The 70,072-nt window shown below is 49.0% G+C and overlaps 2 protein-coding genes across 3 annotated transcripts; both read right to left on the bottom strand.

Annotated features, from left to right (window-relative positions):
- Positions 1–16,210: 16,210 nt before the first annotated feature.
- Pyroxd2 (pyridine nucleotide-disulphide oxidoreductase domain 2) lies at positions 16,211–38,542 on the bottom strand. The gene is made up of 16 exons (XM_048338508.1): positions 38,378–38,542; positions 35,865–35,884; positions 32,831–32,924; positions 32,679–32,752; positions 28,767–28,922; positions 26,948–27,101; positions 25,767–25,828; positions 25,579–25,676; positions 23,211–23,352; positions 22,727–22,861; positions 21,410–21,482; positions 21,014–21,170; positions 19,931–20,085; positions 19,309–19,415; positions 17,110–17,230; positions 16,211–16,498 (listed from the first exon to the last, which is right to left on the bottom strand). The coding sequence occupies exons 1-16, from the start codon at positions 38,502–38,504 to the stop codon at positions 16,422–16,424; spliced, it is 1,752 nt and encodes a 583-aa protein (XP_048194465.1). The 5' UTR covers positions 38,505–38,542; the 3' UTR covers positions 16,211–16,421.
- Positions 38,543–40,754: 2,212 nt separating this feature from the next.
- On the bottom strand, positions 40,755–62,587 carry Hps1 (HPS1 biogenesis of lysosomal organelles complex 3 subunit 1). 2 transcript variants are annotated; one of them, XM_048338510.1, is made up of 21 exons: positions 62,524–62,587; positions 61,046–61,135; positions 60,097–60,213; positions 56,062–56,199; positions 55,729–55,871; positions 54,943–55,051; positions 53,814–53,974; positions 53,421–53,529; positions 53,075–53,100; positions 52,708–52,807; positions 52,542–52,611; positions 50,333–50,382; positions 48,962–49,129; positions 48,686–48,865; positions 47,566–47,627; positions 46,835–46,969; positions 46,675–46,740; positions 45,608–45,752; positions 43,449–43,562; positions 41,809–41,891; positions 40,755–41,410 (listed from the first exon to the last, which is right to left on the bottom strand). In XM_048338510.1, exons 3-21 carry the CDS (start codon positions 60,211–60,213, stop codon positions 41,248–41,250), a joined length of 2,139 nt encoding a protein of 712 aa, XP_048194467.1. In that variant the 5' UTR covers positions 61,046–61,135; positions 62,524–62,587; the 3' UTR covers positions 40,755–41,247. The 2 variants fall into 2 exon arrangements, with proteins under 2 accessions (XP_048194467.1, XP_048194466.1); XM_048338509.1 differs by lacking the exons at positions 53,075–53,100; positions 54,943–55,051; positions 55,729–55,871; ... (2 more) ...; positions 61,046–61,135; positions 62,524–62,587 and having other exon boundaries at positions 52,708–52,840; positions 53,814–53,955.
- Positions 62,588–70,072: the final 7,485 nt, after the last annotated feature.

The raw sequence follows: 70,072 nt of genomic DNA, 5'->3' as shown, positions 1-70,072 counted from the left end.
TCCCCAGCACCACATATACAGAAAACGGCCAGAAGCGGCACTGTGGCTCAAGTGGCAGAGTGCTAGCCTTGAGCGGGAAGAAGCCAGGGACAGTGCTCAGGCCCTGAGTCCAAGGCCCAGGACTGGCCAAAAAAAAAAACAAACAAACAAACAAACAGTTTTTAGTATATTTCTTCATGTTATTTTCTTATCTATCTACCTTTCTATCATCCATCTATTTATCATCTATATATCTATGACATATATATGAAAAGTACATTATATATAATGTACGTGCCTATATATAATTGTATATAATGCACACATATTACATATATACACACATATATATTGTACTTTATGTATTATATATTGGAACTTACTGTACATAATGTGCTTTATGTGTTATATAATATATATGTACTTATCATATATATATCCCTGCTACCCCATTCTTACCCCTTTCTGCTCTGATCAGTTCTTCATTGTGTATTTGTAGTTCACAGTATATAATTATATTAAGTTTACAGTAAACTGAACACAATTCATACACCATAGAGTAGAATTGATTGTCTCAAATGAGTTTAATGACTTCAGAAGCTCTTAAGCAAAACCTCATTGGACACCATTATAGTTACAAATTTGCACTGAAAGCTTCCTCCAAGTGTGTGTGGGGAATAAAATTCATTATCCCATAGTAAGGGCAAATAAATAAACTCTTATCCAGAATGTTGCTTTAATCATGGTTAGTTTGGGCTGGGGGAGGAGGCGGCTATGTGTTCCAGCAGCCTCAGAGGACTTGTCCTGTCACAAGCATTTACTGAGCTTCTAGAATGCAGCAGGCACTTATTAGGGGCAAAGGGTGTAGTAGAAAATAAAAGCAGGCCATAACTTCAAGAAGAATTAAATAAGCAAGAAAAGTATGAATGATACTAGAATCCTAAGAGGAGTCTGGAACAATCATTGAGGGAGATGGAAGAGGAAGAGCATGGATTCTGAGTGCAAAGGCTGATATAAGACCATGCAATGTCCATGTGGGATGTTCACCTTCTTCCCTGGGATTCCTCTTGTAGTCATTGCATAAACATTTTAGGTTCTGTTTCCAATTAGACACAAGTCAGATTTAAATTAAAAAGGTGAAAATGGATAGAACTAGAGATGATCATGTTCAGAGAAGTAAGTCATGTTCAGAGGACAAAGATCACATGTTTCTCTCATAGGCAGAATTTAGACCTAAATATGGATGTATGTATGTATCTATTTATCTACCTATCTATCTGTTTACCTACCTACCTATCCATCATCCATCTATCTCTCTATAGAGACAGGTTCAGAAGGACACAGAACACATGTTTTCTCTCATATGCAGAAGTTAGACCTAAATCTATCTATCTATCTATCTATCTATCTATCTATCTATCTATCTATCTGTCTGTCTACCTATCCATCATCTATCTATCTATCTCTCTATAGAAAGAGATAGAAATGATAGAGACAGGTTCAGAAGGACAAGGAACACATGATTCTCTCATATGCAGAAGTTAGACATAAACATATATATATATATGTGTGTATATATGTCTCTAGCTATCTATCTGCCTATCCATCATCTATCTATCTGTGTATAGAAAGAGATAGAAATGATAGAGACAGAGAGATACGCATGACTATAATGGAGAAACTGACTGTCCTTGGGTTAGGAAGGGGAAAGGTAAATGATGGGATGAACAACATAAAAATGTCTGTATAAAGATGGTGCAAGCCAATAAAACTGAAAGATATTGAAAAGCCAGGGAGAGTGTGAATGGGGGGAGAGGAGGGGAAGAGAAAGAGATGGACCAATCTGATCTGATAAGCATCAAAATGCAACACCTTCATAGAACTAATATACAGTGGTTGAAAAGACACTTTCATTCCTTTCTGGAGTAAGATGGGGTGACAGTGATATGGCACATGTAGCTATCACTCCTCTCTTTTGGTGTCTTTATTTATCTACTAGGTGTCAAATGTTAACAGTATTTGTGCTCAGGAGCTGTAACTATGGGTGATTTTTGTCTTTTGCTAGTTTTTATTGCATTGGTCCTTCTTGTTTATTGTAACAAATGTGAAATAGAATTACATTCATAATTCCACCCTGGATAATGTTTTTGATGTTTTCTTTCTCGACATCTTAATACATGGACATACTTGTCAGTATACTTATTGCATGGAATTTGGATCATATTCTGTTCCTGATAGATATTTATGAGCATTGCCCTTGCACTCAGTAGAGGTATCCTGTCCCTGCAGGGGGAGTGACAGGCCTCTCCTCTGGGTGCAAGTTCATGGGCAGTGTGGCCCACAAGTGGTCTATAACCACTAGGTCCACAGGCAGTAGACTAAAAGCAAGGTAATGTGTAACCTACCCCATTCCCACAGGGCAAGGCCTTTCCCCAGCATCTGATGACATAGTAGAACAAGAGTAAAGGGCAGGAGGGCTCATTGAAACCCCTGTCCTTGCCAAGTCATGTGTGGACAAATGTCAAGAGGCCCCTGCAGGAAGCTTTTGAGCCAGAACAGGCCCTCATCTTCTCAGCATCTCCCCCTGGGGAGAGGGGTGTCAACCAGGCTCCTGGCACCCTAGGAGCTCATACAGGCCTTCACACCATGCCACTGGCTCCAAGCCCTCACTGAGAGCCCTGTGGAGGGAGAGAAGCCCTGAAGGGATGGGAGAGAAGCAGAGAGGACAAGCAGTGGGACCTGTCCCCGACCCCTGCCTCTCTTTGTTCTCAACTGGCATCAGAGAGGGGGAAACCCAACTAGGAGTTGTGAGCCACTTAGAAATCCTGCATTGATTTCCTGGATGGTTATAGTAAAGTGTGCACGCCAGGAATCAGGCATATTGGATTAGGGCCTCCCCTCATGACTGCATCTAAACATGATTATATGTGCAAAGATCCCATTTCTCACATTACATTACAGGACACGACCAAAGTAATCTTCTCACTACCGCAGATGTAACTGGAAAGATTAACTAGATAAGGAAGACTAAGGATCTGAAAGTTCTACGAATCTCCCCAGCACACCGGAGGTATGCATGTGTGTTTGATGCGCTGAGGTAGGCCAGCCTGGGCTGGAATAACTCACAATCCTCCTACTTCAGCTTCCTGAGACTGCAGTCCTATACCACCACACCTGACTAGGAAGTCTTTTTTGTTGTTGGTGGTGGTGTTTTTTTTTTTTTAATTTTTTTTTCAAATTTTTATTATAAAACTGATGTACAGAGAGGTTACAGTTTCATGCATTAGGCATTGGATACATTTCTTGTACTGTTTGTTACCTTGTCTGGTGGTGTTTTTTTAAGTCCATGGCAGTCTATACATTTGGAAAAGCTACTTTTTTGAGCCTTGACTTTCTAATGTATTAACTGAGCTATTGCAGTGACTTCAAGGTGTTGTCATTGAGACTCTGGTGGGGATTGAGTGTCTTTCTGATGACTGAATTGGCCCCAGAAGGCAAACCTTTCCCATAGTTCCTGTGGATGGCCCACCCCACCCCACAGGGCCTCTCCCTTCTTATGCACGATTAGAGGCTACTTGCCAGTAACTCACAAAACACTGGGACTCATAAACTAAAATTAGTGTTGGCAGGGTTTACTAAGGATTCAAATTTAGTATTCTCTGCTATACTTTACCTAGGTGGGCTCTTTGGGATTTTAGCTGGCTCTTCGACAGTTGTTTTGAGCTGCTGTGGTTTTTCAACTGCTGTTATTCATACTTTTTATTTATAAATTTCTTTGAGTTTTGTGCCTTCATTATCCATTTTGCCTGATGAGAGTTGTTGGTTTGTTCTAGGGTGAGTAGAAATGAGTATTTAAGAGAATTTTTGGCCTATAAAATTGTTCAATACTTACATATTATCAGCACAATAATTGACCTCTCAGGTGACCCCATAGCCCAAGCAGATAGTTGCACAATTCCCTATGGTTGCTTGTACCATAAGGTGACCATTGGTCCTTGTTTGCCCAGATGAGGGATTTGCCATGATGTAAAACTTTCAGGGGTCACATTGGGGCAATCCTGGGCACATTGCTATGTTTGATCACCCCTTTATACAGGGACATGTCACTGATGGCTTGCTTGCCTATGGATGTGAACTGTTTTAATAACTTCTATCATACAATCAAGGGTAACATCATAAGTTGAGTAGGGTTATTTTTGAGACCAGAAGAAATTCATCAACTGTATAAAACTGAATGTGGAATAGCAGGCTTTAATATAAATAGGAAGCAACTTATGCAAATGGTATGTTCAACAAGATTAGTGCAACAGCTTCACTTCGTTTCTCCATAATTCTTACCTAAGGCTCCCCTATTACCAGACTCAGGAGAGAAGAAGGATGGGGGATTGCTGGTATTTCTTAACCCTATGTCAAGAAGATAGAATTTGAAAAGCTTGCTGGGTGCTGGTGGCTCATGTCTATAATCCTAGCCACTCAGAAGACTGAGATCCGAGGTTCACCCTTTGAAGCCAATCCTGGGCAGAAAGTCCATGAGACTATCTCCAATAAACTACTCAAGAAGCCAGAAGTGGTGCTGTGGATCAAGTGGTGAAGCATTAGCCTTGAGAAAAAGAATCTCAAGAACAGACTCAGGCCCTGAGTTCAAGCCCTAGGACCAACACACACAGAAAGAATTTGAAAAGCTTAAACACCACTGGTTAAAGCATTTGCAGTGTTTCTCCATCCCTATACTGACTGTAGACACACCATGATCTAGTTCAAGATATTAGGCACAAGTACAGAGAAAGAGCGTGCCTCTTAAGCCAGGTGCTGGTGGCTTACGCCTGTAATCCTAGCTTACTCAGGATGCTGAGGTCCGAGGATCACGTTCAAATCCAGCCTAGGCAAGAAAAGACTATGAAACTCTTATCTCCAAAATCCACCAGAAAACCAGAAATGGAACTGTGGCTCAAAGTGGTAGAACACTAGCCTTGAGCAAAAAGAGCTCAGGGACAGTGCCTAGGCCCCGAGTCCCACTACTGATGAGAAAAGAAAAAAAAAATCAGCCTCCTGATACATTATTGGAGGGCCTGTAAAAGAAAGGATGAACTGACAAATGGGTGAGAAACAGTCCTTTCCTGAGGCAGATTTCCAGCAGGGCCTCCTCTGGGTTCTGTCCACTAAGGACTTGTGCTTACCTGGCTCCATTGGCTTAGAGAGAGAAGGAAAGAGAACTTCTATTTACTTAAGAGCATTTTCAGTATGTCACAACTCACATTAAGAGTTTTTTGCTTTTGGCTTAATTCAACTTAGTCTTCACAAGACTGTGAGATATTGCTGACTCTAATTTATAGGTTAAGTGGCTTGACTGAAATCCGAGTTTAGCTGTCCTAACCTGGCTAATCCCACTGTGCTCAGCCACCTTTTGTGATCTAGACCAATCTAGACCAATCCAGGACTCCAGGACTCGTTCAAGCTGAGAAAGACACTGAGTCTTCAAAAGCAGAGACAGCCAGGTGCTAGTGACTTATGCCTGTAATCCTAGCAACTCAGGAGGCTGCGATCAGATGATCGTGGTTTGAAGCTTGTCTGTGCAGAAAATTCCCTGACACGCTTATCTCCAATTAATCACCAAAAAGCCCGAAGTGGACCTGTGGCTTAAGTGGTAGAGTTCCGGCCTTGAGCAAAAATGCTTAGAGAGAACACACCCAGGCCCTAAGTTTAAGTCCCAGGACTGGCACACACACATGAAAACAAAAAGTAGAAACAAACAAGAGGTTAAAATTTAAAAATACAAACAACATGCACAGAGCCAAGAATGGAAGTTCCTAACAGATGTGTCTTTAGTATTATTGCCCCCAATTTACCCCAAATCCTGGGTGACCCAGTGCCCACTGCTGAGGTATACAAGAGGGTACTGTCAGTGGGGGAGCGAGGGTGGGGGAAGATCTGCCCATGTGCCATTTCCTCTTCCTAACTTTCAATGCTTGTTCCAACAGAAGAACCTTCCCCTGTTTTTTCAGAGGAGTTGTCCTTAACAGTGGGTAGGTGACCACACTGAGACATGATTCGTGTTCAGCTAAGAGCTTTTTCTGTCTCTTGGCAGGGGACAAAGCATTCCAGACAGGGTTAGAGTGGGGACTGCCATTTATTTTACTGCTAATCCCACTTATGTGAAATTAATTTACTCCACTATTATAACTCACCAGGCTTCCTGCCCAGCCCGGCTCCTATAATTCACACCTGACTGCTCCATTATGCTCCCACTTCCTGGGCTAAAGGGGCAGCGGCTGGAAGCCGAGTCTTGGGGTGACTCACATTAGGAGGCTGATCTATATGGAAGACAGGTTTTCTCATTACAGACCAGGGAAGGTTGCTGTTAAAACTGACGGGTTTCTTTCCTCCTAATAATGTAATCCCGTGTATCCCTCTCTTTCCAAGAAGGTCTGTGTCCTAGGATTAAACTTCTTCCCAACTCCATATATGGGCTGCCTTCATTTCCTCAGTGTGCAAGATGAGCCTCTGGCTCCTGTAGTAGAAACTCAACCCCTGAGTTCCATCTGTCCTGGTCCTGAACAGAATGTAGGTCAAGCTGTGCAGTCCCAATGTGGGCATTGGGGTGAGAGTTGTGTCTGTTGCTTTAGGGTGCATTGCTAACAAGATCATACAAACTTAACAAGAAGCAGTGGTTGCCAACTCCTGCTTCCCTAAGCTGGGCCCTGGGCCAGGCTTTCTTGCCTGCCTTGGCCAGAGGTGAACAAGGACCCACTGTGTGGAGGCTGCTGATGACAGGGCTCATTTATAGTGATGAGCACGAGCCTGGCTGCCCTCTTGATGACGACCCTGCACTCAACTCTTGGCCAGCGCACACAGTGGGCCGTGGTAACCCAATGGTGGATTCTAGTCTCCTGGTGACATCCTCCCATTCTTACCTACTTCTGCCTCTGGGCAGTGCATTGAGGGTTTCAGGAAAGAGTTTGCCTCCCAGCTTCTGGCAACACTAAGAATGAGATCGTTTAGACTCACGAAGGGCCAGACATCCTAGAACACATACCAAGTCCCCAACAAATGGTCCACTCAGCAGGCGCCACGTTGGCTGCATCAGCCAAGTAGGAATTCTCAGGAGTTTGGTCTTCTTACCTGCTTGTGTCTCTTCACAAACCTCCATCCAACTGGGGATTCCCCATGTTCCCAGCTCCTTGCTTTTGTCCCCCAGTCCTGAAGGAGCTTGAATCCCTTCCATAGCCTTTACATTCAAGTCTTATCCACCTCTGAGTTTCCTCTAACTCTATCCCTTCTGCTGTATAATGTCTGGTCCTGCCAGTGGATGGACAGCTCCATCTAGCCCCAGGAAATGTGCCATGCAGAGTCACGTGGCACCAGGTGGTTCAAAATCTGTATATCTGTGTCCTTTGTCTTCTCCTCTAGATGGTAAATGCTCTGAGACAGGCCCACTGCCTCATAGTCATGGAACCCTGCACAGAAGGTGGTCAACAGTCATGGGATTTGGTGGCCACAAAACCAGTCATCTTTTACTTGGATCTGAAAGTAGCTTCTTGCTTAGAACATGAGTTTGGGTGCCAGAAAAGTCTTCCATTCAAATCTTGGCTTTTTCCATGGCCAGCTCTGTGAACAGGTGAATAGTTTAACTTCATTATGCTGCTCTTCCATCTGTAAAGCACTGACTCACTGCTAAAGGACCCAGGATTATTGCAGATATAAGCAAAGTGACACAAGGGACACACTTGGCAGGTACAGTTCCTGGAGCAGAATCAGAGTTCTTGAAACAGCAGCCACTACTGGCTTCTGACTCTAAGGGGGCTGGTGCCTCTGATGCAGTGAATGGAGACACTGGTTTGGGGGAAGGCAGCCCAGAGAGGGCACTGAAGTGAGTTTTTGCAAATCCAACGCTGCACTATCAGCTTAACTGTATTCTATACCTTCAAGTCTCCAGACACATTTGTCTTTAGTGGCTTTGCCTGAGGGTGGTTGAAGAGTGTCTGTGCTCCACTTGCCAAACCAGTGCTTGTCTCCTGACCTTGAGTGTAATGAACTGCCTCTGAGGAAGGTAGTTCCGATTACAGTCACAGAGCTGGGAGAGGCCTTCAAAGGCAGATTGATTTATTGGACCAGAAAAGCAGCACAACAGCTCGCACGGATGTCTACCTTTGGCACACTGCCCTGCCTGCATCCTTCTCTCTTGCCCTGGTGTACTGATCTCTGTGTGTGTGTGTGTGTGTGTGTGTGTGTGTGTGTGTGTGTGTGTGTGTGTGTGTATAAGTTGTGTCAAGGTCCTAAAACAGAAGCCTCTGGCTGGAGAGAGCCTCACATGGAAGGTTGTTGAGTTTTCAATGGAAGAGGAATCTTGTTCCTGTTTTGCTTGTGATGGCATGGATTTCATTCTCCTGCTCTCAGAAAGCCCAGACGTTTTCAAAATGCCTGTCACCTCTGTCGGATCCCTTTGTTTCTGAGGGTAGTTAACATGTCATTTTGTAAGGAGGACATTTTGTCTTCATCAGGTGCCTGTGTCAGACAAAATGTTGCCATCTCCATTAGTTACAGAGGAGCCAAGGAACCTGCCCAGCACCCAAGGCAGGGAGACTATGACTCGACCCAGGTGATCTGACCTGAGGCTCTCGTGGTGGTCAACCTGGGTTTTCCCCCTCCTAAGGGACAGATGGTCAACCACTATGGAAGCAAGGTCCCTATCAAATGAGTATTGTACATGGGCTACATTGGAATCTGGAAAAAAAAAAAAAAGTTCAAGAATGCAGTTAACCAAGCAGAGGCTAGCTGAGCTCTCTGTTTATAGTGGCATGAGCCTGTCACCCAGGAGCTGGCCTGGCTGCGTTCCCATCTGGAGACCGCTGAGCAAGCGCCCATGTCCTTGCTTACAAGGTCACTGGCAGCATCAGGTCATCTGAGCTGTAGGACTGAGAGGTACAGTCATCTGAAATAGCTGTTCACCACATGGGGTTTCCTGTTGCAGAAGCTTGCTTCTTCACAGAGAGCTAGGAAGAAAAGAGGAGAGGGAAGAGAAGAGGAAAGGAGAGGAACACAGAGAAACAAAGAGAAACGAGAGAGAAACAACTACACAAGAGTGCTGTGTGTATGTGTAGAAAGAGAGAGAGAACTATAGGATGAGTGCTACCATCTTCTGTGCCATAGGCCTCCCCTTTGTCATATTCTGTTGGTTAGAAGTAAATCACAGGTCTCATTCATACCCAAAGGTTGGAGATCACACCAGAAAAGGACTTCATCAAGTAGAGATTGTAGGTGGAAGGCACCAGGGCTCTAGCCACTGTGTCCCTCTTTTCTGTTCTCTTTCTCCTTCCTTTACAGTTCCTGTTTTCTCTTCAATGTCTTTACTCGGGCACAAGGATTTTCTAGAAACTAAGATGTGGATAGTCAGGATGTCGCTGTGATCTAGACGCCAAGCTGTTCTTTTCAAAACTTTCTGTTGAAGTAGAAAAAACATAAAGAAAGCGGCAACCTGCCACATAGAGAGTGAACACACCTGTGTCACCTTTGCACAGATCAAACTGGGGCTAACACCAGCACCCAGGCTTTCTCCAGCCTCCATTATAGGCCCCCTAAGACTGGCAAAGGGGAACTTCTCATGGACTAGATTTCTGTAGTCTGTATTTGTACATTTTATAAGGAATCTTACAAAATGAATTACTTTGTGTCTGGCTGCTTTGATATAGTGTAATACTGTTGTATGTGGTTTTTGAGAGTTCGTTCTTATTGCTGAAAGAGTGGAACTTCATGCGCACGCACCACAATTTACTTATCCATTCAAGCATTAATAGACATTTGGGTAATTTCTGGTTTGGAGGTATTACAAATAATATTACTATATGCAACTTACAGGATATAAAATTAAAAAATCTGACTTTCATTTTTGAGACAGGATGTCACTATGTGTCTCGGGCTATCTTAGAACTCAGGGTGGCCTATCTTACCCCATGGTGGCCTGAAATCTGATATCTTCCTGCCTCAGCCTTCCAAGGGCTGGAATTATAGCAGTGTACCAACCACACCTGCCTTGAAATCCAATACTTGAGTGTTGATGCTCAAAAAGTTTCAGCTTTGGGGAGACTTGGAGTTTTCCAATGAGGAATACTCAACCAGTAAAATCTATGTTAACACCCCAAAGTCCAAGAAACACTGAAATCTGAAATACTTTAGATTGCCCAAAATCAACCTGTGCGTGTTCTCTGAAGGGCGCATGAGCATTCTGTTGGTGACCTCCCTGTTGGTGGACTTGCTGGGCTCTGCGTTCACATGGGATGCATACATTGGTGAGCTATGTGGATGCATCACTCTCACGCCCCTTCCATAAGGAAGGTGCCATCATCCCCCTTCTTCGCTACAGTGTTGGAGCTACCTGCACATCTCTGGAGATTTGGAGGATCAATCAGAAAGCAAGGCCAATGTTCACAGAGTATGGAGAAGTCTGGCTCACATACCTTCTCCTATCAAAGCCTCCTTTGCTACTTTTGCTTGAGGGAAGCACTGCTCTGGAAGGTATTGTGAGCACTAAGCAAATATCCTTTGCTCAGTATCACTTAACTCATCTTCTAATTCCCTTATCAGTCCAAGGCCTGTGTAACCAGCAACAGAGCTGCTGATCTGACAACTTGCCTTTCAGAGCTGACAAAATCCACACAAAGCCAGAGGAAGCCTGGTTGGGTCCACCTCTGTAGCCTCCTTCCAAGACCCCAGGATTCCGGCTGCAATACCAGCACCACACCAGCTTCCCTTCCGAGCTATGATTAGAACCCCACACCTCCGCTGAGGGCCTACAAGGCTGGCACTGTGTCTGAAATCTTCTGATGAGTATTCATGCAAAATATACACTAAGGCAGATAGAAGTCACGAGTCACTTGGAACAGGCCTGGGTAACCATGGTAAACAAAGATATCTACTTTCTTTGGGCTTGTTTTTAAGAGAGATGACATGAGGATGGTAAGGATGGTTTCTCACACTGTCACCAAGTGGCTAGGGAAACTTCAGGCTATTGCTAATACTGGGGTGTGCACTATCCTTTCCTAGTTTTTTCTCTGTCTTTGTCTTTCTCTCTGTCTCTCCTCGTTTTCGTCTCTGTACATACGTATATCTTAAGTCTATATAAATATATATCATCGATCTCTACCATCTGTCAATCACAAACATTGTGATCATATTCCATCTTGCTTTTTATTAGCACTTTTTCCATGTGATTAAAAAAGGATTGTTGGCGGGCTGGGGATATGGCCTAGTGGCTAGAGTGCTTGCCTCGTATACATGAGGCCCTAGGTTCGATTCCCCAGCACCACATATACAGAAAATGGCCAGAAGTGGCGCTGTGGCTCAAGTGGCAGAGTGCTAGCCTTGAGCAAGAAGAAGCCAGGGACAGTGCTCAGGCCTTGAGTCCAAGCCCCAGGACTGGCCAAAAAAAAAAAAAAGGATTGTTGGGCTGGGAATGTGGCTTAGTGGTAAAGTAGTTGCCTAACATGCATGAAGCCCAGGGTTTGATTCCTCAGTATCATATAAACTTAAAAAGCCAGAAGTGGCTCTGTGGCTTAAGAGGTAAAGTGCTAGCCTTGAGCAAAAAGAAGATGAGGGACAGTGCACAGGCCCTGAGTTCAAGCCCCAGGACTGGTAACAAAGAAAAAAAAAGAAAGAAAAAAAAGAAAGATTGTCAAAGATGTAATTTAAAACATTGTCATTCGATATTCCATCCTAGGTAACATATCATGATTAATTTAAGCAATTGTCTTTTTGGTAGATATTTAGGTTGTCTCCAATGCTTTGGCATTGCAAATAACACTGCATGACTATCTGCACACCTAAATCCTTGTGATACCATCATCCTTTCTGGGATGAGATGTGGAATAAACATCAACACACACCGAGATGCTGGATGTTCTGTTACCAAACACAACCACGTCACTAACAGCATGGAGTCTCTTTCTCACCCACACTGGTGATTGATTTTCTGTTACAAATCCTTGTCTCAATTTTATAGGTAAAACATAGTTAGTTTTAGTTTGTGTTTTTAGCTAATTACGTTTCTTGTGCAGCTCATTTGTTCCCTAGCTTTACTATCCATGTGCATTTCTCCTTTTTTTTTTTTTTGGCCAGTCCTGGGCCTTGGACTCAGGGCCTAAGCACTGTCCCTGGCTTCTTCCCGCTCAAGGCTAGCACTCTGCCACTTGAGCCACAGCGCCGCTTCTGGCCGTTTTCTGTATATGTGGTGCTGGGGAATCGAACCTAGGGCCTCGTGTATCCGAGGCAGGCACTCTTGCCACTAGGCTATATCCCCAGCCCCTCTCCTTTTTTTTTAAACATGTATGTTCCTTTAAAAATTTCCCATATCCCTTCTCCATCCCACCCCCACCAAAGTGTCCCTGTGCTCAGCTTGTCTCTGCCCCCACCCCCAGCATCGCAGAGGGGTGATACAATGTCCCACAGAAGAACTCAAGAGTTGTCAGCTGCTTCACAAAGTCACAAGGCCCACAGCTGCTTAGCCACATCTGTTGTTCCTCCCACTAAGACAGCCAAGTCCCACCCTCCCCCAGCTGAAAGCCTCACAGGACTCAGAGCCTCTGGTCACGATCACCCAGGGCCTTCATGGCAGGAGGCTGTGGAGCGATGGCCAACATAATGACTTACCCACGTGAGCTTCCGGCACACTTGCGGCTCCCTCAGGACTGCTTCACAGAGACAGGTAACTATAAATCAGGCAACGACAGGTCCCTGACTTCTCCTGGTAAGGAGTTTTATGCACTGGAGGCAGGCAGGGGCCTGTTTTCCTGATTCATAGCCAATGTGTGGAGTCATCACTTTAGGTAAGACTAACCCACGCTGCTCAGCGGGCTGGCATGAGCTGAGGCCTTCTAGGAGCCCGTTCCACCCCCCTCACGCCCCCCACCCCCGTAATACTGAGGCCCAGACTTGTCTCCCCATCTGGACCAAATGTTATCTTTCACAGATGAGAAATCTCCAAACAGTGGGAAATTCTTCCTTGCAGTGCTAACACCACTCCCTCTCCCTTACTTCCTCCAACTCCAGCCTCTGTTAGGAAACAGCTGCACCTTGTCATCCAAGATGGAGAAGAGAGGCTTTGTGGAGGAAGGGATAATCGCCACAGAATAGCTGTTGGGCCTTTGGCTGGCCCTAATTAGTAATCAAGGCCAAAGCTGAGCTCAAGGTTCTGTAATTATGCCTCATCTTTACAGGAGAATATGAGGCAGCAATTAAAAATAATGTTTTCTAAAAAAGTTTATGGCACTGAAGAGGTTTATGACATGAAATAAAATGAAAGACAGATGTAAAGCCCCCATATAGAATATATCTCAACTATTTGGAAGGCGAATTGCAAATAATATAAAATAGGAATCAGGATTTATCTCCACAGGTGAGATTAGGTATGTGTTTTATGTTTGTTACATAAAAAAAGTCCTACATTATATGTTCATGATTTTGGTTCATTAGAAAAAAGAATCACTGATTCTTTTGACAGTTGTGAGGCTTGAACTCATGGCCTGGGTACTGTTGCTGAGCTTCTTCATGCTCAAGGTTAGAGCTCTACCACTTGGAGCCACAGTACCACTTCTGGTTTTTGAGTGGTTAATTGGAGATAAGAGTCTCACAGGGACTTTTCTGCCTGGGCTGGCTTTGAACCATGATCCTCAGATCTCAGCCTCCTGAGTAGCTAGATTCTAGCTGAGGAGGATTCTAACTTAGGACTTATAGGCATAAGCCACCGGTGCCCAGCTCACTGATATTTTTAAGGACCAGGTCTGATGTGATTCTTCTTTGGCTGCTGGGATTTTCCCAAGTTCCAATTTGTTAATTCACTTCTGCTCTCTTCTGTGTTAGAGATGTTGGAATGTGTAGCTAGATATTAGTCAGATGCAGACTCCAGCTGACTGCCTACTTTTTCCTTTCCTTTCCTTCCCTTCCCTTCCCTCCCCTTCCTTTCCTGATTCATTTCCTTCCTTCCTCCCTTCCTCCTCCTCCTCCTCCTCCTCCTCCTCCTCCTCCTCCTCCTCCTCCTCCTCCTCCTCCTCCTCCTCCTCCTCTTCCCCTCCCTTCTCCTCCTCCTCCTCCCCCCCCTCCTCCTCACCTTCTCTCTCATTCTCACCTTTACTTTCTTTCCTCTCTTCTTTCCTTTCCTTTCAATCATTTGTTTCCTTCCATTTGGGAAGTCTTTAGAGAAAAGTAAATCTCAGCAAACCAACCCTGGGGGCCCAAACTCCGTTTTCAAAAAGCTGGAGATGCTGGCCCCACCTGTGCTGCATGGGGGAGGGCCGCAGGAAAAGCACGGTGGGTCTTATGATGGACCTGAAGTTTTCTGCACGCGGCGCAGTCACAGTGCTTCAGGTGGGCTGGATTCAGCACTGGTGAAAGGCCTGCCTCCTGCATTATGCCATGAAATAAGCAGCACTGAGGTCTGGGTGCTTATTACCTTCCCAACAGCGAGACTAAAGCGTGACCCAGAAGGTAATACTACACCAAAGCTAGACGAATGCAACTCTTTATACATCAGGCTTCCAGGTCTGTCAACAGGAACTAGGGGTAGAGACAGATTCTCCCCATACATCTGCCTGAGGAAAGAAGAGCAAAGATGCCCAGAGAAGCTTCTAGCTTATCTGCAGAGGAGGCTGCTGCTCTTTTTTTTTTTTTTTTTTTGCCAGTCCTGGGGCTTGGACTCAGGGCCTGAGCACTGTCCCTGGCTTCTTTTTGCTCAAGGCTAGCACTCTGCCACTTGAGCCACAGCGCCACTTCTGGCCATTTTCTATATATGTGGTGCTGAGGAATCGAACCCATGGCTTCATGTATATGAGGCAAACAGTCTTGCCACTAGGCCATATTCCCAGCCCCAGGAGGCCTTGGAAGAGGAAGGGACGTTAGCAAGAGAATATTTCTCTTGACTCCTTTCCACTCTTTTCCACCTAACTCACTCTATAATGTCCCAGGAGTTTTGAGTATTGAGGAGTTTTAGTGATATGGCAGGTTCGGCCCATGGGAAATAGGTGTCAGAATGTTCTGGAATCTACTTTGCAGTTGAGGGGCAAAGACAGACATTTAACTGTGCTCACAATTCTTGTGTTGGCCCAGTAACTAATTTACTTGACCAGACTAGCCTGCTTTTAACGAGCTATGTTTAAAGTAATTTAAAGACATTTTCCCCCTTTCTTTCTCTTTGACCACCTCCCTTACCCTTAAATCATGGGAGGAAACTCAAGGATGGCTTTTCTGCTCCAAGTCAAACCACCGCGCTCCTCTCCTCATGTTTCTGACCACAGGAGTGAAGGGACATTCAGGACAGCAAGGAATACAACTCAGGAGACTGACACTAGGACTAACGTGAGGGAATAAGTGGCATTATTGATCTGCTGTCATGCCTCAGCATTACTGGGATTAAAGAAATAAAACCTCATCCTCCCCCTGGGAGAGAACAGTGTATTGTCTGCATTTTGCCTGGCATACTTAAATCTCTATTTCCTTTTCTACCAAACTTTTGCTCTCATTATTTCTGAGTTGGCATTGACTTCAGGGGATTACATTTCTAGTAAAAGTTATCTTGATGCTGTGTCTTGGAGGTTTTCTATTGGCTGTCTGTTTTCTTTTTGAGACTTCCTATGGAGCCCAGGCTGGCCTTGTGTATGATTCCCCTGCCTCAGCCTATCACGTGCTGGGATTACAGGTGTGACCCCACAATGCCTGTCTGAACTAGAGGTTCTGATGGCTGGAGAGACCCAGCCTTGCTCAGATCCATGCTCCTGTGGAGGACATGGGTCCATTCTTATACAGATGAGAACATTGCGGTAGTTGTCTGGCCTTGGCCAATCAGCTTGGCCCTTCAATCAGCAGGAAGTAGGGGATCAAGCGAATGAGAAGAGGATGCTAGGACCACATTCTTCTACTGGTGGAATGGACTGTTTCAAACTGATAGGAGAACACTGAGGAGCCCTCACAAGTTCATCTGGCCACCTATTACAATACAGTTGTGTTAAAACAACAACAACAACAACAACAACATGCAAGCCAACTATCTCCATGAAACCTTGCCTTTTCTTTTTCTTGCCAGCACTGGGGCTCAAACTCAGGACCTTGCATTCCTATTTAGCTTTTTCCACTGAATGCTGGTATTCTACCACTTGAGCCACAATAAGGGTCTCTTAGATTTGTCTGCCTGGGCTGGCTTTGACTCTCGACTCTCAAATCTCAGAATCCTGACATGAGCCACACAACTGCCTGATGAGATGTTGCTTTTACTAAAACAAACGCAATTTGTTCATGGAGGCCTGGAGCATGGGATGACTGGCACACTACTTTGACATGGGCTGAGCCTTCTAGATGGCTTCCTCATACAGCATCCTTGGGAGCAGAGAGTTCTGGGTAGTGACCCAGTTTGAGGTCCTAGAAATTCTGGGGTGAGTAGTTCTCCTCCTTGTGTTACAGTTGGTTCAGCATCCCATGCTCTTGAGGTCCTTCAGGACCACATGGGCTGCGTTGCGTCCAGCGGCACCCATAACACCACCTCCTAGAACCAAAGCTCTGCTCAGAATACCAGCCAGGGAGAGGCAGGGGTGGGGCTTACAACTGGGCCAACTGCCAAGCAGATTGGGGCTCCCTGCCAGCTTCTGCCCATGGTGGTGGGAGGGCAGGCCATGGTCCAGGTGGCCCGTGGGCCCAGGCAAAGCAGAAGTGCAAGGAACAGGGCTGGAAGGAAGACAGAAGGCCCATAGCTCACACAGGGCTCTTCTGGGACAAGGTGGGCAGGGGAGGGGGGTCTTGGGGAGGTCAGTTAGATCTGAAGTTGTCATAGGGAAGAATTTTAAACGTGAAAAGGCTTTACTGGCCTTTCCGTCTCAGATATGAGTAGAACACCGAGGAACACAATTCTCACATGGCTCCACATCAGAATTGGGAGAGCTGTGGATACTAGGACGCATTCCCTCCCCTGCAGGGTGGGGAAGTGCCTTGGGCCGAGGCTACACAGCCTGGCAGTGGTGCACTGAGCATTCTGATCCGGGGGATGGCTCCACACCTCACCCCCCACCCCTTTGCACCTCTTCCTGGTCTGTCCACAGATCTCCGATCTTCTAAGCACCCTTAAGCCCCCAGAGGAGGTGGGAATCACAGGTCACTCACCAGGATGGGCCCCACTTCCGCAGAGGTACAGGCCTGGGAGAGGGCAGCGGTAGTTGGAGTGCAGGGGTACAGGGCGGGCGAAGTAGAGCTGGTCTAGTGACATGGCACAGTGGAATATGTTCTGTAGAGGCAGGGCCGCAGTAGTTAGCATAGGAGTACTGACTTCTATCTTTACTGCACTGCTCGAGTTTCTCCCCTACCCTGCTCTCTACAGAAGGCCTTTCTTCCCAAGTATGTTCCTGGGTTCTTCAAACTCACAAAGGGAAGAGGAGGAGAGAGAACAGGCACATGTGCTGGTGTCTGTGTGTGTGTGTGTGTGTGTGTGTGTGTGAGAGAGAGAGAGAGAGAGAGAGAGAGAGAGAGAGAGAGAGAGAGAGAGACTGAAAGACAGACAGACAGAGACAGACAGAATTTTACCAAGGCATTTTTCTGGAACAAAGACGGGCAGGGGCATCTTCAGAGAGCAAGGGTAGCATGGGAAAGAAACGGGGGACACCTTAAGGGTTTGCTGAAGACGCCGAATCCCCCACAGTCTGTCTGAAGGCCAGGAGAGCTTTCTTGCTCTGGCTGCCGGCATGTGCTCCTGCCAGAATGTATCCTCTGTTAAGTTTCCCACCCGAGCCTTCCTCTGGGGCCCAAGCCCTGGGAGTCTGGCTCAATGGCAGGAAGCCACAACAAGGCAAGGGTCCCCAGTGCAGTTCCGCTCTGTCAGCTTGGGCCAGATCAGCTCTGGGCTGAGAAGGAAGGCAGGTGGTGTGGGCATCCTGGACAAGGAGAGCAACATAGTGGGGTGTCATTCTGCAGCCCCTCACTGACCCCAAACAGAGCCACCTCTTCCCCAAGCTGTTCCTCCTCCCACCTTCCTGCCTCTATGAAAACACCGTGACCTTCCTGTCATAGATGGAGCCTCATAGCTTCTGTACCCAGTGAACATGTGCATGCTGTCACCCAAACTTCTCGCCCACCAGCCCCAAATGCCATCAACACTGCTAATTCCTTTCCACCTGGCCTTCCTCCACACTGTATGCGGACCAGCCTTGTCCAGTAAAAAGTGACCGCCACCACTTGTGTGATTTCAGATTTACCAGTAGCACACTTAAAAAGTAAAAGCAAGCTAGCTGTGGTGGTTCAGGCCTGTCATACTGACAACTTGTCATTAAGAGGCTCAGAGCTTAAGGGAAGCCTTGGGGGTAGGTGGGGGGAAAGTTTACAAAACCCCATCTCAACCCATAAAGAGCTGGGTGCGGACCTGTGCCTGTTACTCCAGGTACGTTGGAAGCATAGATAGAAGGATTGCAGTCCAGGTTGGCCCAGGCAAGAAAGCAAGACTCTATTAGAAAAATAACAAAAGTAAAAGTGCTGAGGCGGGTGGGCAGACACCAGGGGCTCACCCCGATAACCCTAGCTACTCATGAATCTGAGATCCGAGGATTGTGGTTTGAAGCCAACCTGGGCAGGGAAGGCTATAAGGCTCTTACCTCTAACAACAACAAAAAGCTGAAAGTGGAGCTAGGGCTCAAGTGGTAGAGCACTAGCACTGAGTGAACAAAGGACAGTACCCAGGCCCCAAGTGCAAGCTCTAAAATCAGCACAAACAAAAGTGCTAGGGACAAGGTTCAAATAGTAGGGCACCTGCCCAGCAAACTCAAGTCTCCAAGTTCAAACTGTAGCATTACCAAAAATAAAACAGTAAACACTAACTGGTAAAATTAATGTTAATGTTATTTAGCCTATTAGATCTAGGAATATGATCATTTTGGCAGGAAATCAACATAAAATCATGAGTGCCACAGTTCCCGCTGGCTCTCTTGCTGTGTCGGGGGTAAGTGGGAGGGGGGAGGGGGAGGGGTACTGTGCGCCCGCAGCTGTCTCATCCTGGCCCTGTAGGGCCCAGCAGCCATCGTAGCGGGTGGTTGCCAGATAGGAGCTGCTCTTCACTGCGCTCTGAACGCCTAAGTCCCCGGCCTCAGTGTGCTGAGTTTGATAAAGTGAGGTGCCTGGGAGGACGAGCTTCCTTCAGGAGATAGCCCAGGCCGGGAAAGGCAGATAAGGGTAGAAAGGCAGATGGCCCCCAGGCCTTCTCACTGTCTCTGGAGTTGTCTGTGTCTCTGTCCCTTGTCAACCACTGCCACCATTAGACACCAAAAGGAAACCAAGGGGCAAGGGATGGGGTGAGGAGGACCCCAGGCCTGTACTCACCCCTCCAGGAAGCCCAAAGATCCTCTCCAGGTCGGGTGGTGTGAGGATGTCTCTGCCCACCACAGAGGCCTTGAAGCCCGGGGCATAGACCTCGATGCAGTCAAACACTTGAGAGTTCCAAGCCAGGGAAGGAGATGGTATTGGGAAGAAGAGGAGGGTGCGTGATGAATGTACAACTGGCAAATGCACTAAAGCTCATTTGAAAACTCACTAAATTATATGCTTAAAGGGGTTTCTTTTATCCTATGCAAATTATACCTCAATAAGTAAAAAAATCAAAACAATAACGACAACGAAACAATCCATAGGCAAATAAAGAACTCATCAGAAAAGGACTGTGGGTGTTTGGCCAGCCCAGGCCTCACTCTTTCCAAGTTCTAGACATTTGTTCTTGCTTCCTTATGAATATAAAAGACTCCACTCCCCACCCCCAACTGCTTTGCTCAAGCAGAGCCCTGTGTTCTCCTGTCAACTCTTCCTCATCCTTTAAAACCCAACTCAAATGCTCCATCCTCTGAAAGCTTTCCTGTCTCTGACTTATGGCTCCCTCCTTTGTGTAAAGTGATTCGTTTCTTCATCTCCTTCACCAGACCATAAGCAGCAAGAGGGCAGGAGCTTTTACCTCTGTCTGCATAGGCATTTCTTTCCTGTTCGTCCCAGGCTCTGCCTCCTGCCAATGTGTAGGGTGTGAACTGGGTGAAGAGGGAGATGACGTGGCAGCCAGGGGGAGCCAGGGTGGGGTCCAGCGAGGACGGGATGCAGAGCTCAATCATGGGCCTGTGGTGTGTGGGAGAGCCAAGGTCAGGGCTGGGGGCAGCTCTGGTGTGATGTGAGACAAATGAAGGCCTTGGGATGACACCATAGCTGGGCTACTGGGGCCAGAGTGGCCCCACACCTGAGAGGCTTCGTGACTACAGGACCATCTCCACCCCCTCTAGCCAGCAGCTGCTCCAGGCCCCAACCCCAGCCCCTGCTGGGCCAAGGCCCCAGGACTCTGCTCTGCCTCCAGCCTGTCCTCTAGCCAGGGTCGGGCCAGTCAATGGGCATCTGTGGAAAGGCAAGCTTGCCCCTCTGGGTTCCGGCGCTGTCTTGTGAGCAGGCCAAACAACACAATGCAGAGGGGCTGTCTCTGAGGACCTTTGTTCACCCATGTGACAAATGTCTGTGTGCCTGTTTCACAATGCAGGTCCTCCAACCGGTGCCTCGTGTACAGTCTTGCCAGGTAGGTTTTGGCAAAGATCTGATGGGCTGGATGGGAAGGTGTGGGCCCCACCACGTCCCACCTGCGCTGGGAAGATGGAGACACAGCGGGGCAGGGGGAAGTTTGGCATGAAGGGGCTCATGAACATGAGAGGAGATGGGGCAGGGGTTCAGGGAGCATGCACCCTCTTGTCGGGTTGCTGACTCAAACAACATCCTCTCTCCAGAATGCACATCTTCTGCGCAACTCTGTTCCTCCGCTAACCTATGACACCCCCTCTTCCTTCCTGCCGGCCCTGAGCCACAGATTTCTTGCCTGGGATATACCTCCTGTCCTTGGAAGGTGAGTGTGGTTTTAGACACACTTGGTACGGTGAAGATTTAACATGAGGCAGAAGAGGCCTGACCTCTCATGTGTTGGGACAGCCACCACCACCCCAGGCCTCTGCCTCAGAATGTCTGGGAGACACAAAGGCCAGGGCCCAGCTCCCTGTGGCTCCCCCACCTGTGGGAGGGCAGGCCACCCATGGCCTCTTCGAAGGCCTGATGGAGGAGCAGCGTATCTTCACAGTTCAGATGGATGGAGCACTGGTGATGGGGCAGCGGCTGGTCCTTAGGAGCACTGGGGGCTGCCAGGAAGTTGGGCAGCCTGTCTACTGCCACTGAGAGACCAAAGGGGAGGGTCAGACCCCGGCTCTCCAGGGACTTCCCTCTATAGTCATCACTTGCTCCCTTAGATGGCGCTTTGGGAGTCTGCAGGCATAAAAAAGTGTTTCTCCTTTCAATCAGGGTGGTGGGGAAGGGGCAGAACTGGAAGTCAGAGGATGTAGGAATGAAGTGGGCAGGTTAAGGGAGACTGGGAGATTTCCTGCTCAGATGATGGCCATCAGGGACTACATACCATTGATCTTGGTGACAGGAGACCGTGTATCCAGCTGGGAGATTCTCTCCCTGAAAGACTCTGGAAGCCAGTCCTGAGGGAGAAGGCGCTGTGAAAAGCCTGAGGTAGTCAGGCTCTGAGTTAGTTGCTTAGGCTGGTGGTCCTTCAGCCTCTGCCTCTGGAAAGGCTCCTCACAGCTCGGCCTGGTCTGCCTTCCTGGCTCCCACTCCGAGCTAGCCACCCTTTCCTCTGAGTTTTGCAGAGATCCTGGCTACAGGGAGCTCATAGTCCAGCCATCCAGGGACAGAAGTTTGCATACCTCTTTTCTCTCCTGGTCTATAAGTTCCTGAGAGCCTTGCTATCCCCAAATTGCCTTAATAGACACATCAAACAGATATTTGTTGATGAATTTGGGGAGGTGGAAATATTCATAAAAAACCAGTGCTCTCTCCCCAAAGAATAAAACCCAAAATGGTGGGAGCTACTGTTCAACTACACTTTACCTTAGCTTTGGAGGACAGGAGGATGTGTCAATTGCAGTAATTGCCCTATAGCCTCAGCTCTTCCCAGATGCACATACTTTTCCATGTACCTGTAAAGTGCCCTCACCTCTGACCCCTGGGCTCAGTGTGGGACTTGCTTTGGCAAATGTTAACAAGATGCAAATGGCTCAAACCCTATGAACCCTATGATTGAGCTTTCTGGCTTTTGCCTTTTGCCAGGCCCTGAGAACATGCCTGGGCCACTGTGCTCAAGGCTGGAAGACACATGGAAGAAGGTCTGGCCGCCCTGGTCTTTCTAAAAGCAACTGTCCTGGGCCAACCATAACCTACCAACTTTCATGCATATGAGTCCAGCCAAGACAAGCAGTACCCACTAGCTGCCCCACAGAGCTGGCTAGTGAAACAAAAGACCAGAGCAGTCGAATTCAGACAAGATGAACAATTCTCCAGGTCTGCTAGCTGATTTCTTCTCTGCCTGAAACTATTGTGGTTATTTTGTAGCATGAATGCAGCAATAGGCTGTTGACACAGATGGTGGAATTAGAATTGATGGAATTGGAGAAATCTGGATAATAGGAAAGTTCCAGTGATAACTCCAAGCAGAAAGAAACCAGGCTCAGTTCTAGCAAGAGTTCAGCTGAGTTTGGACAGCATGGCCTAGGTGGCCTCACTTCTCTGGACCTGCTTGGTTCTCTGCTATTTGCATCCTTCCTCCTTCTCTAAACAAGGAGATGCAGCATTTGCATTGCCCACTCCTATGTGGTCTGAACTCCCCCTCCCCCCCCAACCAAGCCCTGACTGAGAAGACATCTTACCTCCGTTACTCCCTGCTTACCTGTGGTGTCAGCTTCAGGAAGGTAACCTGGGGTGACGCACAGGACAGCACCACTTTGCTCTTGACCTCCAGACCGTCCTCCAGCAGGACTCCTTCAACACAGCCTTCGCGGTTCACCTGCACCTTAGCCACAGGCTGGGGCCGCCAGCAAGAGGCCCTGATCCACCCAGAGTGAAAGCTGGGATTAGATCTGGTGCTATTTCCACTGCCTCTAAGCGCCCAAGCTTCCTTATCCAAAACCCACCATCCAAACTCAGCTGCATCTCAGGAAAACTTTGTCCCATCTCCTTCTCGAGCAGCCTCAGCCCAAACACAGAGAACTCAACTGGGTGCTCAGAAGCACTGGGCTTCACTGGCAACTGCTTGGCCTCCTAGCAGGCAGCCCAAGAGTCATCCTTGAATTCTCAGCCTGGCCTTGTTCATCAAGAGAATGAGGACCCTTCCGATTCCCTGGGCAATAGTCAGAGGTAGAAAGGGCTCTCACCTTTTCAGTAAAGATACTTGCTCCGTGTGCAGTGGCCGAGCTTGCGATGGCATCCGAGACGGCACCCATGCCACCCTGGACATATCCCCAGGCACCCCGCGTCCCTTCCAGGCCCCCCATCACGTGATGCAGCAGCACATACCTGAGGGCAGAGCACAGCGTGGCAGGCTGCAGGTGAAATTCCATTCCCCAAGCCTTAGTTACACATAAAGCCCCTTTTCTGTCTTGTACCTTTGGCCTCTCTCTCCCATGAGCCTCGACCTGAGCTTCGATGAAGAGCTTTCTTATCAGCATGGAAGAGGTGCCCACACCTGGGGTTCCATCTTCTCCTGAGCCCCAGCAGGTATCCAGCTCTAAGCACACATCTCTGTTTGGATGCTTTTGTGGGGCAGGCATCTTAAACCTTGCTCCATCATTCAAGTTCTTTCTCCTTCAGTCTTCCCCATCCTCACGAATGGGGCCTTCAGTTTCCTGTCAAAACCCAAGTGTCACCCTTGACCCTGAGCAGTCTCTTACTGTCTACATCCAGTCCAGTGCTGTGCGTGCCGTCTTCTATGGAGCACTCACATGCACTTCCTGCTACCTCTCTCCTCTCTTCTTCACACTGCAGCAGGAGGTCCCCCCAATGGGCCATCTCCTTTGAACTTGCTCCTCTGCCAATGGACTCAGAGCCGGAATTTCAGAACCCAGCGAGCTCCTGCACCTCTTTCCTTTCAAAGCCTTCCCTCGTTGTTCTCTCATTGTTGCTCATTGCTGCTCTTAGGGTACTGGCCAGTCTCACTGAGTAGCCTCTAGACCCCTGCCTGAGGTCAGCCTTGGCCCATGCCCCCGTCATACTTCACACCCCAACCAAACCAGGTGTTATTCCATGCCTTGAATGGAACACTTGCCTGTTCAAGTCCAGTTTTTGTGCCTGTTATGGCTGCCGGCCTGGAGTCCCTTCTTCCCACATCTTTCATTTAGCAAGTTCCTCCTCTACCCTCAGATCAAGCATTTCTTCTTTTTAAATCTTTTTTTTAACCACATTATAGGTTTTCCCATTGGACCTTTCATCATGACACTCAGGCACTTCTTCAGCATGGCTTGCTCGTGTCTCTCCTGTTTGTTAGGATTTCTGGTCCATTCGCTACCACATCTCAACACAGTGCAGGCAAGTGCTCTATTCATAGTTATCAAGAGAATGTAAAAGCCAGGTAGGTGCTGGTGGTTCATGTCTATACTAGCTACTCAGGAGGCCGAGACCTGGGGATCATTGTGGTTTGAAGCCAGTCTAGGCAGGAAAGTCAGTGAGACTCTTACCTCTGATAAACTACTCAGAAAAAGCCAGAAGTGGCACTGAGGCTCAAGTGATAGGGCTCTAGCCTAGAGCACAAAGAAGCTAGGGACAATGCCCAGGTCCTGAGGTCAAGCCCCAGGACCTGCCAAAGAAAACAAATTGCCAAAAGGCACCGTTCATGAACTATGTGTCCAAAGGCCCCCAAGGGCCAGAGACTCCAGCTAGAAAACCCAGCCTGGCTCTTTGGTTAGAGCTTGGTCAAGATGCCAACCACTGCCACCATCTGGGGAATGCAGGGCTCTCTCAGTGGGTGCCCAGAAGCTCCTTCTGAAAGGAGCTCCATGCCTTCCAAGATGAGGTACAGGGATAGCAACTTCCAGTGCAAGGAAAATGGCTCCAGACTGGGCAAGCCCTCCCTCCCTCCTGATACACACATGTGCACACAGGACACAAAGCAAACACACATGAATATCCATGTGCACACACGAACACACACATGCACACAGGACACATGTGCCCCTCCATTTCTACAAGGGGCTCACTAGGCCCTACCGCCATTACAAGATTCACTGGGTCTATGGCCCCTCTTTGATGGAGCTATAAGAGCACAGATGGCTCGCAGACACAAGCAGCTTCCTGGCTGTAGGAGGCTTTGTATGAATGTGTCCTGGAACCTGAGGATAGGGGAAAGAGAAGGAGGACCCGGGTCTTTGCGGGAGCTGGGGAGGGAAAGGAAGGAAGGATGCCAGAAGATAGGAGAGAGAAAAAAGATGCCGGTGGTAAGGAGTGTTTTCCTAGTGAAGCACAGAGAATAGTAGGCAAACAGGAAGATGGGGTGGGGTGGAGTGGGGTGGCATTGGGCAACTTGGGCTAGAAGTCAGCTCTGCCACTTACTAGCTGTGTGACTTTGGGCGAGGAAATTCCCTTCTCTGAACCTCAGTTCTCAGATAGGCTCTGCTAGGTGAGTGAAATCCTGGGTTTGATGCCTAGCATGCTGGTTGAGCTCAGTAAATGGCAGTGTTGGGGCCCTTCCCTTTTCTACTTGGGGAGAGTACCCCACTATAAGCTGCTCTTCTGGGTGCCCTCACTCACCCACTCCCTGGAGTGTGGGGACTTGTCATGGCTCCAATTACAGCATCTGTTGCTAGAGTAGCTTTTAGAGGCTCAGACTCAAACCACTGATCCAGCACCTGGAGAGTAAAGCCACAGGAGGAGGGCTCAGGAGCCTGGGTGGCAGGAGGGCTCCCAACCACCATGGGTGCGGGCTCAGCAGTGCCTACCTTAGTAATTGGGGCTGTGAGGACCTGGTAATACTGAGGAATCTGGGCTCCCAGAGTGTGGCCTGAAAGAGAACCCCCAAACATCAACCAAGTTAGACTCTGCTTCCTAGGAATGAAAGAGAGGGAGGCAGGCTAGCATGGCAAGTGCTACAACTCCAGTATCTTACTAGGCCTTGGGCCCATTTTCAACACTGCTGAGCCTGCTTCCTTATAAAAGAGGGGTAGTGCTTTATATCCTCAAGGGCAATTGTGAGGATTGAGATACATAAAGCATTTGCAAGGTCATGGGCACTAATTCCTGCAGTTGAGCTGGCCCCCACTGATTTCTTCCAGCCACAATATATACATGAGACCAGACCGTATCAGCTGAACCACACAGACATAGGGGAAGTAAATGTTTATTGTCAGATGCCACTGGAGTCTCATGGGTTTTGTTTCCTTGTGAACAGAACTACCTGATTCAGTATTTTTTCTAGAAGCTAAGTTGATCTGAATACCCTACAGGGCAGTCGAGAGTAATAGCATGCTTGGTGAATCTTCCTTTCTCATACTCACGGCAGACATCACTAATGAATCGCAAAACTTTTCATAGCTGATCTCAATCTAGTATCCTTATACGGAAGTAGCTCTTCAGATTCTCTTGGTCCCTATATCTTGTTCGGGTTGTGGCCATAGGGATGAGCTCCACTTTAATTAGTTCCACACACTGAAATCCCAACAGTACCCTATTTCAGCCTTGTACAATATGCCTCATTTCCATGCTGGGCTTTTCTGACACCATGACAAGTTGCCCACAGATGTATGGCTCAAAAGTATAGGAGTTAATATCCCATGAGGTAACCTTTGACCAGTGAGGGATGGCCTCAAGTTCATTACTAAGGCTTCTCTGGGGGTCCAGGCAGGGTCTGGTGTCTTGTCACTACAAATGGTGGTCTGTGTGGCCACATACTCTGCCATTGGCTCTCCATCTGTCCAGTTTCTCTCCTAGGACCCAGGGACCAGCCTTCTAAATAAACTACTTGTGCACAAGCCTTTGTCTTGGGCTCTGCTTTTAGTGCAGATGAGGCAGCCTGCATGGACGGCATGACCACAACTGGCAGACACATTGGAACTCAGGCGAAGGTCCAGCCATCTCTAGAAAGGCCGCTCTTCATACCCCGATGTCTACACTTGGGACTCACCCGCCTTCAGCAGGGGCTTGAGAGTGGACAGCAGCTTGAGCCTTTGCAGCAGGGAGCCACGCTGGAAGGCCGCCATGTCCAGTGGGGCTGCATCCAGCAGAGGGTCAATGGCTAACACCAAGCGACTCATGAACTCCTCGTATCTGGGAAAAGCCTAGAACAGAACAGAGCTCTAGGTCAAGGCTCTGCCACTGAGAATCCCATAAAGACCCTCTCCCCGCATCTTGCCCTCATCCTGCCCTCGCTGGCTGCAGCCCACAGTGCTGCTCTGGTGGTTTCTCGGGCCTTCCCTCTGGGTCTGACTCAGCTCGGCTGTGCTGAGTTTTCCCTGCTCAGCATCTGAGTGTCTCCATCAACAACAGGAGACGGCCTGGGCCATAAAACAGCCACCACGGATGACGGGATCAATGAAAGTCAACATTAGTTCTAAGACACTGGCAAGCAACTGTGGTTTCAGGCTGCATGGTAGAAGCACCTAGAACTTTCCCTCTGCATCCTTCTATACATGACTGGTAGAAGTTAGATCTCTTGTTTCCAGCCCCAGCATATCTGATGTCACCTGCAGCCTCTCATCTGCCAGGGATCACAGCACAGCCCATTTCCCACACCTGCCTTACACAAGCCAGGCCATGGGGCAGTCCCTCAATGTAGGCTCTCACTCTAGTCTCAGCCCAGAGGTTTTAATTGGGGTTCACCTATACTCATGAATATACCCAGGAAATGACGAGAAGCATTTCATCAAGTTCTGTGTTGAAGAACATTCACATGAAGTCTCAATAAGAATAAAGTTCAGTAGATTTCCCTACAGCAGGTTTGTAAAATAATAACTTGCCAAGACCAAATGAAAAATCAGCTTCCTTGGTCTCTACCATGGGAAACAGGTCCTGCTGTCCTGCTTGTGGGGGTCACTAGCAGGCAAGGTCGCCACCAATGTCCTGTAGGCACTCCCATCTGTTGCATGTGAAATGGGCAGGATTTGGAGCAGGGTGAAGGTATCCCAGCCCAGTGCACAAAACAATCATGTTAGAAGTACCTGGAAAAAAACTCAGCCCTAGGATAGTTTGGTTCATCAGCCAGGCTCAGAAAGCTTTGGATGAAGAATCAAAGCCATGAACTGTGACACAGGAGTATTATGCGACTATTCTCTAGGCTTTGCCTAATCTTAAACATAACAGAAAATAGCATGCCTAGGTTTTCCTTGTAAAATTACATCCACTTGGATGAGATTCAATGCTACATCTTCAGTGACTGGCCAGGCTTGGTGCAAAATTGGCCTTTGGAGAATTCTCCATACCTGTAGCACCTACCACACCAAAAACACTACTTCATTCCATGACTTATCTAGACAAAGCTACCCAGAAAATTCCTGGACCCCAATCCTAGGCAGCGCACATTCTCCATCGGCATGTGTCCTTCCTTTCACAGGCCCACACAGACACTTCCTTGCCTTAGGTGCCACGGGATTGAGAGATAGAAGGCACACACAGTCCAAGTACGTATCAAGGGTTCCATTTTGAAATTCAGCATGTGGGCACCCTCTGGACAGAGGCCTCATGCAAACACACACAGGCTCCAGGGGCTCCTGAGTCTGGTGTTCTTAACCTCTGTCTACCATCTCTTTTCATTCAAGTGTCTTAGATCAGAGGTTAGGATAGACTGAAACCCTCCAGGGAAGGCACAGTGACCTGTCCAAGCCCCAATGGTCTTTGGACATCGTGTCCTAGGACAGCTCATCTTATATCAAGGCTCATTTCCTTTCAAGAGCCTCTCCAGGCTGGTGAGGGATGATGAAGGATACGTCTGTGGTTGCTTTCCCTACCTGGGCATCCTTCCGTGAGAACTGGGCAATTTGCTTCTGATTTTCTGCCATGTCTGTGCCCAGTAGAAGGGACCTGGGCACCTTGCCTCCTATGCCTTCTTCTAGCATGGGGGTGAAGGCGTAGGGGTCTCGGAGATGAAGCTTCAGTCCATGTTTCTACAGAACACAAATTTTAGGACCTGTCAATTGTAGTCTCTTCAATTGTGTTTCTGTGACCAGTTTGGTGGCTTGTATGTATGTTTCCTAACTATGTGGTCCTAGTTCCCATGTTGTGTGTGTGTGTTTGTGTGTGTGTGTGTGTGTGTGTGTGTGTGTGCGTATTGGTAGTGGGGCTTGAACTAAGAGTCTTGTGTTCTTGCTTGGCTTTTTCACTCTCAGATGGTCGTCTACCATTTGAGCTATATTTACTATGTTTATAATAAGTATATGTTTATAATAAAAGCTCTCTTGCCTGTGCACTCAATAATTGGCTATAGTGTATCATTCCATGCTACACCATACCAAAGCATGTCATACAATACTATGCTTATTTTGTCCCAGAAATAATACTAGGGACTATAGTTACTATTTCACAACATTCCTGCATGCATCTTTATCTTCTTTATACAAAAGCCACAACAGAGGCCCAGAAAAGCAAAATAACTTGCCCAGGTCACTGTAAGAGGTGACTCTGGGTTTCAAAACCGCATCTCTGTGACTTTCAGGCCCTGGCTCTCAGCATGAATCTATAACTGCTTCACTTCAGAAATAAATAATTAAACTTTAGAAAGATACAATAAAGCAACAGTTATGTGAGCATCCATATCTATAAGATAGATGAATTATTTATATCAAAAAATGTTATTTACTTTGCAGACTCATTTACTCCAGGACCACTTTAAATGGGAGTTCCCTTGATATATTTAGAATATGGTTTGATTTACAAACGGCCAGCACACAGCTCTTCCAAGAGCACACCTACTTCTCCAAAGGAGACACGGGCCTAACCAAAGGGGCCTCCACTACTGGCACTTGTCAGTGTGGGGTTTTCACTGTCTAGTGACTTCTCTCACTTCCCTGCGGTCTCTGCTCAAAGTCTGTCACCAGCCAGGTCACCCTGGACCACACCATCACTCCCTGTCCCCTCCTCCTATATATATATATTTTTTTTTTTTTCCTAAAGCACTAATCACCACATGGCTAATTGGATCTTTAGTTTCTCTCTTTGCCTCATCCCAGTGGAATGAAAGCTGTGTGAGCAGACTCACTGTTGTATCTTCCACATATGAGATCTGTGAGTAGCGGTGTTAGCAGATTGCCTGGAAGATGAAACAAGACCTTTGCCACAACGACAGTGGGAATCACGCTCGTCAGAGATATTCCAATGGGTGAGGCCATTGGGACATTGAGTATTCTGTAGCATGTTCCACACAAGGGGAGGGGCTTGTGCTGGGAGACCTTTGGGTTCTAACACTGAGATGGAAATAGGATTCTAAGTCAGGGGAACTTCCAGCTTGATTCCTTTGATAAAATGAACTTTAACCCCAGCGGCATCTTTAGTTCTTCTCTTTCCCTCACCCCTGGCATTCTTCCATGGTCAATTCCTGTCTGCACCATCTGCAGAAGTTGTCCACTTTTCTCCACGTCCACTGCCCTCAACCTCGGCTACCACCTTGGGACTCACTGCAGAAGCTGCTGCATGGATCTATCTGCAACTCCTCCTGCTTCCACCATCATCCACATGGGCTGATCTTTTTTGTTCTGTCAGTCATGGGCTTGAACTCAGGGCCTGGGTGCTGTCCCTGAGTTTTTGCACTCAAAGCTAGTGCTCTGTCACTTTGAACCACAATGCCACCCCTTTTTTTTCTCTCCTGGTGATTAATTGGAGATAAGAATGTCATGGACCTTTCTGCCCAGGCTGGCTGCAAACCATGTTCCTTAGACTTCATCCTCCTGAATAGCTAGGATTATGGCACCTAGCGAGCTGATCTTTGATGAACTCACCAATCTTAAATTCTACTTCCTGCCTAAACACCTCTGGTGTCTTCCCATTGTACTTGGATAAAATGCAGGGCTCTGGGCTCTCCTTCCTCATCTGTGGTTGCTTTGCCCACCACCACTCTCCTCTGGCCATAATAATATGTTTTCTTCATACCTGTCCACATCCACTTCCCTCTGCCTGTAACACTCTCTGTTCAGATGGCCACATGGCTGCTGACTTCTTGGCATCGGCCCCCATGTCATTGCTACAAGGAAGACTTCCTGGTCATCAGGCTAAGCTGAGACTGCCAGTCTCTCCTTGTCATATTGCCTGACTTTCTTTGCTTCCTGTCATTACTTCTATTGGAAACTTGCTTCCTGCTTCCTGTGTTCACTCTGTAGCCCCAGGAGTTTCACCCAAAGCCTGGCACAGAGCAGATGCTCATTGACCCATCAAGCAAGTAGATAAGGGGCTGAGAGGACCTCACATTGTTTGAGTCTAATTGAAGGCAAATAATGGCTATGTGACTTTCTCTTATAAATGGCACCACTGTCGTTCTTGCTGGTATAATTAGGTGTCATCAGAAAAGGCAGGGGGTGGGGGGCATTAAATAACCAGCAGATTATCTAATTTATGAGGTTTGGTCAAAGCATGTGTTTCCTTACAAAAAGCAAAACAAGATCCCTCTCCCTGCTCAGGAGATTTCTGAGCTGCCCAGCCATCCTGGGCGGGGGAAGGACCAGGTGTGACTGAGGAGTTGGAGGCGTGCGGGGATTAATGATTATAGCTCTCACAGTGGCGGCTGGGGCGTCTTTTTTCAGAATGATGGAGAATGCTGTGGAGTGCTGTCCTGGGTCCCGCCATTCCCACAGAATCAGACCTGTGAGCAGAAACCTCAGCAATCTGCACTTCAGGGAATCTTCGACATAGGGATATTTCCCAGGTATAAGCAGGGACATAGAGGGAAGATGAGGGAGGCAAGGCAAGGATAGGTGTTGTCTCTGCCTCCCCCACCCCAAGATTTTGCTCTCATAAATAGGTATTTTATTGCCTCTAGGTGTGGTATGGTATGGATTGGAGGACTTATTAGAGCAGAAATAGTGCTGTGTATGTCATTCATCTCTGACTTTGAACTCAGGGAAATGCTGGTGGAGTCCTGCCCACAGCTGCCTGTATAGGTGGCACTGTCCTTACACAGGGGCCTTTTTCCTGGGGGGGAGGGGTGTGACAGAGGCACCAGCAGGTAGGAGTTAGGTCAGCAGGTGGTGGAGTGTATGACAGAGCCATGAGGGTAAGGTAGGTTTTGGGTGGGGCAGAGGTGTGCAAAGTCATGGGCAAGAGGGCAGTGGACTGAGAAGAGAGTAAGAGGCAGGCAGAGGGTTCTCAGGATCAAAACAGCTTAGGTGCCAGGAGAGGTGAAAGTCTCCTTCCAACTTCGTGCTTGGGCTGCCAAGAATGGCAGCAGGCTCTGAAGTTTATTGAGGGCAGATTCAGCTTGTGCCTAAGGCAGCTGTTCAAACGCAGGTACCCCAGGCTCCAGAAAGGGGAATAGGAAGTTTGAGGTCAGAGGCTAGCCCAAGCAAAAGCATGAGACCCTATCTGAAAACAAACAACTAAACTAAAAGCCAAAGGGCTGGGAGTGTGGCTTTAGTGATAGAGCCCGCCTAGCAAGTACAAGGCACTGAGTATGAACTCTACTATAGCTCCTCCCTCCTTCACCATGAAAAAGCTCTAGTTTTTATGTGAACTAGTATAGTGTGTAAGATCTGAGTGCACCTATGGAATGCAGTAGAAGATCTGTGGGATCTTCATGAACCCTGGGATTGAAGAGAGACCTTGAGAGGGGAAAAGAGGGGATTGCCTTGACACAAGAAGGGAGCCTTCACCCCAAGTCAGGAAGACTGACCTTTTACCTGGCCCAACCACCCCAGCCCTGGAGGAGGCCATTCTACCTTCAGCTCCAGGTCCTTGTAAATCTGTGGCCTCAGCAAGCTGAGTAGGTAGGATGCTCGGGAGAACTTAAACCCTGGAACCAGATCAGAGGAAGCAGTCATGGGGAATGGGGTACCCATCCTCCCCATTCCCCTTCCCACTCCAGGCTTACCTGGGATGATCTCCTCAGTGACAGCTGCACCGCCAATCACGTGGCGCTTCTCCAACACCACCGTGTTCACCCCCAGTCTCTGCAGGTATGCTGCCTGGGGGGGGGGGGACACAGGGCCTCTCACTGATCCCTGGCATCTGACCTGCAGTCTTAAAGCCCTCCCTGCAGGGCCAGCTGTGCCCTGGGCTCCTGAGTGCAGATGGCTTCTAAGATCTGACCTGTCTGCTTCTGTTCCCCACTGCTACCTGAAGATAGCCTGCCCCTGGTGCCGAGGAACTCAGCTTGAACCCCACCTGTCCTGTCCCAGGTGTCCCCCTCCTCGTGTCACTCCCCTCCAAGGAGAAGAGGCCACATTGTGGGGCTGAACTTGGCAATGCTGAGCCAGGCCCTGTTTAACAGCTCCTTTTCTTTCTACTGGCACCACATTGATTGGGCTCCATTTCCTCATGAGCCAAAATGGGCCTCAGGCAGCCAGTACCTACGTTGTCTGGTTCAAAGGGCCAGTGGGAGGGAATGCAGAATGGTCTTAGACACATGGGGCACATGCTGTAAATGAATGAACCCGTGGCTATAGCAGAACTTCATTCAGGGGAATGAATGATAGGCACACAGCTATTTGTTTTCCTCCAGCACAAGAAATATTTGTTGACTTGAGCTAGTCTTGAACCTATAGCCCTCCTATGCTAGTCCCCCTAACACGTCTATGTACTGACATTAATGTGACAACAGGGATGGTAAAACACTGAAGTCACCTTTGAAGCAACTGTAATTGCTGACTACACTGGGTGCATTTTCTTTAATCTACCACACTATCCTAGAGGTAGGCAGTTTGGAAATGTCCCTTCTTAATTTACAGAGGGGAAAACAGAGGCTCCATGTACTCAATAAGAGTAGCAATTTGCTTTGAGCTTCCAGAGCTGCTAAATAGAGGTGCAGGGAATTAAATCAGGCAGTCTGAACCCACTATATGTTCCCCTAACTTATCCTACTGAGAACCACCAAAAGGGGCAGTCCCAGACACATGCAGTCTGCCCTGGCACTCATAGGTAAGCTCTGTTGGTTCCTTGTGAGTTATCAACTGTAGAGTAACAACCTCAAGCAAGGCTGCTCTGACCATGATAAGATGAGACAGAGAAAGACCACTGCACAGGTTTGTCTAAGCACTAATGGAAGCGCCATCAGCCCAATATCACATGCTTCCTCTCTAGACCCGAGAGTGACTGCCACTTCTATGCCACTCCTAGTGTGCGCTCCTACAAATAAAATTCATTAAGATTCCTAGACTGTCTCACTTTTGAGCAGTGTCTGACCTAGAATAAACCCGTATCTTCTCAGGCACTTCCCAGATCCTCCCAAACAACATTCAGATCCTGTGTTTGGTTCTTTCTAGAAGCTTCTTAGAATATACCCACAGTTCCTTATTTTCACTTGCTACAATAAGAAACAAACTCAGCTTGAGCAAGAGGAGATGTGCTACTGGTGGTCTTTGACTGAAGGTCATGGGTAGCCTTCCCTGGGCTGGAACTTCGAATATTCAGGGCCACATGCATGTGAAACATTATGTTCTAATCCTTGCAGCACATTACCAGTTACCTTCATATTTACTGTAACTCAGAGAGGCTGAGTGATACACCTTAACCTTCATAGACAGAAAATGGCAGAGCTGGGACATGAACCAGTGTTTATTTTATTAACGTGAAATACTGTACAAATTACTAATTGATTGACAAAAGGTCTTTTGTAGAATGGTCAGTCAGCAAAACCTATGTGTCAAGCTGGGGCACTGGTTCGTAGCTACTCAGGAGGCTAAGATCTGAGGCTCATGCTTTGAAGCCAGCCCAGACGGGAAAGTCTGTCTCTTATTTCCAATTAACCACCAAAAAGCTAGAAGTAGAGGTGTGGTTCAGTGGTAGAGTGCCAGCTTTGAGGGCAAAACTAAGGGACAATGCTCAAGCATTAAAACAAACACCACCAAAATCATGAGTCAGATGAAGTATGGGGCTTTAACTGAAGCCCTTGGGAACCCCATTTTTTTCCTAAGCTCCCTGTGTTGCTGCTCTAGAACGGTCACTGCTTTAAGTTGTTCCATGTTTGTCTTGTTGATTCTCAGAGTCACAGAAACTCAGGGCCAAGAAGCAAAGCCAGCCAGAAGATGGCTCTGGTCCGAAACAGCTTGGGATCTAGAAGCCAGCTGTGCTGGGAACAGAGGCCTACCCTGTCTGCTAGGTGGGGCTCCTGGATGTTGCCAGAGCACACTTTGGACAAGAGGCAGCCATGTACCCCAATGGTACAATGGTGACCTGAACATCGCTAGGGTGTGCTGGGCTCTCTCCACAGCACTATTCCTGAGATGAAGGCTCTGACCCATCCCTAGGCTCTAACCTGCTGCCTCTCTGCCAGCACCATGCTTCTACCTTCTCAGCAGCTCATTTCAGAAGGCTGGGGCTGGGGATATGGCCTAGTGGCAAGAGTGCTTGCCTCGTATACATGAAGCCCTGGGATCGATTCCCCAGCACCATGCATACAGAAAACGGCCAGAAGTGGTGCTGTGGCTCAAGTGGCAGAGTGCTGGGGCTGGGAATATGGCCTAGTGGCAAGAGTGCTTGCCTCCTACACATGAAGCTCTCGGTTCGATTCCCCAGCACCACATATATGGAAAATGGCCAGAAGGGGCGCTGTGGCTCAGGTGGCAGAGTGCTAGCCTTGAGCCGGAAGAAGCCAGGGATGGTGCTCAGGCCCTGAGTCCAAGGCCCAGGACTGGCCAAAAAAAAAAAAAAAAAAGAAGGCTGGGACTCCCACAGGATACAGATGGCCACGTGCATGAGGGAAAAGACAGGGAAGGGAGCCTAAGATGTCCTCCCTACCTGGGGACAGGTGTACATCGACCATGGCCCTAGTCAGCACAGAGAGCACGGCAGGCTGCCTTTGCCTTCATTCCTTGAGCTTCCTCAAGCTCCTCCTCACAGCTGCTAAGAGCTACAAGCCCATGGCCCTGGAAGGGGGTGTGTGTGTCATAGGGGCCACAGGTACTCACAGCCACCAGTCCATTGTGTCCTGCAATGAGACAGGGGAGGAAGAGGAAAGCATCACAGGTCAGTTGGCAGACACACATTCTTGGGGGACTAAAACTCATGTTCCCAGCCCCAGAATATCACCAGTCATCGCAGCCCTAGGTAACTATGGGAATGTTATAGTTCTAAACTGTGCCAGCATTTGGAGGTGTTCTTCAGGGGTGAGCTAGAAGGGCACATTTTTATCTATCTTACCAAATTCTTTGTTTTTCCCCCTGAATATCTTAGGAGGGCTGCCCTTGGGCTGGGAGTCCTGAATCAGGCCCTGGGGTCCCATGTCCCCCACCAAGCCCATGGGGAGTGAGTGCTCCTTCAGCTTGCCCAAGCTCAGAATCACAGGGGAAGCTGTGTGAATGCTGAGTCCCAGAACCCCCTCCCCAGATGGTGCATCTCTCTGGTTGGGGGGCTTCTGCTAGAATCTGATTTTTCACAAGCCTGGGAAAGGGCTCTGCTATCACCAGAAGCAGATTCGCAGCAGTGCTGGCTGCTGCATAGATGTGCTCACAGCTGGAGCCCCCCTTTTCCCAATCTGGACCCCAGGGTTGACTTGGAAGGATTTGCATCTTCACAGCCTCTCCAGGCAGGCTATGGGTCCTCAGGTAGCTGCCGAGTGCTGGCGGGGCTCCAGGGACTCGGGTATCGCTGTACCTCAGAAGAAGCTGCCCACGTCCACCCTCAGGCCTGGTGCCTCTAAGCCAGGCAGGGGGAGGTGTTTGATAATGGGTGAAAGCACAACAGGGTAAAGCTTCCGCCGGGGCATCCTCACACCAATGAATGCATCGAGGCAGCTGGTGACCCAGGACCAGGTGTCTGTGGCCAAGAGTGGAAGGAGAAAGGGGCTTCTCTGAGGCTGAGGCCTGGTTGCTTCTACTTTACAAGCCAGATCAGGGGTGCTAAGAGCTGGCTCCCATGACTTATGGGTTTTTTGAGCCAGTTGTCAAAGGTAGCCATTGTTAATATTCTATAGCCTTTCTATTAAATAAATCATACTAAAAAAATCAAGGTAACCACTTCTTATAGCTCATCATGTTATAAAAAAAAACTACACGTGCCAATGACCTGTTGTGGTCACCTGCTTCTAGGTGCCTTTATGGGGGACACTGTGATGAGATACTAATCGGGTTATTCACCCCAGTGTCATCTATGAGCTCTCGCAGACCCCCACAGGGGAAGGCCATGGGGAGCCAGCACAGCGGAGACCTCAGGGTTGACCTCCCATTCTGTTCATTGAGAGGCTTAAGAAAGTGCCAGGGATATGCTAAGAACACCGATTAATGTAACCCAGCCCCTCAAGGCCCCACCTGTGACTACACAGCTCAAAAAAAAGTGGAGAGAATATTCTTCTACGATCAGAAAAATACTATCTCACTCAGCAGTTATTCTTGTTACTGAAGAAAGAATGAAGTTGGGACATAAGTCTTTGCTGCCTATTTTTTCACTACTGTCTACACTATGAAGTGAATGGAAATATCTACTCCCCCCCCCCTTTATTTTTTTTTAAATCTCTGCCCATGTGTGAACTGTCACCACAGGCTGGCTATACAATTGGACAAAACCTGAAGAAACTGTTGCATAGGAATCGCCTGGAAGCGTGGGATTTACATTAAGTATGGTGTTTAATGAAATTGTGTGCTAAACATCTTTTCTTTAGCATTGACAATAAGTATGTCTATGTTCTAGAGAGGGGACTGGGATGTTCACCAGCTCTTAGAACACACAGAAGTGGAGCTGTGGTGGCATCTGGAGCTATTTAAGCATCGTTTTTCTCTGGGGTCTATCACTGTGTATGAGTGTAGTTGAAAATACAGCACCCAGGCCGTCTGAGGTGAATGGAAGGCAGCAGGGTTGGTTGGTGTTCAGAGCCGGCGAGGGGAGGGGGGGAAGGTTAGAAAAATGTCCCTCCCAGGACCCTGCAGCATACCCCAATGTCTGAGGAGAAAGCAGTGGGGACGCATGGGATCGTTGGGAATCAGTTCTATTTTTTAAAAATCTTACTCTGTTTATGAAGTAATTCAGGTATCCTTTGGGGATGGGTGACCCCAGTGCTGAGGCGAGTGGGTTCTGGTCAGAACTCAGGGCAGAGGGTATCTGGATTGCATTGATCTGCTATCCCAGGATTTCCTTTCCAATCCTTACATACTACATGCTTTCTAAGAATGTGATGACAATCGACTCATTTTGCAGGAAAAACAAGGGGATTCTCCCAGTTCACCTAGTCCTTCCTTCCCAGCTTAGAGTCAGGTGCAGAGAAGGCAAGAATTTGCCCTAGACCACACAGCAAGCTGACCACAGAGCCAGCACCAGGCGGAGCCATGGCTCCTGACTCACCAACCAGAAGGCCTCCAGGCACAGCCCCTGCTCTCGCCAAGCTCCAGGCCACACTGTGCCCAGAGTTGTGGGGCTCTTTAAAGGGGCACTTCCGGGCGTCTGAGCTGAGCTGCCTTGGCTCCCCGGAGCGCTGGCTCCTGCACATTACCTGCTCCTATCACCACCGCATCGTATTCCAGCTTCAGGTGTCTCCCAGCTCTAGAGTGAACTCGTCTCCCAGCAGGGCAGGCCAGGGCGCGCAAGGCTCTGCAGAGGCCTTGGCCCCGGGCAGCCATCTCAGCCACAGGAACTTGTGTGCAGTCAGCAATTCCAGCTGTGGGGGTGGCAGGGGGCGGGGAGAAGGCTGGGAGGGGGAGGAGCCGCTGCCCTGCCTGGATTTGGCCTTAGGCCATGACTAGCCCCAGCCCTCCCGCTCATCCGGCCCTGTGGTGGTGAAGGGGAGGAGGTACAGGGGGGAAGTGGATAAGAGCAACCCAGCTAACTGAGCTGGGCTCTGTGCCACCTCCTGTACTCAGGAGAGTGAGGGCCAAACTGACAGTTCACCAAGGGCAGGGAGCCAGTGAAGCTGGGGCAGAACTCCCCTTTTCTGTGGGCCTCACTTCTGAAAGGGTCGGTCACCCAGGCTGACAGGGAATCCTGTCCCAGGAGAGGAACAGCCAAGATTCTGCCTGGCCTGCAGGATTGAGTCTGGCAGTCCAGGGCCGCCACAGCTCCTTACCCTAGGAGGCCAAGGCCAGAGCCTGCAGCCAACCTTCAGCACCACCCAGGCCGGCCCTTCAGGCCCCTTCACCTTCTCGTCCCAGAGAATTGCTCGCCAGGCACAATCCAAGTTCACTGTCTCATTCTGAGGGCTCATCTGTTTCTCTTGTACCTTTCCTACTTTCCAATAATCTTCAAGGGTGACTAAGACACCTCAAATGAAGTGTTTCCTTACTGACTCATCCCCTTCTAGCCAGAAGCCCCTGTGTTGCTGTCCACTCCCCCTGCAGCTGCCCCATTTCTTGTTGAGGGGCTGGAGATCTTGTGTGGCCCTGCTCAGGCCCTGCTCTTGTGTCACAGGAGCCTGAAGCAGGCAAAAAAAAAAAAATGCAGACAGATGGTTCTGAGTGGGGTGCTTTCTGAGGACCCCTCTACTCTCAATACGGTCAGCCATCTCTCCACTCCTAGGCAAGGCTCCCACTGTGAATGTCTCTGCTCCATTCAGGTTCAGGTTATTCACCCGTGTCGTCTGTCACAGCTCTCAGGCTTCCTGAACTCCATCAAGTGCAGATCAAAACTGTTCAAAAATATTCACATCTGCACTCAACACAGGCACACTTCTTTCTTGCCATTACTCCCTAAGCAATGCAGTGTGCCAGCCATTTATGTGGTAATTACATACTATTAGGTATTATAAGTAACCCTTCAGATGATTTGATGTACAGGGCAGGCTACATGCAGGTTACAAGCAAATGTCCTAACTTTCTTTAAGGGACTTAAACACCTGCAGATGTGATGATCTATCGGGGATGATTATATAGAAACGTCAGGGGACTGTTAAACTAGACGCCTCCCATCATGCAGCCACATTAAGGGAATTTCTTATTTTCAAGTGGGTGTCTTAAACAGTGGCAGGCTTATAAGCTAGCTTCTGTTCCCTAGCTTCTGAACATCCCACAGCTGGCATTTTTCTTTTTCTTTCCCACCTATAAAATTATGATATTGGGCTGTTTGCTGGAACATTCCTAGTTAAAGAGTTGACATGGGGAGGACAGAGGTTTAAGGCCCATTTGGGGAAAAAGTTACTAGCCAGACTCCATCTCAACCAACACGCTGGGCATGGTGGCCTAGGAGGCACAAGTAGGAAGACTGAGGTCTGAGGCTTGCGTGGGTAAAAATGCATAACCCTATCTGGGCTGTGGGTCTGTCTGACACGGCAGAGTACCTGGCCTAGCAAGCACAAGGAGCACAAAGGAGGAATACAGATGTGGTCATGTCCAGAGACAGATTCCATTACCACCTTCTGAGGCGCCCTCAGCACCTGCTTTCTCCACAGCGGGCCCTTCCACGGGGTAGACCAGACTTCTTCAAATGAGTTGCAGCCCAAGGCAGACACTGCCAGCCCTGCTCCCACATGCATGCTGGCCGGAACAGCCACTCCTTTCTGTGGTAGAGGCACATTCTCATGGTCCCTCTACCCTAGCACTGCCCCTCGGCCCAAGAGAAGTGGCCTGTGTCCCCGCACTGTGATGGTCTTTCGTCCTTGGGGCTCTACTGGGGTAGGAACTGCACCCCTTGGAAGCGGTCTTAATCCAAGGCACACTGGATACCTGCCCAGATTTTAAATATATCACAACCCAAACTTCATGCTGACAAGATGAGTCTGGATCTCTTGAGCGGGGGGGGGGGGGGGGGGGGGGGGGGAGACTCAGAAGTCACAGTCTTAGGACAGAGGTGAGCAGGCCGCCCAGGAAGGAAGCGGCCCCTAGCAAGATTCTCTCAATGCCAACAACAGAGGTCAGAAGCACAGACACAGTGGGCTTGAATGATGACCATAACCATTATTTATTGAGCACCTACTATGTGTTTGGTATTCCTGACCACTCAGAGAGGTAGGTGTAATCAGCTTAAATATGGACATTGAGAAGGGAAATGGCAGTGCTGGAACCAGCTAGTGAACACCTTTCATGTGGGGAAGGACATAGCTTCTACTCTGAACAGCAGGAAGAGAGTGTCTTCAGACAGCCAGACCACTGGGGCTTTCCTCCCATCTCCTGGGGATGAAGTGAGGCAGAGCAACCTCTGCCATCTGTGCCCTCACAGCGGTTGCTGTTTTAAGGAGACCAATGGAATCCCATAGGGTCCTACTGTCTCCAGGGGGGAGGATGCAGGGGTGTGTACACAGGGGTCCAGGTATAACCTGAGAAACCCTGTGGCTGCCCCAGGACCTTGGCACATCCTCAGGAGGCCGCTGGAAGCAGGAGGAAGCTCTTGCCATGGAGAACATTTGCAAGCAGGGGTAGCTGGAGGTGCCATGGCCTAGGGCAGGGGCACACGGGAGGCCTCCCCCAGGCGCCGGGCTAGCTGGCCGGCCTGCTGCACCAGCAGTTCGGTGGGAATGACGGACAGGTGCAGGGCCAGCAGCTCGTAGCACCTGACAGCTTCAGCTGGGCGGCTCTTGCTGTAGTAGCGCAGGAGCTTCCTGAGAAGATGAGAGGATAGGGCTCAGGGGCAAGGTCATGGCACTTCTCTAAGGTCAGGGGCCCTGTCCGCCATGCAGGCCTCTGAAGGCTCGTACAGTGGTCCTGTCACTACTACCTTCTTTGCCTCGTGGACTATAGATCCTCTCTCGGGATCTCTGAATCCTCCCACAGTGGTGCTCTAGCTGAGAGGTGCCACTGGCAGGGAGGTTCTGGGCCTGCAGAGAGCAATTCTCATGCAGCCAAGGTTGTGCCAAGGGCAGGACAGGCAACTCCTCCCCCACAAAGGCCTGGGCTGGCCTGTGAGGGGCTTGTAGCCACGAGGGGCTCCGACCCTTGAGTTTTCAAGGCCTGCCCATAAGGACAACAGCCCTTGCCACTGATATCTGGGGTGCATCACCTGTAGTAGTCACCTCCCAGCATGCCGATGGGCACTGAGTCATCAGAGAGGACGGGCACTTCAATCATCTGCAGTTTGTGGCCCTGTGGGAGGAGGAGGAGGAGGAGAGTTGAGGATAGGGAGGCAGTGGGTGTGGGGCAAATAACCCAAGGTTCGAGAGAGATACACGTGCTCGGTGCCAGGGAAAGTGTGTGCGCCTCTTTTTACCTTGTTTCACCACCTGGAAAGTGGGAACAACCATCACCTTATGAACACGGGTGAGGACATTCTCTCTAATGAGTGCCGGCGAGGAACGAGTGTGCACCAGGCCCACGGGGGCATTCATGCCACTCCCAAGTGTGCCTGGGCTGCTGAGGAGCGTGGGTGGGCAGAGGAAGGGCAGTGTGGGGTAGAATGGGGCATCAGGCAGGGTCTTAGGTAGCAAAGCATCCCCCAGGACCCAGGCCGATGGGAGCGATGGGAATTTCTGGGGTAGGAGAAGGTGAGGGGGGAATTGAGACCCACTGGAGGTGTCGGGCACCAGGCACAGTCCTAATGCTCTTGCCCATTGCCCGGCTGGCCAAGAGGGAGGCAGGTGGGGCAGTGTGAAGGGACCATCTACACCCACATCCACATGGGCCACGTGCTGTGGTCAGCTCATATCTAGGTCTCCTTCCCCACAGCCCCACCACCTGCGGCCACCCAAGCACTCAAATTCCTGGCTCTCCCTAGATGCTCACATAAAGTTCGAAGCACTTTCTGGTATTTCTGAAGGCACAGAGTCAGGATGGGAGCCTGCAGGGGTCCCTCCTGTGAAATCTCCATGGCCTGGGCCCTGGTGTCTGACCATGGCAATCTTACCTGCAAAGTGTGGTCGGCAAAACCCACCCCCAACCATTGCACGGGGTTATGAGGGACGAATGAGGTCACTGCAGTGACAGGCCTGCCAACCATACTGCACTACAGAAGGGGTGAGTCAAACGCCTCCCTGAGCAGAGAGCAGGGCAGGGGCTGGGGAGGGGACAGGAGCATGAGGACAAGGGAGGAAGGGGCTGCAGGAAATGATCCTTAGACCATTAAGATATCAGGATACACAGAGGGGCAGGTAAAGCAAGGAGGGGTGGTGGGCAGAGTTGGACGAGAGCAGGAGAGACACAGTACACAGTGGATTCCCCTGCTCTGGGCTACATGCCAGTTACAGCAGGCTCTAGAAAGCCTGGGCCAAAGGGCAGGAGTCCTGTGCAGGGCAGGCTGGTGTGCTGCTTTGGGCGTTGGTTCTTCCACCCAGACAGACAGCATGAGGGACTGTGTGGATTGCTTTATCCGGGTAATGATGCTGCCGTACTGCAGGTGAAGACCACCTGAGGACCCTTCCCAGTGCCCACCCATTTACATTGACCTAGACATTGGGGGAACAGCAGTGTGAGTCAGGCAAGGTGTGGAGGGATTACAGAGCAATGTTAACGGGGGTGTGACAACATGTCTGTGGTTCTCAGTTCCAGTGCAAAGCTTACTTGTTATTCCACTAGGACAAGAAGAGATGACAGACAGACTGAACACAGCACAGGACCAAAAAACAAAAACAAAGGAATCCAAGGGTCAAGGGTTACAGGAGTGGACAGGGTTCAGGACAGTCCTGTTCCGGGTCATGGCACACCCACCGCGTCATTCTCAAACCACAGGAAGTAGGAGCAGCGGAAGTCTCCGTCCTGGAAGAGCAGGGTGGTACAGCCCTTCTGCAGGTACCTGCGTGCCATCCGGACTAGGGCCCAGACCTGGGAAGAGGACAGGGGAAACCTTTCTCAGCCATTCTCGGCTCTGGGATGAAGGAAGCAAAGCACTGGGTGTTGGAGCTCCGGGAGCCAGGGCCTTTTTCCTTATAGTAGGCTGCTGCCCAGGCTCAGAGCAGGACCCCAGAAGCAAACTCTCATCGGGTTAGGTGCATGAGTGAGAGATAAAACACAAGTAATAATACAGGACATAACTACATATAAGCCATAAGTGAGTAAAGTGCTTCTTTAGACTGGAAAACAGCTATTGTGAGTTAACCTGCCAGCAGCCTGACCAGGGTGATGTGGCCACCTGGACACCTAGCTGGGTCCCTTCTCTCTAGGGACCCCATGCATTCAGGCCTGGAAGGTGATGATACCCGAGGGCCTGACACCCTGACCCAGGCGCATCATCTGTTCCGGTGGGCAGGTCCAAACAGGAGCTCATCATGAGGCATCTGGCAGCTATGGACCGGGGCAACCACCTGCCTTTTTCAGGCTGTCCTATCTAGGGATGTTCTCCTGCCTCAGGTAGAGGCTGTCACCCAGGCTGCCGCCGAGAGCTGCCTAAGGAAAGGTGGTCCCACCTCGTGGCTTTCCCACTCGGCTCCGGGGCTGGCCCCAGGAGTTGAATGCTCTTACTAAAACCCACAGTAGAGGGGAGGCAGGATTTACTCCATATCCGATTACAGTGGAGTACCGAATTAAGTCTGCAAAGAGATACACAGGCCGGCTGCACTTTCCAGGAAAGCAACTTGACAAGACTCATCAATAACCTTAATAACATTCCTCCCGTCGGACTCGGTACTTCCATTGCTGGGAATCTATATCGAGGGAAGCATCAGCGATGAGGACTCAGATGTATGCACAAAATGTGTGAACTAAGGAACTGTTTATAACAGCGAATGCCCGGAGACAATCTGAAGGTTCAAATAGCGGGAAATGGTGATGTGAATGATGCAGCATTCGCATGATGGACTATTATGGAGCTGTTAAAAATCATGTGTATGAAGAATAGCGCGGGGGGAAAAGCATTGCTGTGATTTTCCCATCAGTTGATGAGATGGCAAAGCCATCCATTTCACCACGGGAAATGTAAGGTGGCAAGCATGCGTGCGTGCAGGCACGTGCACGCGCACACGCACACGCACACACACACACACAGTCAAATACAGTGAGGTCAACTGCAGGCAGCTGCATAGAAAACAATGAAGAATAACATGCCTGAGCCCAGCTGTGCACAGAGACCCAGGAGGAAGGTGTGGAGAGGAGGATGTACTCTGTGCTGCGGCATTCACACGTTCCCTCTCACTTACTCTTCACAATAACCCTGTGAGGTAAATAGTGCTATGATCTCCCTTTATAGAAGAAGTGGAAACTTAGGCCAAGTCCCATCCCAGGCCACACAGCTAGTGAGAGCAGAGCCGGGTCTCCAACACAGGCCTTCCTGCCACCCAGCTCATTTTCTCCATTATGATAACTTTAGTGAGAACAACAACAAAAAAGTTATAGATTATTAGAAAGTTCCAGAGGTATATCCTTTCCCCACCCCCTGAAATATGGACTTGTTATGAATAAAAGAGTCAGATTAGGGGAATGTTTTCTTGGTTGAAATCAATTAAATTCTGTAGGGGGCTGAGTGAGTAGCTCATGGCACATATTGTGCAACACCCTGACTTTCATCCCTAAGCATGGCAAGACATAGAAATTAAAAAAAATATATATTACAACTCTGAAGCCCACATGGATTAGAATGCTGAGTATTCATTTATCCCAGGCAGTGGCTATGTCCTCTTCTTCCCTGTGAGTGCTTGTCACAGAGGGCTGTCACCCCCCCCCCCCCCCGCCCCAGCCCTGTGTCCCTCAGGTCTGGAAGCCAAGCCACTGTTCCTGAGGCACTTGTGATGGTGTAATGGTGCAGATGCTGGCAGACCAGCATGGTGAGGCTCAGGGAGGGGTCAGAGCCTCACAGAGCTCAGAGACCTATTTCGCATGGGTGGGGATCAGGCCTTAGTACAGCCGTCAGCTCCCAAGGCCGGTGGAGAGATTACCTTGTCCTTGACGAAGGCGGCCAGGGGTCCCTTGCCCAGCTCTGATGAAGTCTTTTCGCTGCTGCTGAGGGATGGGGCTACCATCTGCCCAGTTGTGCGGTCCACGTAGATGAAATGCACCAGGCCTGGGAAGTCCTCCAGGTAGGTGAAGACTTGAGTTAAGGGGCTTACAGTGCCAGAGTCTGGGAAAGGGAGCTCTCTGTCTCGGTCCTGGATTGCAGGTCTGCCAAGCAGAGTGCCTGGGAAGGCCAGGCGGCCCCTTCTCACAAGCTTTCACCCTGGCCAGGCTCTAGAATTCTGGGACGTACCCCATCCTGAAGAAGAGCTTTAGGTTGTTGAACAGCTGTACATTTACCACAGACACTCCTGGGCCCCTCTGGAGGGTCACTTTGGGGTATGAACTTGGATATATCCCCAAGAGAGTCCCCATCCTCACTTGACCTTGTACGTCATACATCACTACTGTTCATGGGAGAGAGGGGAAGGTTGTCATGTGGGAAGGGAATACCCACTGAAGGGCAGTGGCTGATGAGTAAGAGGCCCTCTGGCCTCCCCGTTACCCATCTACTGAAGATGAAAGTCTTGGGAAACCGAGACCTGAAACAGGAGATTTTAACATAGGAAAAGTTCATGGAAGTTTCCCAGGGTGGGGGAGGGGATCACTACTCAATAAAACTAGTGTTCCAAAAACGAATGGTTCTCTAAACTGGAAGATATATTCAAGGCAGGCCTTCGTAGAGCCTTTACTGGGCCCTGTGTACTGAGAGGATGTGAGGAGGCTGACGTGGAACTCTTTAAACAACCAGACCACAGGGACCTGGGTCCTGGCAGACCTCACGGCCATAAAGGATCTATAAGATTCCAAGTTAACATTGGGACAGTAGGAACTGGTAACATTCCAGCCTTGGGGTGGTCTTACAAGTGGGGCTCAGGTGTCTGATCATCCCATTGTTCTTCTTCGGGATTCTTTTTGTCAGGACGGTAGAATACCTGTTGACCTTTCCGCAGGGTCTGTGGTCGGGAGATTGGAGGCTTTCTTGCACTGGTGGGACCAGGCACTAGGATATGACACCATGGTGACATTCCTCCTGCTCTTCACCAAAAGGAAGTCTTTCCAGTCCAGCAGCCTCTCCCTACCAAAGGAAGCCAGGGCACAGAGGCAGCTGTGAGGGTACCCTGTGCCAGCCAACATCCCTACTGTCAGCCCAGGTGCATGCGCACACTCACCACATGATGTTCTGGACCTGGTCCTGGAGGTGCTGGGGCAGGTGTGGGCCTCCCCTGCTGGGGGCAGTGGCCAGGAAGCTGAGACGGTAGATGGAGCAGAGCTGTCGCTTTAGTTTCCCACATACCTGGAGCAGCCTGGGCATGGGGAGGTGAGAGCAGTACCTCAGAAATGCCAGAGCACGTAGCTTGTGTGGCCTTGCTGATCAAACACAACACACTTCCTCCATGGGCCAGGAAGCAGCTGCCTCATTTTCCCTGTGGTGCTCCTTACTCCATGACCTCTTGTCCAGCTGTGTCAGTTTGCTAATCTATATGGAAATTTATATGCTGGAAGTGACACCCTATTCTACAGCTCTGGCTGAACCTAGGCTTTGGATGGCTGGTGTGGGGTCCTTGGACCTTCAGCCTCTACTTCCAGCCTCCCAGGAGCTACCTGTAAGTGCAATTCCCATGCATCTGCTCCTTCCCCGGGCTTTCTCTTCCCTGGGTCTGCAGAGATCTGGTCTCTGGAGAGCATCTCCCCGGTCTGGCTGCTCCCCATTCCTTCTTTTTACTCAAGGCTTAGCACTCTACCACTTGAGCCACAATGCCACTTCTGGCTTTTTCTATGTATGTGGTCCTGAGGAATCGAACCCAGAGCTTCATGCATGCTAGGCAAGAGCTCTATCACTAAGCCACATTCCTAGCCACTGGCTCCCCTTTCCTAAGGGCCCCCCCCCCCACCTACTTACTCCCAGGATGATCCCAGTTCATTTCTGGAGAAGGCCTTGGTCTTAAACTCCAGCCAGGTGCTCTGCAAAGAGGATGGATGGCAGGTCAGTTTCCAGGCTGCATTTTGCAGTGAGGTCCCGGGGAGACCCTTCCCCAAGTGGGGCCTTGGGAAGACATCAGGCTCCAGACACACCTGCCTGTACAGCCATAGCAGTCCCCTGTTCCCCTCGCATATAAGCATTTCCCCATAAACATGTCCATGAGCTTAGTGTGGCTGCCAGCCTCTGTGGGTACAGTCACAGACATCAATGGCAGCAGTGTGACCAGGTGAGTCCCTCACAAGGAAGTACACATGGCCAGGGCTGGCAGTGGAGGTGGCCTTGCTGGAGACTGGGTGGCTCTCCCTACACTGTGAGACTCAGGATTCTCACAGGAGCACCACTGAGATGCCTGAGGCACTATGAGATGCTGCTCTGCTTGCTGACTGCCAAAATACATCTGCATCTTACCCTGCCTCCTCCAATCCTTCTGATCTTTTCAGATCAATGTGCATTCTAGCCAGGATGAATCCCGGCTTCTCCAATAGCCCCGGGCCCCACCAGCTGCAGAGCAGCTCCCAGCGACCCTTTGTCCTGAGAGATCAGCTGATCACTGTTGCTCAAGTACTGTTGTTGTATCTGTTGTATCTGGGGCACACCCCCGGGCTCTGTCTCCACAGTTCAGGAGTGGGCTGTGACCTGCACTTCCTTTTTTTATGCTAACTCTGTGCCCAGGTTGAGCAGCCACCCTGCAGGGGGAACACCCTGTGATGGGCAATTCACTCGGCTTCTTTAAGTCACTGCATCCAGACTCTGGCTCTGCCATTTGTGGGGTGGCTGATCTTGGCTATGTCATGACATATCATGACATATGACAAACCTCTGTTTACTCATTTTTAAAACATGAATTCTAATTCATGTTAGAACTCACATAAAAAGGTCCTGAAAACACACAGTGCAGCTGTTTGGTTTCTGATATTGTTTCATAATGGGAAAAGCCAAGATCATAGATCTGAGGGGGAGCAGGAAGAGCAGCCCTGTCACTCTAGCAGCCCTGCCTCTTCTCCTCAGATTCTGGGCAAAGATAGGATGGGGGACCCACCTGAATCTCCTGTCCCCCTCGATTCTTGACGAACTTGTCCATTCTCTGGCGTAGGTCTCCCATAAAGGGGTGGGAGCGGAGGGCACTCCCGGCCTCCTGGCCCTCCTTCAGCTTCTTCTCTAGCAGGGAGAAGCCATCCAGCAGCTGGTACAGGACCAGAGCAAGTTGAGTGCTGAGACTCTATGGGAGAGGAGCAGGGGCCGGGGTGGAGCCGGGCAGCCAGTGAAGTTGTGTAGGTCCCCAGGGTGGTTTAAGGGGAGGCAGAAGGGTCTGTACCTTGGTCAGAAGCACCATGTTAATGCCTGGCCACAGGGGTAGGCAGTACATGGTGTGGGGCACCAAGGGGCAATAGTTCTCCTTTATGTTGGCATCTAAGAAGATCCTCCTAGGGATGGAGGGTGCTGGGGAGTGAGGAACCAGGGCCTGGAGGGATACTTCAGCTATCTGTGGAAGGACAAGAGCTATGAGAGAGGGAAGAAAGAAGGGAGGGAAAGAAGAAGGGTGGGGACAAGGAAGGGAAGGGAGGAAAGGAGGGAGGATCATTTAGTCTCTTCGTCAGCTTAGATCCACCTGTGGCTGTCTTGTTCCCTGTCTTACCAATGAACTGTACGAAACAGAAATGTTTAGCTCCAACAAATCCAAGTTTTTAGGTGTCTCTAAGCTGGTAATGCCCTAGCAGCCACTGTCCTGTCTGTCAGCTTTTTCTGGGTTTTTCTACTCAGAATCAGGACTGGATGCCATGCAGGGAGGTGGGAAGGGGCCTGGGCTTGTGCTGGGTGGTCAAGGAGGAACCCCGAGGGCATGGAAGACAGAAGGCAAAGAGTCTTTGCAGAGGCTCTGCTCTGCCTTTAATTGAGAGGAAGGTGGTTAACATTTACTATGTTCCTCATGGCCTGGCAGTCTTCCAACCCAAGGGCACAGACAAAAAATGACTCAGTGAGCGAGACTTCAGCCTCAGGCAGGGGCTCTGGGTATGGAAGCCTTTAGTGGGAACAATTAGAGAATTAAGGGAATCATTGAGATGCTTACAAAAATTTCTTGATAAGGATGTTGTGCCAGTGTATATAACACACCACAAAATTGGAAACAAGGCACAGCTTGCTTGTTCCGGGGCTCTGCTAAGTAAATAGCAGCATATGCATGGGCCAGACTCGCCAAGAATCCCTAATGCCCACGATGCTGCAGAGTGCTGTTAAGTCCAAAAGTAGAATGGAATACAGCAGGAGCTAAGTGAGATCCAAGAAAACAACATGTGTACACATATATGTGGTGGGTTTATGTAAAATCATAGGAATAAGACTAGAAGGAAACACTCTAAAATGCTAATCTCATTCTGGGGATGGGACTGGGGGTGATTTTTATTCCCTTGTCTACACTTGGCTTTGGTTATATTTCATTTTTCTGTAATGAATGTTTATGTTTTGATTTTTAAAAAGTATCAAAACTTAGTTCAGACTTTCACTTCCAAGAACAGGAGGATGGTGGGGATTCGTCACAGCGTGAGGCCCAGTCCAAGGATCACCTCGTTCCCCTTCCGCCCCTACCTGGGCTGTGCAGTCGAACAGAACAGCCACAGGCTGGCTCTGGTTGACAGGAACCCATACAGCATCTCCCATGAGGGGTGACCAGGCAGACCCAGGGACTCACCTGAGAAACATCAATGGGTGGGGTGCCGCTTTCCAGCCAGACAGTGCTACCTGCAGGCCACAGGTGAGAAGACATCATTAATAACATGAGGGTGTGCAAAACAGCCAGAGAGCATGTTAAGAGATGCTGGGGCCTAGGAGCTTGTCCCAGGGAGGGCTCAGCGCCGTGCACCAAAGGCATTTTGATTATGGTTGCAGCCCCCGTAAGGCCATCCAGCCCAAGTGCTACAGCACCTGGCCAGTACCAGGGCTGGAGCAACCTAGGAAAAGAGAAGCTTCCGCAGAGCAGAGCTAGATGCTAGGAACTGAGTTCTCTGGCATGCACGTGGTGCTGTGTGTGCACGAGCATGCGTGTGTGTGTGTGTGTGTGTGTGCATGGCTCTTCACAGCCTTCCCTGTCTCCCTTTTCTCCTTACTTCTGCCCTCTTTATTCTTTCAGGTCCCCTTGTCTATCAGTCAGCCCACACAGCCCACATTTCCTCCTTCAGTGAGTTAGTCAGTCATCAAGTTTACTGAGCACCTATTATGTGCTGCAAAGTGAGTTATATTTCCTTCTTTGCATATCTCACAATACCCTATGGAACCCATTACCTTATTTATTCATTTTTTTAAAATGTGACAGTCCTGGGGCTTGAACTCAGGGCCTGGGAACTGTTACTGAGTTGTCTTGGTCAAGACTAGCACTTGAGCCCTAGCTCCACTTCCGGGGTGTGTGTGTGTGTGTGTGTGTGTGTGTGTGTGTGTGTGTGTGTAGTTAATGAGGTAAGAGTCTCACAAACTTTCTTGCCTAGTCTGACTCTGAATTGTGATCTTCAGATCTCAGCCTCCTAAGGTGATAGATGGTTTCCATTCATCATTTTTATTTCATCTTTTACAGGTGTGAGCCCACAGCTCCTGGCAACCCACTACACTGTATTTTTTTTTTTAACTTCTGCTTCTTTTTGCAATCAGATTTCGGGTTAGATTATCTATCTTTGGAAACCTGGACTTATCACACCACTATAGATTTGAAATAGTACAGGTTTTCAATAATATTGTTCTCTTATATTTCTTTGCAAATAACCCTCATGTATATATAACCATGTTTCTCTGAGTGCAGTGTGTTCTGTTCCTACACCTGATTTACAAATGGATGAGTGTGACTCAGGCCATTTGTACATTTTGAGTTCTGCACACACTAGCATATTATTTATAGCTTCGGCCTGAGAACCTAAACGCCGTGAGAGGAGGGCCAGGGGGAGGTGGAACCCCTGAGGGAGGTCACCGAGGGAGGTGCCTCATGCAGAACTCAGAGGCTCTGCACTCACTGGCACCCAAGAAAAAGGCACACACACAGTAGGCACACAATCTCAGAGGCTCCCAGAGGCCCCGAGCCTGTCCATACATGGCGAGTTAAGACTAATCCTAGGTGTTCAGCTTTGGCTGCCATTTAAAGTCATTTGGGAACCTTTTTATGATAAATTCTGAAGAATTTCAATAGGTCCAGCCCAATGGAGTCAGAATCTCATGAACAGAATGAATCTCAATGGTTTTTTTTTTTTTTTTCCAAATCCCCAGCTAAGTGCCAATGTAGGGCGGCTGGCAAAACACTGGATTCACCTGGACCTGTGGACTACCTGGGCTGGGCTGGCTGGAGCTGCTCTGGGAAGCTGGGTCAGCCAGCCCTGAACCACTGGTTCAAGGAAGCCACTTCAAAACAGTACTGGCCTTCTCTCTCCTACCAGATGGGGGAACCACATGGTCCTTCCACTTATCCTAGGATCTCCGGAAGTAAGCAGAAAACTCAGCCTGGATCTTCGATCTTGCTAATTCCCTAAGCAATGCCATGCATTTATTCTTTGTTAATAACATTTTGAGTATTTATATGGCTAACCTAACATTGGAAAAACAGGTATATGCTACCTATTTTCACATGTACTTGAAATCAAATGACTATTCATTAATTTCATAGAATGACTCCATTATTAACTATAATAAGAGAAAGCTGAGGGTGAGAAACTACGTGCAGATACATTTTTGAATGAAGTCAACCTGCCATGAAAAGCCTTGGGGATGGCTGGCGTGGTCTTGGAGGTCTGAATTCAAGCTGCAGGTGGCAGGGGAGAGGGAGGCCTCGGCCAGCATCCCGCTCTCTAGGAATCTGAGCATAGGTGCCTGGTGCCCTTTGAAGTCCCTGACTCTGCCCTTATATGGCGCCTCACCGGCCTCACCTGAGCTGTGTTCCGTGGGAGAAGGAGCTGGTGTGAAGTATTCCTCGGGGAAGGAGAAGCTGTCAGTGTCCTGGAGGGAAAGAGGGCACTAGAAGATTGCAACCAAAGGGTTGAGGGTAAGAGGAGGGCCGGCTTTGCTCTCCTGCAGGCTGGGCCTGGCACCTACCGTCTCCGCAGAGCTCTCGGCCATGGGGCCCGTGGGGCCCGTGCTGCCCCCGCTGCCCGTGGGGCTCGTGCTCCAGGCCTGCTGCACGGGGATACTCTGGCTGCTCCCAGGCCTCCCCTGTGGGTGGGAAAGGCTGTGAGGAGGCAGGGGAGACGCTCAGCAGGGCCAGTCCAACCCGCCTGTGTCCACTTGTCCTGCCTCCCAGCACTTCAGAGAGGAGCCTTTCTGTGGGAAACTCTGGAAGTGAGGACCCCAGGCCTTCCAGGGATGCTTCATTTCTAGGTTAGCTCATTCTCTCTCCAGAATGACTAAAAAATTCTAGAAAGTCCAGTATACTTGTATCCAAACCAGCATGACTAGCACTGACGATGAGTGCGACAGGCGTGGTGCCTCCTGCTGCCAAATGCCTGCCATGGTCAGGCAGGGTTGGCTTTGATCTCCTTTGTCCCTGGTAATGCCCCATCGAGGGACCACCCAGGGACAGGAGGCTCGGAGGGGGCAAGCACCGGCCCCGCTCACACAGCTGGCTTTCAAACCAGGACTGAGTCAACAAATCTGAATGCTTTTCATTTCCATGTCCCAGATCCTGTGCCTTCCAGAACTTTCCTTCCATCTAAAGTAGCAAGAAAAACACCCCAACTCAGAGGGTACTCATCACTCTCCAGGCAGGTGTCCAGAGCCATTTCCCTGACCACCTCCTGCAGCTCTGAGACCTGAGTGTCGTCCTCCTCTTCGTCAGTTGTGCTCGGGCTCGGGTAGAGGTCCTGAACCAGGAGGATGAGGGCCAGAAGGTCGGCGGGGTACAGGGTACTGGCACCATGGCTACAGAGACACCGGCAGGGAGCTTATTAGCATGTGACTTAATCTGCCCTGGAGAAAGGTAAGGTTTACATGGCATATGACCTATCAACTTTTAAACATAAAACTCGGTTGAGAATAAGAACAAAGTTACACAGGGGAGGGCTCACAGGACCACCAAGAGCATACCAGGAGGTCCTCTCTCCCACGAGTGTGAAGAAGGGCTCAGGGAGCAGTAATGGTGGAGTGGGCTATGGGAGGCACGGAGGCGTCTGGGCATGGAGTCACCACAGGGGCCTTGGGCTCACCTGGAGTAGAAGGCCAGTAGCTTGGTGTGGACCAGCAGGAAGGCGTGCTGCGCCTCCTCGCTGCCCTGTGCAGGCCTGGCGTTGACAGCCTGGATGACGTGCCTCTCCAGGGCCTCTATGCACAGCTCACAAAGCTGGGGATGGATCAGCCGCTCCACAGCCTGGGTGCAGAGGGGGTCAGTCAAGGGAGGAAGCCATGTCACTCCCATGGTCCCTGCTCTAGGCCCTCACTCAGCCCCTCTGGAGCTCACATCAGGATTAGGGAGTGGGGAGACTAAGACAGCATGGTTCCAGTCTGCCTGAGATTTCCAGAATGGTTCCCAGGCTCTAGTGGACGAGGCAGAGATACTACACAGAGCAACTGAGAGTGAGGGTCAACTGTGATGTGTGCTGAGCTAGAAAACATGCAAGTGTCTTGAGAGAAACAGGATACGGAGTCCAAAGAAATGTCCTTGAGGAGGTGACATTGAAACGGATACCTGAGGAGTTGAAAAGCCTTCCAGAGAAAGAGAAGGAGGATACAGCAAGCCAAGGAAAGAGGTGCAAAGGCCCTGTGCTGTGTGCCTGAAACAGAAGGCAAATCCTATCAGTGATTTAAAATTTTCTAGTTAAAAGAAACAGGTGACACCAAGTTTTATATTTTATTTTACCCAATCTATCAAATATAGCACCAATATATCACCCAAAAGCACTATTTATTGCATATTCTTATATTGTTTGGTGCCAAGCCATTCAAGTTTTATGTTTATTACAAGTACAGAAGACCTTAATTCATACTAGATGTTCTCCCGTGTGTAAAAGGCACATGTAGCTAATGACTAACATATTAGACAGAGATGACCATAGAGGATTCCTGAGATGGAAAGAAGGCCTAGGTCACTGTGGCAGAGTGAGGACAAGAGAGACGGTAACAGAACATGTAGGGCCTGGTGGGCTTGGGGAGGGGTCTGTGTTTTATCTGAGCTGCATTAGGTCGGCTTCTACAAGTCTTTTCTGATACCCTAGTAAGAACTGACCACTCCGTCCTTTGTGCCATCATGGATTTCGACAGGGAAACAAATATGGCAGCCAGTAGCCATGCACGGGCTAATTTCCTCTTTGTCTGCTTCCTCCCACACCCCATAGTCACCTCCACGGCGAAGCTCTGCTCCTGCTCCCTCAGGCGGCTGTAGGTCCCCAGCAGGCTCTGGAAGCTGGCCCACACCCGCACACGTTGCTCCAGGTCAGGGGGCCGCAGCCTGGGCACCGGTCCCAGGAAAAGTGGGAGACTGTGAGAAAGCTGGCCAGCCCTAACCCCAACCCCATGGGCCCTACCCAGATCCACATCAGAGACCTAACTAGGAGGGCCCACGAGCATGAAGAGGCTATGTTTCCAGCAGTCCCCTGGCTGCTGGGTGGTGTGGCATGGGTGGGGACCCAGGGTCCAGGCACCTGAGCAAATGACTTCATTCCTTCATCTCTTACACACAGACATACAGAAGCCCGCCAGGAGCCAGGAAGGTGCCTGTTTCGGGTGCCTCCCATGCCCCTCACAAACCCCTGGAAACAGACAGCCTGTGCAGCGCCTCTCAGAGATGCAGCCCTTTCAAACACCGAGTGTAACCATGGCTGTGAATTATGCCTTGTGAAACAATGTCTGCTCACTTCACAGCTTCAAAAGACCCAGGACTTCAAACTGCGACTTCAGAGGATCGGGTGGCCTAACCTTGCACCTTGCTCTTCTGAGTCCACATTTCCACCAGCCCCCTTTCCCAGGGCCCTTCCCACCTCTGTGTGTGCTCATTCACTGGGTTCTTTACTGCAAGCCCAAAGGTGGGCTTGAGGGACCCTGTGAGGGCAGTTTCATAAAGACGGCACATGCCCCCCACACCCCAAGGCTGCTCAGCAGAGGACACAGAGGAGACCCGGGACTCACTCCTTTCGGATGAGCTGGCTGTCCACAGTAACCAGCCCAAAGTGCACCTCAAACAGGTACTTGAGCACACAGAGTTTCCGTCGAAGGTCTGCCTCATTCTCTGTGTGGTCCCCATTGATGGCGATGAACAGGCACTCTCCAAACTATGGGTATGGCCACAAGGTGTTAGCCAGCCCTGGAGGGACTCCCATCACCCACCCTGATCTTGGCAGACAAGTGAAGAGGAGCCAGCGCCCCAGGGATTCTAATGAGCTACTGTCCAAGATAAGGGGGAGGATGTGGGAGAGCAGAGAGCAGAGAGCAGAGGAACAGGGTGGGGCTCCACACACTCACTAGGTGAAGGACATACAGGTGGTCGTCATTGTCTGTGGAGAAGCAGGTGTAGGTGTCCGAGAGTTTCTCCAGCATCGTCATGGAGGAGATGATGATGGGTGCAAGGAGAGTGCTCAGCTGGTCCTCCAGGGCAGGGGGCTGTAAGACAGGGAGAAAGCAGCACTGCCCAGAATGCACCAGACTCAGGCAGAGGAGCTAACAGGACCCAGGATCCTGCCTGGGGGACCAGTGCCCCCACACCTTAGGTAGCGGCGACGAAGACGGGAAGTGGGTATGCTTGGTAACTATGTGGTCCAGGCTCTACATCTGGAAGGAAGAGTTGTGGAACAGGGCTTGGGGCATGCAACCAAGAACCTGCCAGTTCTAAGGAAGTCTGTCCTATAGTTGGCATGGACCTCCTTGAGGAGAATTTATCCTGAGGAAAATAATCAGAGATGGAAACAAAGCTATATCCACAAAGATGATTGCTATAGCATAACGTGTGGTTAGAGATAATTAGAAAAAATGCAAATTCCAACATCATAGAGATAGCTAAATAACAGTACATCTAGATGATACAAAAATCTATCTCTGTATAAAATCTATATGCCTACTTTCAATGATGCAGAAAAGTCTCCTATCACAGTATTTTTTTTTAAAAAAGGATGTGGAACAAAGTATTGAAAAATTTTAAAGAAATGTGACAATGTTTAAATGATTACTTATAAAAGATGAATGATTTTCTTCTGTTTTTTGTTTCTGTACTTCCCCTATTTTCTATAACAAGCATGCATTTACTTCGATAAGCTTTTCTGCCTCCATTCTCACTATACTCCCAAAGAAGAAACGAAACAACTAAGCAGAAACAAAAGAAACTGGGCACATGTGCTGAGAATCTGTGAATAGACATGGGAGAAAGCCACGGACAGCTATGGCTCACCACTCCATACAGGAGACGAAAGAAAGGAGGGAACAGCTGGTCTTCTCTAACTGACTGCTTTCAGGAGACTCCAATGGCCGGTGAGGAAGCCAAGTCCTTACCCCGGGCTGCTGAAATCCACAAGGAGCTGAGGAAACCCTTGCCTCAAAAAGAGCCAGCTTTGGAAGTGGAGCTGTGGCTCAAGTGGTAGAGCACTAGCCTTGAGCATAAAAAGGTTCAGGGACAGTGCCCAGGCCTTGAGTTTAAGCCCCACAATCGACAGAGAGAGAGAGAATGAGAGAGAAAGAGAAAGAAAAGAATTAGAGCCAGGTGGCAGCCAGGAACATACAGCGCTAAGGATTCTGGGCACGATGGCACACATCTGCTTGCTCACAGTCCTGATGCTCAGGAGACCAGGTGTGTGTCCAGCTCTCACAGTAGCTCTATCCTGTCATTCTCACTCTAGTTCAGATGACTCCTTTCCCAACCACACTCGGGCTACCCATCTCTACTCACTCCCCATCCCACAGCCCATTCAACATCCTCAAGCCAGCTAACATGGCCTGAACACAGGGTACGCACTTACCATCTTGTTCACTGTGCACGGTCCCTGTTTAGACCTGAAGTTCCATGGCACAGAAGCCATACTGCTTTGTCACAGAGGCCCACATAACAGGTTCCCCAGTGGTGTCTGTTGAATGACCACCCTCTTAAGCAATAACCAATGACTGTAGAGTTACTCACCTTCTATAATTTCCTTTAACTGTCATACATCATGCGACCAGAAAAAGGCACTTAAGAAAACTCTAGATATAACAACACATCTTAAAAAGTAGCAGCTTTTTCTACAAGTAGAGTGAGAATCTTCTTTTGGTAAGAATTATAAAGCACTGCCATCCATACCTTTGAACAGCTTTGCGGAGTTTTTTTTTTTTCTATTTTTAGGTATTTGCATAATGCTTCCTATAGCAAAGAGATAGCTAAACAGAAGCAATCTGTACACCTAGCATTAGGGAAATGGTTAATTGATGATACATTTATTCACCTACTTAAATATAATGACACCATTAAGAATTATGCTTTTGAGAATGCTTAACAAAATGGGAGAATGATTTTGACAAGAAAATGGCAAGTGAGGAAAAAAAAAACAGGAAATAAAACTGTACAACATGGTATGACCTCGGTTAAAAAAAAACACAAAAAAACCAAAGCAAGTATATTAGAAAGTTAATAATAGCTTTGGGTAGTAGAATTAGGGGTCACATAAAGTATTTCACTGTATTTCCCATTTCCCACAAGTAACATGTTATTTACATGGTCAGAAAAATGTGAGTGTGGCACACTAAACTTTAAAACCTTTTTCCTTTTATCCTATTTATCCAGGCTTCTAATAATGAGAAAGGAAAGCTTGCCAACTAGTAATCCTCCTCCTTCTCCTCTTCCTTCCTCTTCCTCCTTCCTTCTTCTCCCTTCCTTCTTTCATCACCTTCTTCTTTTGGTGGCATTTGGGTCTTGAACTCAAGGCCATGTGCTTGCTGCACAAGTGGTCTACCATTTCAGCTATACTCCCAGTTCTTTTTGAGTTAGTTATTTTTTTGGATACGTTTTTGTGCTTTTTAAAAATTATTATCATGCCAGTAGTTCTAGAACTAAACTATGACAAAAATCTTTGTTTAAAAACTAATATATTGCTGGGCACTGACTGCTCATGCAATCCTAGCTACACAGGAGGCTGAGGTCTGAGGATGGTAGTTCAAAGTTAGCCTAGGTAGAAAAGCTTAAGAAATTCTTATCTCCAATTAACCAGCAAAAAGCCAGAAGTGATGGCGTGTCTCAAATAATAAAGTGCCAGCTTTGAGTGAAAAAGCTAAGCAAGTGTAGGAGGCCCTGAGTTCAAGTCCCAGTACTGGAACCTCCTCCCCCCTAACCCCCACCCCACCAAAAAAAAAAAAAAAAGAGAAGTAGATACACTGCTAAAAAATTTTAAAGCCTACAAGATAGGCTTGTTTTTTCAGCTTAAATATAAAACCATTGGAATCTTGCTGTCTCCTAAGGACTGACAAGAGTTCTCAGTGATGTTATGCTGAGTCAAGCTATTGATGAGAGAGAGGCTTAGGGGTTTAGGGCTAGAGGCATAGCACCATCTCTGTCTAACACAGCAGGAAGGGCACTGAGGTAGGCAGTCTGCGCTGCCCCCTAAAGAACAAACACAAAACCCCACCAAAATGTTCTGAGCCCTCCCAATTATTTCAAAACATCCAACTCTCCATATGAAATATAAAAGCTTCAACCCAAAATTAACCTGGAGGGGGGAAAATAAAGAAATTCAAATGAATTCCTCCTGTAAAATGCAGGGTGGAAATTACATAAGTAAAAATGCCAACCGCTTCTGAGTGGTATTAAAGATAGCGAAGTCGATATTCACACGCAAAATAAATTAACCTCAATCCATACTCAAAGTTCACCATCTTCAAAGTTCAAAATGGATCAATCACAGCCCTAATCCAAAACTCAACACTAAGCTTAGGCATGGTGACACACATCTTTACGCCTAGCACTTGGGAGTCAGAGACGGAAGGACTGGTGTTGGAGGCCAACCAGGACAAAGAAGAAGCTCTCAAGACTCCATTTCAACCAATGACTGGGCATGGGGGTGCACTCATCCCAGCTAGGGAGGGAAGCACAGTGGCTGTGCCCAGTGGCATGTAGCTGTCATTTCCAGTGACTCACGGAAGCATAAATAGGAAGATCACAACCTAGGCCAGCCCAGGCATAAAGTGAAACCCTTGTTCCACAATAACCAATAAAAATAGTAGGCGGGGGCTGGAGGCAAGACTCAAGTGGCAGAGTGCCTGCCTTGAGTTCAATCCCTAGTAGCATCCAAGAATTAAAAAAGAGTAACTTAATGCATTAAGCTTATGCTAAGCTTTTAGGCAGAGGAACCCAAGTTTCTTAGACTTTCTGTTTCTTTTATGTCCACGTTGAACCACCACCTAATTTCTTCTACCTCCTTGTACCCTCATTAGCAGTCACTGCAGCCCAAACATAAAACGGCAGGATATGGAGGGTACTGGATAAGCACACCCTGCTGAGCCCTCCAGCTCACCCAGGATGGAGGCAGACATCTCCCAACTCACCTCCTCTTCCTCATTCTCTGTCTGCCCCAACTTCAGCCGGAGACTCTCTTCAAACTCCTCATCTGTCCAATAGAAGAGGACCTCGGCACCCTCTGTGGCCACCAAGACACATTTCATCTGCCAGGGAGAAGCAAGGTCAAGGTCATTCCCAGCTCCCACACCTATGAGCGCAGCCCAGCAAATAACCATGAGCCCTTGCTCCCTGCTGGGTGCCACCACAGGGCCTTCCTGGAGTTATTTCACTGCACTTACTGGAAGTACGACTTCTAGTTACTTCCAGTAAATGGAGCAGCTCCCAGCCAGCCTCTTGAGACAGAAGCATGGGCTTCAAATCCTCCTCCCTTCCCATGGACTTCAGTGTGCCTGAGGTGACCGGGCTGTACAGGTGCTAAACTGGGGCAATTAGGAAGCTTGGCCTCAACTTTCACATGGGAAGTATCCAGTTTCTCAGGAGGATCACAACATCTTGAGGTACGGAACCCTTCACTCTCCAGGATCCACTACAAACCCTGCTCAGTGGTCCTCACTGTGTTCTTTCCAAGCTCCAGTGGGCCCTCGGTGTTTATAGGCTACCATGGAGAGGCTAACAGCTAACTGGGAGAGACTGGGAGAGCCCAGGGTGTGCAGAACAGATGGTGGGGATGGGGCGTGGGGGAGACTTGGAGAAGCTTTGGAGGACTTGTAGATGAGTGTGACAAAATTGGGAGAAATGGTCTATGGACTGAGGTTGTGGTTGAGAGGAAGGGAGCCCTTTGGGGTCTTGATGGCCACCTTGATGGAGAGGATAAAGGAGACATTAGACAAAGGTCACATGCAAAGCTGGTGTCGGGGTGTGGAAGGAGAGAGTATGCAGGGCCCAGGTGGACTCAGTCTCCTGTCTTGTCTGCTTCTCATAGCCCTAGAGTGGATGCCCCTTCCTTCCCTGTCGGCCCCAGAGGGGACCATTTACCTTGGCAAGAAGCACAGCAGAGTTTCCAGGGAGCCAGACTCTGTGACCAGATCAGGGAACAACAGCATGACATCCTTGGGTCCACAAATGCTAAGACAGAGAGAGCATGCGTGTGAGGATGAGCAGAAGCTCTGATCCCAGTTAGTTCCTGTCTGTGGACAATCCTGCGGGGGAGGGGACCTGTGAGAAATCATAGGTCTTCCTTCAACCCCCAAGAGGGAGACCAAACAACGGAAGGCCTTGTGTGCAGGGCAAAGTCCACACGCATGAGCTCCCCCATTCTGCCTTTCCTCTGAAGGGCTCATTTCACTGACTGCAGATCCCTTAGGGACCAGGTGGGGGTTGGCAAGCCCATGCAGAGCAGCCTCCAGGGAGTCTGTGGAGGGTGTCTAATGGGAGCCAGCACGGCACAGCACACTCCAGGCTGGTGCCACGCCGTCTCAGTGTGAAGAGAAGAGGTAGGTCTCCTGAGAGGATGCCAGGAATGGCAACCAATTAAAGAGATAAGGCTTCAGGGACATGGTTCCAGCATTGGCTCTGCCAGGTCTCTTAAGCTTCTCAGACTCAAACTCCCTCTGGGAGAGGAGGGGGAACAACCTCAGCTCTACCTCCTTGAGGGGTTTCAGGGAGAATCATGGAAGCAGCCAGCCAGGTTGTTACCTAAACATCATTATTCATATTTCCAGTTTCCCTTCTTCAAATAACAGGAGCATGCACACTTTGATAGAAGGCAGGGACCATCTAAAGCTTCGCAGGAAGCCAACCACTGAAAGCAAGAGAAGGGGGGCTCCTAGGGGCCCGGTGTCTCTGAGGCTGGGCTGAACTCTGAGGCTGGGCACATCTTATGCCAGGCGGGCCTGGTCATTTTAATGCCGCCTTCCCTGACATACGGCAGGCCTTCCGGGCCACATCTGAGGTGCAGCCTTTTCTCCCTCAGAAGCTAAGGCTGACCTCTCCCGGGGTATTTCCGGGCTCTCCCCGAGGTCCTGCAGTACAGAGGGGGGATTCCCTCCGAGGAGGGCATTGGCGGGCACAGGGGGGGCTCGAGCTGGCGTGGGGACCGGCCTGGGAGAACCCCCCCAGCGCCCCGCTTTCAGAGTCTGGGACCCCCCTCCCCTGCAAAGGGACCCCACGCCCCACACACCCTCCGGGCCCTTGCAGCCTCGGAGCCGGCCTCGCCCACCAGGAACCCCGCGGCAATTCGGGGAGCGCGCCGCCGGGGGAACCCCAGCCCCGTGGCGGTGTCACTCCCAAATGCCCACGTCACCCCGTTCCCCGAAACCTCACGGCGACCCACAGAAGGCCGCCTGGCTTAGCACAACTGCCCGTCTCCCGCGGGTGGGGGGAGATGAGGCCGATGCCGGGGGGTCCCAAGGGGGTCCCCAATTCCCGGAAGGCACGTACGCCAAGTTAACCGGGGGTGGGGGGGGGTGGCGGATGACGAGAGCGGCGCTCGCTCCGCCGGGAGACCCACGTACCGGCTCGCGGCTCCCGCGGCGGGGCGCTTCCGGGTGTGCGGTGGCACGTGACCGCGCACGTGACCGCGGGCCTGCTCGGCGGGTTCGAGCCCCGCCCCCGCCTGGCGTGGCCGGCTGCGGGCTGCGGGGCCGGCTCTCATCACCCTGGGCCCCGGAGGGCTGCAGGTCTCGGGGTGCATTGCCACCTTTCCTCCCGGGCATCCGCCAGGGCGCCCAGGCCCTCGGAGGACCGGGCCGATGCACCCGCAGCGAGCATGCCCGAGATTCCCCGCCGGGGGCTGCACCCTTTGGGGACTTTTTTTTTTTTTTTTTTTTTTTGCAGGGGAATTTAACCCCTCACCCTCACCTCCCCCCGCCCCCCCCCCCGCCCTTCTAGAAAGAAGAACTGGGTTGCTGAAGAGCCAAAGTAGATTTAGAACCCAGGTTTCCTGGCTCCTTGGCTGGACCCTTGGCCCAAGTCTGGCTCTCCTAGTGACTCCTGGTTTTGGGGGTGAGAGGTCCTTTGTAACTGCTTCCCTCTCCTCCTGGGGAGAACCAGCCTGCCTGAGCACCCAGAGACAACCCCCCCCCCCCCAGGTCACCCCAGGATGGGATTTCTTCACAAGAGTTTGCATCTGGGGGCCTGGGGGTGCACCTTAAGGTTTCTGTCTTGAACCCGTGTTTGCAACTTAAACGTATCCTATGAATTGGAATGGGCTGAAAGCGGGAGGGGTGCTGATGTAGACCTTTGGGGGTGCCTTTGTGCCACAGGGGAGTTTGGAACCCTGCCCAGCAGGTTTAGAAGGTGCTAGAACTCGTTGGAAGACTGCGGAATAAGCCTTCTTTGGGGAAAGCCAGAGGCCAAGGATGAAGAATTCCACCTCAGTTAGGTTTGGTACTCCTCCCGCTCCTCTCTACCTACCCTGCCCTGTGCCATCTTCCCTTGGGCATGACAGCTCCTGGCAGCCCCACAGTGGGCATCGCCACAGGCATGTCTCTCAGGATCCACCTGTGTGCAGGTACTAGGGTTTGAACTCAGGATCCGTGTGCTGTCCCTTAGCCTTTTCACTTTAGCTCTCTACCACTTGAGCCATAGGCTCTACTTCTAGTTTTTTTGCTGGTTCATTGGAGATAAGAGTCTTATAAACTTTCCTGCCCAGGATGGCTTCCATCTAGAATTCTCAGATCTCAACCTCCTGGGAAGATAGAATTATGGGCATGAACTATCCTTGTCCAGCCTACATATCTTTGGTGAAATATCTATTCAAATTCTTTATCCATTTTTAAATTACTACTATTGTTACTATGATTATTATTGGGCTGTAGATGTCTTTATGTTCAAGGACTCTCATTAGATAAGTGATTCATTTGTAAACGTTTCCCCCCTCATTATGTGGCTTATCATTTTTTACTTTCTTAATGGTATCACTTGTCCACACCAAAGTTATAAATTTTGATGTAAACAGATCAAACCTAGGTTTACTTTTTACAGATTTTTGTGTCAACCTAAGTTCCATTTTGTGTGTGTGTGTGCTAGCTGGGTTCACAGAACAAAAATTTCATCTTATTTTTGTTTTGTTTTTTGGCCATTCCTGGGCCTTGGACTCAGGGCCCAGCACTGTCCCTGGCTTCTTTTTGCTCAAGAGTAGCACTCTGCCGCTTGAGCCACAGCGCCACTTCTGGCCATTTTCTGTATATGTGGTGCTGGGGAATTGAACCCAGGGCTTCATGTATATTAGGCAGGCTTTCTTGCCAGTAGGCCATATCCCCAGCCTCATCTTATTTTTAAGTATACAGTTAAATGGTATTAAATAAATTCATAATGTATGCCATCACTACCATCTACGTCCATCCTTTTCCGCTTGTAAAATTGAAAGCCTGCATCCATTAAACAATTCCCATTTCCTCCCCTCTCCAGCCCCTGGCAACCACTCTGATACTTTCTGTCTTTATGGTGTTGACTAAGTACCTCATAGTAATGGACTTATACAGTATTTGTCTTTTTGTGAGTATTTTTATTAAACTAAGTATCAGATCCACAAGGTTCATTCCTGTTGTGTCATTTGTCAAAATTGCCTTTTAAAAATCAGAATAAGATTCTATTATATGTATATCACGTTTTGTCTGTTCTTATTGTGCACATGGGTGTGGCAACAGCTCTCTGAGATCCTGCTTATCATGGTAATTCTGTTTGGTTTTTTGAAGAAACTCCATACCCTCAGCGTGTGCACCACACTGTACAAAGGTTCATGTTTCTCCACATCCTTATTAACACCTGTCATTTTCAGTTCTTTTATTTTTAAACAAAACCATTCTAATAAGTGTAAGGTGGTTTGATGTTTTATTTCACTAGTGGATGAAGTTGTTGGCCTTTGTGGTATGTCTGTGTTTAAATTTAGAGCCATTTTCCAACATGGATGTACCATTTACAATTTCTTTGTATATTTAAATACAAGTTCCTTTATCAGATCTTTCTTTCTGTCCTCCTCCACCTTTTCCTCCTCCTCCTTTTGCCAGTGTGCAGCTTTATCTTTTCTGAGTTTTTTTGTTTGTTCATGTGTGGTGTTTTCTTAAAAATGGTGCTAGGATTTTGACTCAGGGCCTCATGTTTGCTAGCCAAGCCAGAGTCTACTACTTGAGACACACCCCAGCCCTTTCTGATTGATTATTTTTCAGATAGGCCCTTCTGTTTATGCCCATGCTGGCTTGGACCTGGTTCCTTCTATGTGCCTTCCTGTGTCAATAATAGATAGGATTGACAAGTATAGACCATTGTATCTAGCTTGGTCAAAGTGGGGTTCTCCCTAACTTTTTGCTTAGGTTGGTCTAGAACCACAGTTTTTGCCTCCTGCGTGTCTAGGGTTACAAGCATGAGCCACCACACAGGGATTACATTTTCTTTTACTTTCATTTTTAACAGAGACTTATTTTGCATCTAATACATAAATCCACTGGAGGAGGAAATAGAAACACAGCAGCAGCTCAGGGACCACCTGACATAATAAAATCGGGCCATAAGCAGGCTCGGGTAACTTTAGAGTCCATTGAATCAGTCTTCTTTTTACAGATTAGGACACTAAGGGCCCAGAGAATGGAGTGGTTTTTCCTCTGAACAAGTGGACAGAATCAATGGGATAGCACTGCCATGCTCACTGGGTATGTCTGTTCATTTGGTCTGGATTTGCAACTTCAGATTCTTCAGTGTTGGGAACAGCTGTGCCTTTAAGAGGCCACAGCTGGCTTTAGCCTGTCTCCTCCCCTTCCGCCTGTAACAGGAAGAGAAGCCCCCACCCCTGGGGGGCAAACACATTCGTGCCATCATGGCGGGGACTTCTACAGAGACCCAGCTCTTGGGGGGCTGTAATCCCAGCCCACAGAGGAAGTTTCATGACATCACCTGATGGGCAGCCCAGTCAGCCAATCAGTCAGTCACTCCAAGTCCTTCCCCTTCTGCCTTTGTCATCGTAATAAATTCTTCTGCCCGCCCTCTGCGCGGCTGAGGCGCTTGGACCATCGAATTGCCTCCCCGATGTCTCTCTCTCTGCCACCATTCCACACGTAAGGGGACCGGGGAGGGGAGCCTTGGCATTTCTCCTCAACTTAGCACAATCCATTAGAACACGCTTTGCCTTCTGCTGGCAGAGGAACAAAGCCGAGTCTTCTTTCATAGTTTAGAATTCAAGCATCTCCCCTGGAGAAGTGGAGAGAGGGGTCCCAGAGAGACCCCGACACTTCAGTGCCTATGAGCCAGTTTGTACTCTGAGGTTTAAAATTATAGTTTTAACCTGTTGTGCCGCATTGAGTATTCTATGCACCCACCTTACTTGAGTAGCAATGCAAGGACACAGCCATTGTTTTCTGATCTAAATCAGTCAAATAGGTAGGGGAAAGTCAGGACTTAAGTAGCGGATAGACAGACAACAGCTCCTTTCAGAACTTTAGGAGTGTGTGAGGTCCTGTGGATTTGGGTGCACTACATACAAGCTCTGTAGTAATTACTCTTTCAGCTATGGAGGGACCCCACACCAGACTCATTTTCCAGCCTCCCAGCATCCATCAAAGTCTGTGCTCCTTTTCCATGAAATATAGTTGTTATAAAGGATTTCAGTATCTAGGTGAGACCATGTGACTAATTTCTGGCCAATGGAACTGAATGGAAAGGTTTTATTACCAGTTCCAGGTTAGGCCCCTTACTCAGATACCCCACACCCCTCTGTATCACTCAGTAATGCCCATAGCAGCCTTGGAGGGAAGGACAAAGATGACAGAGTCTACATCAACCTAGATGTAGTTATTTAGGGAAAGAACTACATGGGATAGAGCCACTGGTCTCTTTCCCACTGCTACCAACTGAACTTCACATGAATTGAGATTTTGGAGTTCACCTGTTGCCTTGCACATTGTTACCTTTAACCAACACAATCAAAGACACCAGCTTGAATTACATTTCATTTCTCCTTAGAATAGTCAAATTAGAGCTGGTCAGGCAGGAGAGGAGGAAAAAGCATCCTGAAGTCAAAGATGCCCAGCAGTCAGTTTTAAGGTCAAACTATAGAGTATGTGAAAGTTGCCCCACAAAACACTCTGACAACAGAACATTAAGAGTAGTCACATTTTATTACTTACAAAAACATTACCTCAAAATATAGACTACCCCACGGACCCAAACTCCCTGCAATCACCAGACTCATATAAACCATACTGTAAACTGTTTTCTGGAAGGAAATATTAACACTTGTTTTTTAAAAAAAATCCCCTGAACAGAGACAAAATGTTTCCTCAGAGGTGTTCCTGCCCTCATTTTTGCCAACTTCCAGAGGAGTAAAACAAAAGGTTTCTTCTTCTTCTTCCAAAAATATAATTTATTGTATAACATTTACAACTTGAAAAGGACTCCTAGGACATTTTCCTGAAGAATAATAAGAAGACATGGGCTTAATAATAGTGCCTAATGTGGGCTTCCTCAAGGGCCACCCTTTCCTCTACAGGCTCATGAAAATGGTGGGCTGATGCATGAGCTAGTCATGTGGAATTCTATCTGCTCCTCTTGGTTTCCAGCACTCATGACTGTGTTTGGAAGGAAGCAGTACCCATGCGGTGGGTCTGTTATACTTTTGCTTTCTTGTTCTAGAGTGGTGTGTGCAAACATTACCCCTAGGATGATGGCTGATAGATTTGTTGTTTGGCCTGAGAAGGTAGAGAGACTTCTAACCCTCCCATGGCAGCAGAAGAGGAGAGTGAATGGGGTCTACAGGTAGTAGCCACATTACCACTTAGCTCTCAGGACCCACAAATACCAAGAATCATCACCACAGGGTGGGAAGGGTCCCACACCTGTAGGATGCCTACAGAAATACAGGGCCACTACTAGACTGGCTACAGCCCTATTTCCTAGTCCTTAGAGCTGCTACTTGGGTTCTTCCTAATTAGAGATCATAGGAAGGTTTTCTGTGGGTCTCACATAGGACATTAAGAAAGCTGGGCAACATAGAGATGAGGAAAGGTTGGCAGTTGTCATTCAGAAGCGAGACAATGGCGTGCCATCAGAGAAGGCTCTGGGACTTAACTGAGCTGAGTCCAAACTCTAGTCCCACCACTCTGCCTGGAAGATTATGGATGGGTTCTTCCTCTAGTCTTCCCCCTCTGTAATGGGATCTAGATTCACTGGACCACCTGGATGGTCTTGAGGGTTACCTAAGGTGTCTGATGAGAAGGTGTTCCATAAATAAAGGCAGGTCCAAGAGCATCTGTGTCATTGTTAGAGGAACTCACAAGAAGGATTCTACATGCTCTAGATGTTTGGACCTTCTGATAAACTTGCTTGTGTTAACACTGTCTCTCTGCAAAGTTTCTCTCCCTTCAATGGTGGTACATCATCATAAGCAAAAGATCACAAACAATTCTACCATGGAAACTTTGCTCTATCTCAACACAGCAGACTTCCCTGGGCTCCCTGATGGGGACAGAGCAGAGGCTGTGGAGCTAGAGAGTAAGTTAGTGGGAAAAGAGCCATTGCAGTGGCCAGACTGGGCCAGTGGAGCTAAGTCTGCAGAGACAGAAATGGAGGAAATCATGTCAGATGATTGTTTCTGCTCTACTTTCCCTTGACTTCTCAGAACATATGTGTTGCTGTTATTGTTGGTTGCTCCATTGGTATTTTAAAACATGACAGTCTCCTCCTTATAGCCTCTGTTTTATAGGAATCTAGCTGGTTTGCTTTTGCTCCTATTGGTCCAGCATTGACCTTAAGTTTTCAGAAAGAAAGACAGGTTCCATGAACTCCCAAGGTGAAACCTACAGCCTTCTCTATTCCAGACAAAATGATCATTCAGGAACCCTAGTGATGAGAGTAAGTAGAACCAGTTGGCTACCTCTGTCCTGCTCCAGTGTACAGGGCTTGGGGCTCATCTGTCTGTAGGCAGCCCCCAAACCCAGGAGAGGCTGGCAGTCCAAGGCCTTGGTCTCCCAGTTGTCTGATTGTGGTATTTTTTATCCAGCTTTTGTTGAGCCAAAGATAATGTTAATAGTCTCTAGGGGCAGCTTTTGTCAGGGCACTAGAAGAATGGAGACTTTCTCTCTAAATAACAATGAGAATTTATTCTGAGCCTTTGTGATAAGAAATGAGAAAGAAAATCATTCCTAGAGGCAAGAGGAGCAGAAAACTATCTCCCCAAAAAGGCACAGACTTCTCATTATGCATTATTAGTCTCTCAATAAGCATTTCTGCAAGCTCATTCTTGGGTTTAAAATAAAGCAGTGCTTAAGACTCAGATGATTCCAGCCGTGGCTTGCTTGCACAAGGAGGGAAAACTGACCTGGATGAGCTCTATGCACTTCCCAGGCTGGCACCAAGAGCTCCCCTGCTGTAGCTTGTCATGCTCTGTTTGCTACATGCGGTCTTTTGGGGTGCCTGTGACAGGTGAAGCCCCATAAAAAGGAATTGCTGTTGCTTTAGTAACCTCCCCCTTCCCCCTGCATGCCAAAGAGCATCAGGACAGATGTGCTAAAATCACTGTGGAGTATGATGGCATTCTTTGAGCGATGGAAACAGTTCTTCCATGAGATGGTTGTGAAGTTAGAACTGCAAGACTCCAAAGACAAATATATCAGTGCTTCCTGCTGTCCTTTTGATTAACTAAAAAGTAAACAAAATGTAAGCCTCTTGGGTGCAGCATTGAATACACGGAGAAAGACATTCTGCAAGGTTTGGTGAAGACTCAAACTCTTATGTACAGAAAGTGTGTTTGGATGGAGCTCTGGAAGTCTTGGCCGTACTGAGTGAATGGAGGCTCCCAAGTGAAAGAGGGAGTATGGGACTTAGGTGGCCACTGAGCTTGGTGGATAAAGGGCAGTAACCCATTTCCCTGGGCAAGAGAAGGATCCCCTTTGTAGCGCATAGGAGAAAAGGAGGTGGTAGTAGTAACTTCATCATGGGGCTGCTATGCATGCAAAGCAAGCCTGTCCAGGGCCTGGCCACTAGGGAACCCCTGATTACCTTGCTGTGATCAGGGCTGTGCAGCTGCACCTGCTTGGATATAGAGACTAGACTTTGATGTCTGTACAAAATTTG

Source organism: Perognathus longimembris, chromosome 2, assembly GCF_023159225.1.
Source record: "Perognathus longimembris pacificus isolate PPM17 chromosome 2, ASM2315922v1, whole genome shotgun sequence".
Classification (NCBI taxonomy): domain Eukaryota; kingdom Metazoa; phylum Chordata; class Mammalia; order Rodentia; family Heteromyidae; genus Perognathus; species Perognathus longimembris.
The sequence above is the reverse complement of the archived record's forward strand: the minus strand, read 5'-3'. Positions and strand labels throughout refer to the sequence as shown.

Coding starts and splice junctions, on each gene's coding strand:
- Pyroxd2 (XM_048338508.1), bottom strand. CDS start 38,504: ATGGCTGCCCGGGGCCAAGGCCTCTGCAGAGCCTTGCGCGCCCTGGCC. Junction 23,353..25,578: donor CCCCACACTCCAGGGAGTGG/GTGAGTGAGGGC, acceptor CTCTGCCCTCAG/GTATGTGCTGCTGCATCACG. Junction 16,499..17,109: donor CGGAAGTGGGGCCCATCCTG/GTGAGTGACCTG, acceptor CTTTGGTTCTAG/GAGGTGGTGTTATGGGTGCC.
- Hps1 (XM_048338510.1), bottom strand. CDS start 60,213: ATGAAATGTGTCTTGGTGGCCACAGAGGGTGCCGAGGTCCTCTTCTAT. Junction 55,872..56,061: donor ACCTGTATGTCCTTCACCTA/GTGAGTGTGTGG, acceptor CCATACCCATAG/TTTGGAGAGTGCCTGTTCAT. Junction 43,563..45,607: donor CCGCCTTCGTCAAGGACAAG/GTAATCTCTCCA, acceptor TCCTCTTCCCAG/GTCTGGGCCCTAGTCCGGAT.